The following is a 72089-nucleotide window of genomic DNA, read 5'->3' as shown; positions in this document are numbered from 1 at the left end:
AGATGGGAGAAGGAGCAGGAGGTGTGAGTGGAATGGCCGGACGAGCGGAGCAGTCGGAGGACACAGCTGGTAAATTGAAGGAGAAAAGAGCACAGGAAGAGGCAGAAAATTGCGGAGCAGAGAACAGGATGGAGATGGTGGAAAACACACCAAGTACAGTGGAAAAGAACAAAGACAGCAGAGGGCAGCAAGGGTCGAGTGCAGACTCGAGCCTTAATATGGCAGCACGGTGGCATAGTGGTTAGCACTGTTGCCTCACAGCGCCAGGGACCCGGGTTCAAATCCAGCCTCGGGTGACTGTGTGGAGTTTGCACATTCTCCCCGTGTTTGCGTGGGTTTCCTCCGGGTGCTCCGATTTCCTCCCACAGTCCAAAGATGTGCGGGTTAGGTTGATTGGCCATGATAAAAATTGACCCTTAGTGTTAGGGGGGATTAAATATGTGGGGTTACGGGGATAGGGCTTGGGTGGGATGGCTGTCGGTGTAGGGACCGGGTGCTAGGGTTTGGATGATCAGCCATGATCTCGTTGAATGGCGGAGCAGGCTCGAAGGGCCGAATGGCTTACTCCTGCTCCTATCTTCTATGTTTCTATGTTCAGCTCTCCCTAAAGAATCTGGTGTCCGCGGGGGGAGAAGAGGCGGGAGCGGGGTGCGTGGTAAATGTAAATACTCCAAAGAAAGACGGGGAGTCGGACATCTCGGTGAGCAGGAAGAGGCAAGACAAGGAGGGTGCAAGAGGCAGGAGCCTTAAAGGGGCAGCAGGACGGGAGTGGCGAGACAAAGATGGCAGAAGGGAACAATATAGGTGCGCCATTGTCCCAGAGAGAGAAGGATCAGGGAGCAAGAGTCAGAGGTGGAGATGAGGTCGAAGGGAGCAGCACTGTTGGAGAAACCGCAATAGCAGGAAGACTCTCTATGGGAGATGATGTATCTGACGGGGAGCAGGATTATGTATCTGACGGGGAGCAGGCACAGAGGGTTACAGAAGAACTTAAGAGTGAGGAATTAGAGGGAGACAGAGACATGGAAGGGTGGGGTGGCATCATGTGGAAAGGGAAAGGTTAGTGAGGGGCAGAAGGAGGGAGAAAGGGCAGCTCCTTGGCCCAAACTTAATGCAAGGAAGAGGCTGAAACAGCAGGGAAGGTTCAAACAGGAGGTGAAAAAGAGTTGAAGGCTGCAGGAAAAAGCAAGAACTGGCCAAAAAGTTGGGAAGGAGCATGAAAGGAGGGAAGGGCCAGAGATTAAATGATGGGGAGATTATCAGGCATACTTCCCTTCTTCGGAGCCATGATTACATTGGTCTCGATTAATGTGAACGGACTGAGGGGTGAGAAGAAATTGCAGCAGTTGTTGCAGGGTTTTAAAGGCATGGACTTGTGTCTGCAAGAAACCTTTTGGGATGAGGATATCCTAAAAAGAGTTCAGAAGGTTTGGAAGGGAGAGGTGTTTGCAAGTTGTGCAAACAATAACTGTAGAGGGGTGGCTGTTTTGGTGAGTCTGTCCATAAAAGAGAACGTTGCCTTGGTGGACAAGGACACTGAGGGGAGATTTTTACGGCTAAGGGTAAAAATGGAGGAATTTAATTGCGATCTCTTTAATATCTATGCACCGAACAACCATTGCAAGCGTCGTAAGCTTTTTCGGGGGTTATTCACTGAAGTGGCAGAGGTGGAAAATCCTTGTATAGTGGGGGATTTTAATGTATTTTTATCTTGGATGGACATTTCAGCCCAGATGACCTTTAAGGATGATAACTCCAGAGGGATGATTATAAAAATGATGGCAAATTTAAATTTGAGAGACTTATGGAGGGACCGGAACCCCATAAAAAAGGAATTCTCCAGAACAGGTTGGGTGGGTGATGTTTTAAAACAGAGCCGAATAGAATTTGTGTTAATGCGGGAAGGGTTAAGTTCTGAGGTGATGGAGATTTATTATAAAAAAGTATTTTTTAGTGACCACTCGGCTTTGGTTCTTAGAATTAGGAACAGCAGAGTTAAGATCGATTCAGGGCTGTGGATTTTAAACAATCAATACCTGAAAGAAATTGCTTATAAAGAAGGGATTTTAAATATAATAAAGAATGCTCGGAAGGAACCTTTGTTCTTGAAAGAAAGAAGAGTTTGGTGGGACAATTTCAAATATGAGGTAAAAGTTTTTTCGGTACGTTATGGGAAAAAGAGAGCGGCAGCTAACCGGCGTCGAGAAGAGAATATAAACAAAAGGTTTACGGATGTCTGTAAAGCAGTTGACGGAGGGGATAAGGGAGCTGAGACTAAGTTCCGGGTGCTAAAGGAAGAGTGGGAATGATTGCAAGCTGAAAAATGCAAGGGGGCCATTCTCTGTGCAAAGGCTAGAGATGCATTGGAAGGCGAAAAATGCACTAGATATTTTCTAGAGCAAGAGAAGCTGCGACAGAGATTATCATTAATTGGAGAATTGAAGGTTGGGGAGAAGATCATTCATGAAAGTGGGGAGATTTTAGAGGCGGCTAGCAGCTTTTATCAAGAGTTATATACAAAAGAAGACATTTCCAATTTGGCGATGGAGAAGGTTAGTGCTTTTATTGAAGAGGGTTTAAAGGAGGATGAGAGAAGCACGTGTGACAAAGAAGTAGGATTAGCGGAAATAAAAGTAGCAATAAGTGGAATGAAGTGGGGCGGGGGGGGGCGGGGGGTGGTGAAGTCCAGGATCCGATGGACTAAGTGCGGAATTTTATAAAGAATTTTTTGAGATTTTAAGTCCATTGCTCTTAGGAGTTTTTAAGGAAATTAAAATTGAGGGAAGCCTGGCCCCATCTATGAGGAGAGGTGTCATAAGCTTAGTTTATATAAAAATAAAGGAGATAGAAGGGATCTGAAGAATTGGCGGCCCATCACTATTAAATCCGTGTGTTAATGGAGACACGGAATGCAGGAGTTGGTTTAACAAGTCTTTACTGAATGGAGACAATCTGGAAACTGAAACTACAGAAGCCTGCCAGGGCCTTTTATACAGGGATGGTCACTGCTGGTACTGCAGTCTGAGACCAGTTATTCCCTTAAAGGGACATACACAACAATTCCTACCCTTTTAGATAAACAGTACATAACATTCATTTAACAACTAAATAATAACTAATTACAATTACAATTACGGTTGCTAGATACATTAGTTGAAGTTAAGCAATTATAAGTTCAGTCTTTGAGGAGGCTTCCTGATTCTGTCTGGATAACGCCTCTTTGGGATATCAGGTTCTTCTGGCAAGGTTGAGTCGGGATCAATGTCATTGTTTGGTTCGTCTGCTTCCAATATCACCGATTCTGCGGTAGATGCAATTGGTACTTCGGTTTCATCGCCAGGTGTATCAGATCGTGGTGTGGAGTTGAGGTTTTCCAGTGACTCTAGAATCTGGTCAGCATGGCGTCTTACAATGCTTTCTCCAACGTCCACGGTATACATTAGAGGTCCTTGCCGTGTACAGATCGTTCCTGGCTGCCATTTCTCTGTGCGGTAGTCCCGGGCCAAAACTGGTTGACCTATCTTAAAACTCCTGGTCGGCCTTTCATTCATATTCTGAAACTGCCTGTTCTCCGCATCTCTTCTGACGTTTGGCTTAACCAAATCCAAGCGGCATCGTAGTCTTCGATTGAAGAACATCATGGCTGGAGTTTGGTTGGTAACCGCATGTGTCGCATTCCGGTAGGCAAACAAGAAGTTATCCACCTTGTGTTGTAGGGGTATATCTTCATTACACATTGCCTTGATAGCCTTCTTGAATCTTTGAACAAACCTCTCGGCCAATCCATTAGTGGCTGGATGATATGGGGCAGATGTGTAATGCTTAACACCATTGTTCTTTAAGAACCTCCGGAACTCTTCAGACACAAACTGTGGTCCATTGTCAGAGCAAATCTGTTCAGGCAGCCCATTCCTGGCGAATATGGTTCGTAAGACTGTGATAGTTTTTTCTGTGGTGGTTGAGGACATTTTTATTACCTCTGGCCACTTTGAATGTGCATCCACCGCAATTAAAAACATCGAGTCCATAAAGGGACCAGCAAAATCAATGTGCACCCTTTGCCATGGAGATGAGGGCCACTCCCATGGATGTAGAGGGGCTTGTGGTGGGGTGTTTTGGACCTTCTGGCATCCTGTACAGCTCTTGGTCATCTCTTCGATTTCTCTATCGATTCCCAGCCACCGCACAAACGCTCTGGCTAAGTTCTTCATTTTTACCCCTCCCAGATGACCCTCATGAAGCTCATTGAGCACTCTATCCTTCAATTTGGGTGGAATTACTACTCTGGATCCACACATCAAGGTTCCTCTGCACACTGACAGCTGTTCTCTTCTCGGCGAGAATGCTGGCAGCAGTGGTTCGCCATGTGCTGGCCATCCCTTCACCATTAAATCATAGGCCCAGGAGAGTGTCGGGTCATTTTGTGTTTCCTTTTCTATGTTTGCATTCGTCACAGGGAGACATTCGACAATAGTCGAGTGGAATAACTCCACTGGATCCACTGCCTGTTATTCTTCCACCGTCGGCAACAGTAGGCGCGACAATCCATCAGCATTCCCATGCTGTTTAGTTCCTTTGTACTCGATGTCATATTGGTGTGCCCCTAGGAAAAGGGACCACCTCTGTAGCTGTTGTGCCGTCATTATCGGTACGCCCTTCTGAGGGTTGAAAATGGAGACGAGAGGTTGATGATCAGTTAGTAGAGTAAATTTCTGTCCGTGCAGGTAGTGATTGAACTTCTTCACCCCCCACACCAGGCTGAGGGCCTCTCTGTCAATCTGGGCGTAGTTACGCTCGGCTGAAGTTAACGAGCGTGACGCAAAAGCTATCGGCCTCTCAGAACCATCAAGGAATTTATGTGACAGTACCGCCCCAATGCCGTAGGGAGACGCATCACACGCCAGTCTTATCGGTAGTGATGGGTTGTAGTGAGCCAATACTTCTCTTGAAGTGATTAGGTCCTTACTCTTCTGAAAGGCCCGCTTACATTCATTGCTCCATTTCCATGCTATTCCCGTTCGTAGTAGGGCGTTCAGTGGATGCAGAATTGTGGACAAATTCGCACCAATCCGAGGAATGACCTCAGTTGTGACACATTTTCAGGTGCTGGAGCCTTAACTACCGCTTCAATTTTGTCAGGGGACTTATGCAACCCCTCTTCATCAATCACGTGGCCACAATACGATATCTGTTTCTTAAAAAACTCGCACTTGGGGCGATTGGCTCGTAGCCCATGTTCACGTAGTCTAGTGAGCACCTGCTCTAGGTTGGCAAGGTGTTCACTGTCATCTTCACCTGTCACTAGGATGTCGTCCAAGTAACACTGAGTCCTCGGAATCCCTTGCAGGACTTGTTCCATCGCTCTTTGCCATATCGCCAGAGCTGATGCTACTCCGAATACCAGTCGATTATACTGGTAAAGACCTTTGTGAGTGTTTATCGTGAGATACTTCCTAGAGGATTCTTCAACCTCCATCTGCAAATATGCTTGCGCTAGGTCAATTTTTGTAAAACGCTTCCCTCCGGATAGTGAGGCGAAGATATCTTCTATCCTTGGAAGAGGATATTGTACTGTGTGAAGGACTGGGTTCACTGTCACCTTGAAGTCCCCACAGATGCGAACCTTCCTTGGCTCCTCAGACTTATTGTTTAACGTTTTCTTCATGACAGGAACGATGGGTGTCGCCCACTCGCTCCAGTCTACCTTAGATAACACGCCTGCATTCTTCAGATTCTCCAGCTCTGCCTCGACGGCTGGGCGAATTGCATATGGTACCGGTCTTGCTTTGAAAAACTTGGGAATTGCATTCTCCTCTATTTTTATCAAGGCGGTTACGCCTTTAAGAGTGCCCAGTTCTTGTTGAAATACCTCTTTGGCGTCAGCTAAGATTGTTGACAATCGTCCAGGAGTGACGTCGTCATCCTTTTTACCAGCCACCGTCAGTGCCTGAATGGAGTGCCAGTCTAAACTTATCTTTCTGATCCATTCACGTCCCAATAACGGTGGTCCACCATCTTGCAGAATGTAGAGATACAATTTCCGTATTTTCTTGCCGTTGTATTCGACAGGCACCCTTATTTTTCCTCTGGGGTATACTTTTTGCCCCGTATACGTCCTCAAGACAATGGATGTCTCTCTCAAGGGTATGTGTGAGAATAGCCGCTCGTAGTCTCGTCGATTCATGATGGTTAGAGCTGATCATGTATCCAATTCCATTTTGACTTGAGACCCTGCTATCGTGAGGGTGACCCAAATGGTTCGGTGATCCTCTTTTGCGATTACGTTGTGAAGTTTGAGACAGCTTAGTCTCTTGTTCCCGGATTCACTATCGCTCATCTGGTCTTTGGAACTACTGTCCGTCATCTTTTGTACTTTCCTGTATGGTTCCTTAGTAGCCTTTTTATTGTCGTTGGTCTTCTTCTCAGACCTGCAAACTCGTGCAATGTGTCCCATCTTTCCGCATTGCCTGCATATTTTGTCCTTGGACCAGCAGTCCTTCTGGTCATGGTTTGTTCTGCCGCAGCGATAACATTTTGCAAATCCCCGTGTCATTTCGTGGGTGCCGTATTCCTGTGGCTTTTGTTGTATTTCCGCAGCTCCCCTTGCTGCTGCTTCGTACGATACTGCCACGCTGAAAGCCTTATCTAGTGTCAGCTCTTTCTCTGAGAGTAACCTCTTCTGGGTTCCTTCACTCAGGAGTCCACAGACGAATTTGTCCCGTAAGGTATCTGCCAGTCCTGCTCCGAACTGGCAGTGCTTTGATAGCTTGCGTAGTTCCGTAAGGTAATCAGCATTGCTCTCATTTTTATGCTGATTTCTCCTGTGGAATTTAAATCTTTCTGCTATCAGCAGCGGTGTAGGATTTAGGTGTTCCTGTAGGATAGCAACAATTTCGTTAAAACTCTTCGCCTTCGGTTTGGCTGGAGTAATCAGGTCCCGCAATAGGCTGTACGTTCTTGCACCCATTAAATTTAGCAATACCGATGCCTTTTTCCCCTCGGCTATTTCGTTTGCCTCGCAATATACCTCGACTCTTTCCACATACGTGGTCCAGTCTTCTGTTGCATTATCGAAGGCAGTGATATCGCCAGTCTTTGGCGTCTTGAAAATCTAAGATGGCGTCTCCCGCGCTTTTCCTTCGTCCCCAATGGATCAAAATGGCACCTCCCGCGCTTTTCCTCCTTCCCCGCCGAGTTAAGATGGCGCCTCCTGCGCTTTCCCGCCGCTGCCGCTGCTGTCAACGCCGCTCTCCACGGTATTTTTATTTTTAACCATTCCCGTCGTGGAGCGGACCCTCTAGGACACTTCCCTCCCTCTTCTTAGGTCCGAACGCTGCCCGGCTGCGAAGCACCGGCCGCGCCCTGTGTGCTCCACCCTCTCTCTCTTTGCTTCCCGACTCGCTGCCCAGCCCCGTTGCAGAGCCACCCGATCGAGCTCTAGCCCGCCGCAGCCCAGGAAGGATCAGTGCACTACCTGCCACCAGCCCGATTAGCTGAGAAACCACAGACTGGGGAACCAAGCCTGGCTCTTGACAGTCTCCCCTGCAAGTTTTCAATCCGATGATTTGGAGGGCGGTTGCCCACGGTTGACGCCTGTTTCTCGAGTTTCTTTGGATTATTTATTTTTTTCTTTTCTGGCTTCGACCTTCAATAACGTCGTCTGAGGTGCTGCCGAGTTGCAGGTAAGTTCGTTTCTTACTCGTCGCCAGTATTAAATCCGTGTGTTAATGGAGACACGGAATGCAGGAGTTGGTTTAACAAGTCTTTACTGAATGGAGACAATCTGGAAACTGAAACTACAGAAGCCCGCCAGGGCCTTTTATACAGAGATGGTCACTGCCGGTACTGCAGTCTGAGACCAGTTATTCCCTTAAAGGGACATACACAACAATCACATTATTAAATGTGGATTATAAGATCTTGGCGAGGGTTATGGCAAATCGTATGAAGGAGGTGTTGCTGCAGATAGTTTTGCCCTCTCAGTCCTTTGGAGTCATAGGCCGGGACATCGCAGACTCTGTGGTCTCAACCCGAGATGCGATAGAGCTCATGGAAGAGGGTGGGAGGGAGGCTTATGTATTAAAGATAGATTAAGAGAAAGCCTTTGATAGGGTCTCTCATGAGTTTTTATTGAAGGTTTCGGAAGCATTTGGTTTCGGGGAAAATTTCATTGAGTGGATAAGGATTTTTTATTCAAACATATTTAGCTGTGTTAAATGTAATGGTTTTTTATCCAAGTATTTTCCGATACAGAGATCAGTGAGGCAGGGTTGTCCCCTGTCCCCATTGTTGTACACATTGGTAGCAGAGCCATGAGGTTACTTGGTGCGAAAGAAACAAGATGTAGTTGGGATTGTGGTTCCCAGTTCCGGGCTGGTGTCGGTGATACACCAATATGTAGATGACACAACCTTAACATTGAGAAATGGGGAGTCAGTGAGGAAAGCTATGGATGTAGTCGAGGAATATTGTAGAGCTTCAGGAGCCAGAGTGAATTATAGTAAGTCCCAATGCCTGGTTGCAGGAAGGGGTAGGGGGGAATGGTTGGAGGAAAGTCCCTTTAAGTTGGTGGAGGTTTTGGAAGTTCTGGGGGTGCACATGGGGTACAAGAAAGACAGGGATGAAGTAGATCGATTAAATTGGGAACCAAAGGTTATGAAAATTAAAAAGATTTTGGGAAGATGGGAAAGAAGGTGCTTGAAAGTGCAAGGAAGAGCGACAGTGGAGTCCGTTCTCCTGCTATCTAAGCTATGGTACTTCCTGGCACCAGCGGTGGCTCTGCTGCACAGCGCAGGAGGAAAAAGAGTGGGAGAGCTATAGTAATAGGGGATTCTATGGTAAGGGGAATAGATAGGCGTTTCTGCGGCCGCAAACGAGACTCCAGGATGGTGTGTCGCCTCCCTGGTGCAAGGGTCAAGGATGTCTCAGAGCAGCTGCAGAACATCTTGAAAGGGGAGGGTGAACAGTCAGTTGTCGTGGTGCATATAGGCACCAACGATATAGGTAAAAAGCGGGATGAGGTCCTAAAAGCGGAATATAGGGAGATGGAGGTAAATTAAAAAATAGGACCTCAAAGGCAGTAATCTCAGGATTACAACCAGTGCCACGTGCTAGTCAGAGTAGAAATAGAAGGATATTTCAGATGAATACGTGGCTAGAGGAATGGTGCAAGGGGGAGGGATTCAAGTTCCTGGGACATTGGAACCGGTTCTGGGGGAGATGGGACCAGTTCAAACCAGACGGTCTGCACCTGGGCAGGGCCGGGACTGATGTCCTAGGAGGAGTGTTTGCTAGTGCTCTGGGGGAGGGTTTAAACTAAAATGGCAGGGAGTTGGGAACCTGAGCAGGGAGACGGAGGAAAGGGAAACAATTTTTTTACAATTTACAATTTAAATCGCTTTATTGGCATGATAAGTTACATCTTATGTTGCCAAAGCATCAAAATACATTTATGGTTTAGCACATAAACGCAGTTCTATTCATACAGTGTATAAACAGGTATATCCCTGAGTGTATAAATATACATTCGCATTGTTTATATATATTTTTTTCTTAGTTTACTGGTTGTCCCTCTGTTCATGGCAAGCTGTAACATAGTGCGCCGCCAGTGTTATACAGCTTCTCTCCTCTCCCAGTAGGAATGGGAGTTTTTGGTTGTCATTCAGATTTCTGAAATCAGGGCATATTTGTGAGAATTTTTGGTAGAAATTCTCCCTGATGCCCTGATATTTTCCACAAGCTGTGAGGAAGTGCATCTCTGTCTCCACCACTCCCTGACTGCAGTGAGAGCATATCCTGTCCTCTCTTGGCAGCCTGGTCTGCCTGTGTCTGCCTTTTTCGATCGCTAGGCTATGTTCGCTAAGTCTGTACCTTGTCAAGGATAAAGCAAAAGATAGGAAGGAGAAAAACAAAAGTGGCAGTCAGAGAAATCAACGGTTTAAATCAAACGTGGCAACAGTAAATAATAATTCTAATAGGTCTAAGAGCGTTAAAAAACAAGCCTGAAGGCTTTGTGTCTTAATGCAAGGAGCATTCGTAATAAGGTGGATGAATTGGCTGCGCAAATAGAGGTAAACGAATATGATTTGGTTGGGATTACGGAAACGTGGCTCAAGGAAGGCCAAGGCTGGGAACTCAACATCAAGGGGTATTCGATATTCAGGAAAGATAGGCAAAAAGGAAAGGGAGGTGGGGTAGCATTACTGGTTAAAGAAGGTATTAACACAATTGTAATGAAGGATATTAGCTCTGATGATGTGGAATCTGTATGGGTAGAATTGAGAAATACCAAGGGGAAGAAAACGTTAGTGGGAGTGGTATATAAACCTCCAAACAGTAAGGCGGAGGTTGGGGATGATATTAAAAGGGAAATTAAAGAAGCGTGCAATAACGGCACAGCAGTCATCATGGGTGACTTTAATCTACATATAGATTGGGCTAACCAAATTAGTAACAATAGAGTGGAGGAGGAATTCCTGGAGTGTTTACGGGATGGTTTCCTGGACCAATATGTCGAGGAACCAACCAGAGATCAGGCCATCTTAGACTGGGTATTATGTAACGAGAAAGGATTAATTGGCAATCTTGTTGTATGTGGCCCCTTGGGTCGGAGCGATCATAATATCAAATTCTTCATTAAGATGGAGAATGAAGTAGTTGACTCAGAGACTAAGGTCCTCAATTTAAATAAAGGAAACTACGATGGTCTGAGGAGTGAGTTGGGTAGGATTGATTGGGGAATGTCACTCAAAGGGTTGACGGTGGATAGGCAATGGCAAATATTCAAAGACCGAATAGATGAACTACAGAATTTGTTCATCCCAGTTTGGCATAAAAATAAAACAAAAAAGGTGACTCAACTGTGGCTAACAAGGGAAATTAGGGATAGCATAAGATCCAAGGCGGGGACATATAAATTGGCCAGAAAAAGCAATAATCCTGAGGAATGGGAGCAGTTTAGGATTCAACAAAGCAGGACAAAGGGATTAATTAAGAAAGGGAAAATAGATTATTAGAGTAAGCTTTCAGGGAACATAAAAACTGACTGTAAAGCTTTTATAGATATGTGAAGAGAAAAAGATTGGTGAAGTCAAGCGTAGGTCCCTTGCAGTCAGAATCAGGGGAATTTATAATGGGGAACAAAGAAATGGCAGACCAACTAAATACATATTTTGGTTCTGTCTTCACAAAGGAGGACACAAATAACCTCCCAGAGATGCCGGGGAACATAGGGTCTGATGAAAGGGTGGAACTGAAAGAAATCAGTATTTGTAGGGAAATGGTGTTAGGAAAATTGATGGGACTGAAGGCCGATAAATCCCCAGAGTCTGATAATCTACATCCTAGGGTACTTAAGGAAGTGGCCCTAGAAATAGTAGATGCATTGCTGGTCATCATCCAGAACTCGATAGACTCTGGAACAGTACCCATGGATTGGAGGGTAGTTAATGTTACCCCACTATTCAAAAAAGGTGGTAGAGAAAAAGCGGGGAATTATAAACCGGTAAGCCTGACATCGGTAGTGGGGAAAATGCTAGAGTCCATTATAAAAGATGTAATAGCAGAGCACTTAGAAAACAGTGACAGAACCGGACAAAGTCAACATGGATTTACAAAAGGTAAATCATGCTTGACTAATCTACTGGAATTTTTTGATGATGTAACTGGTAATATAGATAAGGGAGAACCAGTGGATGTGGTGTATTTGGACTTTCAGAAGGCTTTCGATAAGGTCCCGCATAAGAGATTAGCGTGCAAAATTAAGGCACATGGGATTGGGGGCAAGGTAATGACTTGGATAGAGAACTGGTTGGCGGACAGAAAGCAAAGAGTTGGAATAAACGGGTCGTTTTCCGAGTGGCAGGCAGTGACTAGTGGGGTACCGCAAGGATCGGTCCTAGGACCCCAGCTGTTCACAATATATATTAATGATCTGGACGAGGTAATTGGATGTAATATCTCCAAATTTGCAGACGACACAAAGCTGGGTGGGAGGGTATGCTGTGAGGAGGATGTCGTGAAACTCCAGTACGATTTGGACAGGTTGGGTGATTGGGCAGAAACATGGCAAATGCACTATAATGTGGATAAATGTGAGGTCATCCACTTTGGTGGCAAAAACAGGAAGGCAGATTATTTTTTGAATGGCAATTGATCGGGAGAAGGGGAAGTGCAAAGAGACCTGGGTGTTCTTGTGCACCAGTCGCTGAAGGTAAGCATGCAGGTGCAGCAGGCGGTTAAAAAGGCAAATGGTATGTTGGCCTTCGTAGCAAGAGGGTTCGAGTACAGGAACAAGGATGTCTTGCTGCAGTTGTACAGGGCCTTGGTGAGACCGCACCTTGAGTATTGTGTGCGGTTTTGGTCACCTTATCTGAGGACGGATGTTCTTGCCATGGAAGGAGTGCAGCGAAGATTCACCAGGCTGATACCTGGGATGGCAGGAATGACGTATGAGGAGAGATTGTGTCGATTGGGCTTATACTCACTGGTGTTTAGAAGATTGAGAGGGGATCTCATCGAAACCTATAAAATTCTGTCAGGCCTGGACAGACTGGATGCAGGAAGGATATTTCTGATGGCCGGGGAGTCCAGAACCAGGGTTCATAGTCTAAGGATGAGGGGTAAGCCATTTAGGGCTGAAATGAGGAGGAATTTCTTCACCCAGAGAGTGGTGAACCTGTGGAATTCTCTGCCACAGAGGGCGGTGGAGGCCAGTTCATTAAATATATTCAAGAAGGAGTTGGATATATTTCTTAAGGCTAAAGGGATCAAGGGATATGGGGAGAAGGCAGGGACAGGGTACTGATTTTGGATGATCAGCCATGATCTCATTGAATGGCGGAGCAGGCTCGAAGGGACGAATGGCCTACTCCTCCTATCTTCTATGTTTCTATGTTTGACGGTGGAGGATATTCCTGAGTGGGTGGAAAAGTCCATCCGAGAGGCTTGTGTGAGGTTTTTATGGGAAGGGAAACCAGCCTTGGTGGCTTACAATACCATCATTGGACGGATAAATCAGGGAGGACTCAATTTCCCAGATATTGATTTGAAGAAAAAATCCTTTAGATTCAAATGGGTGAAGAGATTTCTTCAGAAGTCAAATACAAGTTTTTGGAAGAGTTGCTTTGAGCATTTTTTAAAATGAAGTGGGATAGGAGGGCAGGGGACATTGTATATGGAATACAATACAGGTTATTAATCCCTTATCCAAAACCCTTGGGGCCAGATGTGTTTCGGAATTCGGATTTTTTCAGATTTCAGAACAGTAGGGGTATCTGCAGCTCTTTTTGACATTTTCACAGTGAAATTAAACTCAAAATCACAAAATAACAAAAAATATCAGAGAGCAGCAGACGCACGTGTGACTGGTAGCAGCGCTGAGACACAACTGACGCCTCACACCTGCGTGGGTCAAGCATCGGGTGCGTCGGGTCATGTTTGGCACCACTCGGATCATGTTGTGCACACGAGTGACGCTCCACGAAATAACTTTCGGTTTTCAGAGCTTTTTGAATTTTGGAATTGCGGATAAGGGATTAAACTTTTCCCTAGGTTTTATAAGGGGGTTATGGAGACTTGGGCCCAATTTTTAAATAGTGTGCAGTTTATGCCCAAGGGGGCTGAGGAATTTTTAGAACAGCCCTTATTTTTGAACAGGTGGGTCAACATCGAAGGAGAGGTTTTATTTAATCAAGCTTTTATAAAAGCTGATATTATATGTGTGAAAGATGTATTACACGAGGTAATTCCAGGTTGGTTGCCGGAAGCGATAATGAGGGACATGGTGTGTGAGGAGGATCAGGAGGTAGAGGAAAAAGCAATAGGGATCATGTATGAGAAGATTGTGAGGGCAATGCCACAGGATTGGATGGAAGAAATAAATGCGGAAATCTCCAAAGGAAGTCAAATGGGTCCCGCTTTTCCAAGCTTTCTGCTGGAGAAAGGGGGAGAGTTGGTCCAATTTGACAACTGTAATACTCGAGATTTCTAAGGTATTTAGAGAATGGAGATTCAAGACACCTGCTGGTGAGGAGTTTTGGCAGAGTATATACCCACAGCTGGACTTCAACAGGATTTGGAAGGGAGTGTGGGCGAATTTTAAATGTCCAGAGTGGATTGAACTGGATTTCAAACTGGCTCATAACCGGATTTTTACCATGACAGTCTTGTGCAAGATTGGACGAGTGGAGGGGGCAACTTGCCTAGTGTGTGGGACACGGGATGAGACTCTGTCACATTTACTGGTGTTATGTCCACAGTTAAATGATTTTAAGTACTATGTTCAACAGTTGTGTGAAGTTTTTTTGCTGGGTGGGGACCGAAGAGCGAGAATGGGAATCCCGTGGGACTCAATTTTGAGATGGGGATTGCAGGAGAGTCTGCCCGAGTCTAGCGGAGCGGCAATTAATTTAATGTTCAGTTTGACTAGATTTGTGATTATGCAAAGAAGGAATGCTCTGTTTTTTAAGGGGAGGAGAATCAATCTAAAAGAGTATTTTAAATATAAGCTAAAAGATTATACTTGAGCACATAAGGCTCTGAGGATGTTTTATTCAGAAATGAATTTAAAGATTGTATTTTACAATCAATTTTTAAAGTACAATAGATTAATATATGTTACAGGACACAAATTAAACTTCAGGTTTTGATGTTAAAATGTGGTGGTGGAATGGCTGTGCAGAGCGGCAGAGTTGATTTGTATGATACAATGAAATGATCACGATGTTGTAAATGTTCCTAATGTTCAATAAAGTATATTAAAAAAAAGTGGGTAGCACTCTCACCTCTGTAGTCGGAAGGTTGTGGGTTCAAGTCCCACTCCAGGGACTTGAGCACATAAAGCTAGACTGACACTCCGGTGCAGTACTGAGGGAGTGCTCCACTGTCGGAGGTGCCCGTCTTTTGGATGAGACGTTAAACCGAGGGCACATCTGCTCTCTCAGGTGGATGTAAAGATCCCATGGCACTATTTCGAAGAAGAGCAGGGGCGTTATCCCCAGTGTCCTGACCAATATTTATCCCTCAATCAACATAACAAAGACAGATTATTTGGTCATTATCACATTGCTGTTTGTGCGAGCTTGCTGTGTATAAATTGGCTGTCGTGTTTCCCACATTACAACAGTGACTACACTCCAAAAGTACTTCGTTGGCTGTAAAGTGCTTTGAGACATCCGGTGGTTATGAAAGGAGCTATATAAATGCAAGTCTTTCTTTTACAAAACCTAGTAAAAAGACACAAAAAGGATAACGAAGATAAAACTTAATGTTTCACTATTCTTGCAGGAACCATCTTCAGAAGTGACAATAGCCACTGAGATAAACTGCTAGTGAACTGCAAAACACAGGGATGTGAAAGCAGCAACAGATCTAATCCAAAAATATGGTTAATTTGTAATCTGGACCAGCACACACTGCTGTACATACAAAACATTACAAATTCTGATGACAGCGACAGCTGCCTCTGCAGTTCGAACTTCAATTTACATAGGATATACATAGGATATATGGCATTCAGCCCAACCAGTCCATGCCGGATTTCTCGTGGGATATGTGGGACATTCTTTGTTCCAGTCCTTCTCAGGTGCCCTCCCTCACCTCTTTGATAACTGTATCGATGCCGTTTCCTGCTCTCACCCTGAACTAGAAAATTCCATTCACTTTGCTTCCAATTTCCACCCTTCCCTCACCTTCACATGGTCCAGCTCCAACGCTTCCCTTCCTTTCCTCGACTTCTCTGTCTCCATTTCTGGGGATAGGCTATCGACAAACATCCACTATAAGCTCAGTGACTCCCACAGCTACCTTGACTACACTTCCTCCCACCCCCGCTTCCTGTAAGGACTCTATTCCATTCTCCCAGTTTCTCCGTCACTATCGCATCTGCTCTGATGATGCCACTTTCCACACGAGTGCTTCCGATATGTCTTCTTTTTTCCTCAACTGAGGATTCCCCTCTACCATGGTTGACATGGTCCTTGACGGTGTCTGTTCCATTTCCCGCACTTTTGCTCTCGCCTCTTCCCCTCCCTCCCAGAACCACGAATGGGTTCCTCTTGTCCTCACCTTTCAGCCCACCAGCCTCCACATTCAATGAATCATCCTCCGCCATTTCCACCACCTCCAGCGTGATCCCACCACCAAACACATCTTCCCCTCCCCTTGTAGGGGTTTTGCAAAATTCCCCTATTTTTCCCTGAAGATTGAAAAGATTGGTCCACATCGTGGATGAAGAATTGGGTGATGTGACCTGTCTACAATGTTTTAAAATGTGCCTAGAACCGCAAAAGACTGTTCTGAGATGGAAAGAATGTGGACAACACGGGAGTTGAAGAATTCGTGGAAATATTCACACACCTTGAGACAGTACATCTTAATAAAGTCATTCCCTGGAGTTTGGGAAATCACCAAAAGGTTTTAAAATGGCAGAGAAAGCATGGCAAAAGGACAAAGAAGCAGCTCGAGTTGTCTGTGTGAAAAAAAGTGGGAGGATGCAGCGGCTGTGAGTCAGACCTGCCAATCAAAGGGAGATTCCCTTCAGAAGCACTTGAAGTTGTTTATTTACTTAAGAGATTAGCCCACTTGAGAAAACCGCAGGACAATCGATTTGAAACTGCTTCTGTTTAAATAGCCATTCACAGCATTCACAGACAATGATACATTGAAACTGTGGAATAGATTTTGATGTGCAACAGTTTAAGCATTGAATGGGTTTAAATCACCCCATCATTCTGGACAATAGGGCTATTGCATTCTCTTTTGTTTTAGCCCAGGTGAGCTCCGGATGTGGGCGGGAACATTTCGGCCCCACAGTGCAGACACACTAACCCAGTCCAACCACTTTGAGTTAGCCAATCACAGCTTTTCTCTTGTGAATTGGAACTTTTTGGGCGTGAATTTTCCAGACAGGCAAACAGCAGGGGGCTCACCAGGTATATAAGATAGCTGCTGAGAAGCTATCGCTCTCTCTTTACTTCCTGGGACCACAGGTGAGCCTCTCTCTCTCTCTCTCTCTCTCTCTCTCACTTCGCTGGACCACGTGTGAGCAGAGTTTCTGACTCCTCAGCAAAGCAACCTAGTAAGGAGTTGGGGGATGGTAATTAAGGGGATATTGCTAAGATTGTTTAATCAACATTGTAGTCACTTACCCCTCGTTTTTACCGTCTGCATTCCCCCATTTAAGCAATTTTACTGTACTGTGTTCGTGTGGTATAGTTTGATATTTGATTATAGTTTCTTTTAGTTAATAAAACTTGATTTTTCCCTCATCCAAACCACATGTTCGTTTTAATATCATTAATTATAAGTCCTGCAGTCAGAACTGGAAGGTGGGGTAGCGATTCGAAACCGCTGTTTTAAAATTGGTTTATTTGGAATTGGTCAGAGTGCAGGCAAAGGCTGCAGACCAGGTGAATTACCTTAAACCAGTTAAAAGAAGCCCCCCTACACCCTCCCCTTTCAGCATTCTGAAGGGACCGCTCCCTCCGCAACACCCTGGACCACTCCTCAATCACCCCCAACACCCCCTCCCCTTCCCACAGCACTGTTAAGCAACCTCCTTTCTCATCTGGTTCACAACAACACATTTCAAGTAAGCATGAGACTTCGTAGTGGAGTATACAGAATAGACTTTATTGATACACTGTAAAGGTAATCAGTCTTAACTGCATACAGAGAGTGGATATTCGGTTTCTGTATCTTTCGAGTACACTCTGACAAACTGTTGAAAACAACGCTCCTTTATACACCATATATATTTTGACTACAACAAATAAAAATGTCAAAATGATGTATCTATTTCCCAAATCCTCTGAAAATAGATTATCTCTGTAAACAGTTTGTAATTGTTTACCTCAGAACCATTTCCCTTAAACGAGACTTCCTGATGTAACATTTTCTAGCATCTTTGACCAATTGTTACCTGTATCTAATGGATACTTACTTCCCATGTTTATTACCCTAAAACTAAACGTTAACCATTCATGGGTTATGTCATCACTGACACTTATTCTCTTACTCAAGCACTTTACATTTCAGAAAACAAGCAGTGCCTTCTCCTCAGACACTTCAATGTCATCCTGTTTATATCGGAAAGCCTGAGAATGCTTTCCTGTTATTACATTTCCAGGAAACCCTGTTGCTTTAAGATACAAAGTAGTTCGACTGTTAAACTTTTAACTTCCCAGGATGTCCAACATACATCTCTCCAGGATGTCTAACAGACACCTTCCCGTGCACGTGCAGGAGATGCAACACCTGCCCTTTTACCTCCTCCCTTCCCACTGTCCAGGGCCCCAAATACTCCTTCCAGGTGAAACAGCGATTTACTTGTACTTCTTGCAATTTAGTATACTGTATTCGCTGCTCACGATGCAGTCTCCTCTACATTGGGGAGACCAAACACAGATTGGGTGACTGCTTTGCGGAACACCTCCGTTCGTTCCGCAAGCGTGACTCCGAGCTTCTGGTCAGCTGTCACTTTAATTCTCCGCTCCACTCCCACTCTGACCTCTCCATCCTCGGCCTCTTACACTGTTCCAACAAAGCTCAACGTAAGCTCGAGGAACAGCACCTCATCTTTCGATTAGGCACGTTACTGCTTTCTGGACTCAACATTGAGTTCAACAATTTCAGACCACAACCTCTGCCCCTATTTTTTCACATGGCAGCTGTTGATGATTCTCTCATTCCCATTTATACCTCATCTAGACTCATCCTTTGTTTCTTTACTTGTCCCATTACCATCTCCCTTTGCTTTGTACAATTACACCTTTTATCATTTAATCTCTCCTGCCCTCCACCCTATCACAGACCTTCCCTTTTGTTCTTTCCTCCCCTCCCCCCTTTCCCTGCCCCTGCCCTTGCTTAAAATCTGTTACATCTCTAACTTTTTCCAGTTCTGACAAAGGGTCATCGATCTGAAACGTTTACTCTGTTTCTCTCTCCACGGATGCTGAGTATTTCCAGCATTTTCTGTTTTTATTTCAATTTCTCTGTTGGCCCCAAACAGGAGTTAAAAGGTAGATTTTCCTCTTTGTTGCATCTGGGGCATGCTCAGTTCCCATGTGCAGCAGAAAGGAAATGGGGCAGAGACCTGCTGTGTCAGATCCACACACCACAATGCTGCTCTGGGAAAACCAAGGCTTTCAAAATCGATGCAATCGACCCAGCATAAGGATGTAATGAGGTGGGAGGGGCATTCTCTGGCCTCCTACCTCACTTTCCACTGTGTGCTCCTATCAGAATGAGAAATGTAATGAGGTTCCTGCTGTCTACTTTTTTCCTCCTGATCGTGTAAGGGCCTCCCCCAGAATCTGAACCTCAACTAAAGTGAAACCATTTCTGATTTTTGACGATTAGCACTTGGTCAGCACAAACCACCTGTGCCTGCAGGCCCTCTCATGTCTCCACCACTTACAGCATTAGCTGAGTGAATTCCCAGGTTCCTCTTCCTGCTGTCCCTCCTCCTGTAGCCTCCTCAGGAACTGTGTACAATCCGTTGCTGCATGACAAAAGATGCTTGTTATTTTTAGTCACACACTGTGAATGTGACAGCTATTTGAGAATTCTTATCACTTCCCTTATGGAATTCCCACACCGATAGTGAGGGTTCAATGGACATGCATGCTTGAAAGAGACCCTGGGGGTTAGAGACTTGCTGTCACCACCTGTGCCACTTCCTTCCATAAGGTCCTGTCTGCTGCATTGGCAAGTCTATTGTCACTTACTCCCACTGGTCCATTCCCCCTCCCCCCACACCTAATGTCAGTTAGAAGAATATTCTGCCACTCTCCGAGAAGTTTCAGGCTCTCTTCTTCCTGGTTCATTTTTGATCCATGCTTTCAAATTGGTGCATGCTGGTACTGCTTTCTCCATCCTCACAAATTTTCCAGGCTTCCCGGCCTAACCTTGCAGTTGTTGTAGGGACATGTGCCTTTGTCCCGCCCAACAATATTGAAATTTGATGACCCCGGGATTTCCAACTAGGGCCACTCCGCACCAATTGAGCAGGTGGAGGTGCGGTGCCGCTTACGGCAGCAGATCGTGGGATCTATGATTCTGACCATGTCTATTACTTAAGTTTTGGATGTGACCCTTACACTTTAGTTTCACCTTGACAAAAAGACTGCCGCTTTTGATTCACATGTTCCTGTGTCGATAATCCACTTTACCCTTTCTTTTTATCATTCAGATTTGCTTAAAGTCCTCATCAAAATTCACCATTTTTGCCACCTCTTCTTTTAGAGGGGTAACTCATATTTCTGCTAGACGTTCCTCTTTTATTTCATTCAATTTTCCTTTCTTTCGCACAGAAGTTCACTATTTTCCTAGAGAATTTACATCTATTTCTTGATTAGCTGCCTCGTTAAAATGAAAATATTCCTCACCTTTCTTTCAAAGTTTTATTAGGCTCATTCTTTTCATAGCAACCAAAATTATTCAACTCTCCTGGACAGTAATTACTTACTAGATAATTAGGCAGACACATGTCTCATATGGGACAAGATAGCAGGTTGGATGGATGGCTCTTACATAACATTCCATGGAATTTACAGCGCAGCAACAGGCCATTCGGCCCAACAGGTCTATGCCAGCATATATGCTCCATATGTACCTCCTCCCACCTTACTTCATCTCACCCTATCAATATAATCTTTCTATTACGTTCTCCCATATGTACTTATCTAGCTTTCCTTTAAATTAATCAAAAACTGATTTTCAGACTGGGAGGTGGTTTGCAGTGGTGTTCCCCAAGGGTAAATTTTGGATCTATTACTCTTTGCAATTTTTATAAACGACCTAGACTCGGGTGTAGGGAGCAGCATTATAAAGTTTGCAGATGATATGAAACTTGGTAAAGTAGTAGATAGTGATGCGGATAGTTATGGGCTGGAGGATGACATAGATAGGATGGTGAAATGGGCAGAAGTATTGCAGATGGAGTTCAATGCGGAGAAGTGTGAAGTGATGCACTTTTGAGCACTAATATGGAAAGACAGTACACTATAAATGGCAGGATTTTGAAAAGTGTAGATGAGCAAAGAGACCTTGGTGTCCATATACACAAATCTGTAAGGTGGCAGGGCAAGTTGTTAAGGTGGTTAAAAAAAAGCACATGGGTTACTTGGGTTTATAAATAGAGGAATAGTGTATAAAAGCAAAGACACCATGCTAGAACTTTATAAATCACTGGTTAGGTCTCAGCTTCATGAAAGATGTAAAGGCCTTAAGAACATAAGAAATAGGAGCAGGAGTAGGCCATTTGGCTCCTCAGGCCTGCTCCGCCATTCAATAAGATCATGGCTGATCTTCTCAACTCCACTTTCCTGCACTATCCCCATATCCCTTGATTCCCTTAATATCCAAAAATCTATCGATCTCTGTCTTGAAAAGGCATCAAGGGCTATGGAAAGGCATCAAGGGGTATGGGGAGAGAGCGGGACTATGGTATTGAGATAGAGGATCAGCCATGATCATATTGAATAGCTGAGCAGGCGCGAAGGGCCAAATGGCCTACTCCTGCTCCTATTTTTCTATGTTTGAATATACTCAATGACTGAGCCTCCACAGCCCTCTGGGGTAGAGAATTCCAAAGATTCACCACCCTCTGAGTGAAGAAATTATTTTGAGACTGTGATCCCTGGTTCTAGACTCCCCAGCCAGGGGAAACATCCTCCCTGCATCTACTCTGTCAAGCCCTGTAAGAATTTTGTATGTTTCAATGAGATCACCTCTCATTCTTCTAAACTCCAGGGAATATAGGCCTAGTCTACTCAATCTCTCCTCATAGGACAATCCCCCCATCCCAGGAATCAGTCTGGTGAACCTTTGTTGCATTCCCTCTATGGCCAGTATATCCTTCCTTAGGTAAAGAAACCAAAACTGTACACAATACTCCAGGTGTGGTCTCACCAGGGCCCTATATAATTGCAGTAAGACATCTTGGCCTAGAAATTCAGTGGCCTGCGCCACCAGTTTGCGCCCAAAGAGGGCTTTTGCGCCAGTCTGCAAACTTCAGGCGAAATTCAGCGGTGCGCTAATGGCAGCGTTAGGCTGTAGCGCTGCGCCGCCACCGATGACGTCATCGGTGTGCGCAGTGCCCCGTTTCCGTGAAGAACGCCATATTTAGTCGCGCCCGCCTCTTCAGCGCCGGCCGCAAACAGCGACCGGTACACAGGGCCTACCTGTGGCGGTAGTGGCGGTAATTAAAGTGGAGGTGCGGCCGGCCGCTTTTTCGGCGGCCGCCTGCCCGCACCTCCTTCCCCGGCCTCCTCCACCCCCCCCCCGCGGCATTGCCGGCTGGTTTCCAGGAGCCCGGCACTTCTCCGTTCTGCCGGGCTCATTTGCCGGTACTCGCGATCGGGGCTCCGGCTGCTGCAGGCACCTCCCCCTTAAGAGAGGGAGGAAGGCCTGCAGTACCGCAGCCTGCCGCTCTGCTGCGGGTGGCGCTGCGGCCACTAGCGCGCCAATAATCAGTTTCAGCGCCCAAGCGGGTCGCCGAAACCCCTGTTTAGCGGCCGCCTTCCACTTGGTGCGCTGACACTGAATATCCCGCTTGCGCAAGTGGATCCGCGCGCAGCGGTAATTCCGGCGCCCAGGCGAGCTGGGCGCCCCAAAATGAATTTCTAGGCCCTTTACTCTTATACACAAATCCTCTTGTAATAAAGGCCAACATACCATTTGCTTTCCTAATTGCTTGCTGTATCTGCATGTTAACTTTCAGTGATTTGTGTACAAGGACATCCAGGTCTCCCTCTGAACATCGACAATTCCCAATCTCTCACCATTTAAAAAATATTTATCCTACCAAAGTGGATAACTTCACATTTCTCCACATTATATTCCATTTGCCATGTTCTTGCCCACTCACTTAGCCTGTTTATATGCCCTTGAATCCTCTTTGCATCCTCCTCACAACTTACATTCTCACCAAGCTTTGTATCATCAGCAGACTTGGATATATTACATTTGGTCCCCTCATCCAAATCATCATTGATATAGATTGTGAATAACTGAGGTCCAAGCATTGATCCTTGCGGTACCCCACTAGTTACAGCCTGCCAACCTGAAAATGACCCGTTTATTCCTACTCACTGTTTTCTATCCTCAATCCATGCTAGTATATTACCCCCAATCCCATGAACCCTAATTTTGTTTAATAACCTCTTGTGTGGCACCTTATTGAATGCCTTCTGAAAATCCAAATACACCACATCCACTGGTCCCCTCTTATCTATCTTAGAAAGTGTACAAAGGAGGTTTACCAGAATGTTACCAAGGATGAGGAGAGGTAGGAAAAGTTAGGACTGTTCTCCTTGGAACAGAGAAGGTTAAGAGGTTTTCAAGATAATGAGAGGTTTTGATAGAGTAGATAGAGAAAAATGATTCCCTCTGGTGAGTTGGTCAATAACTAGAGGTCATAGATTCAAAATCATTAGCTAAAGATCTAGGAGGGAGACGAGGAGAAATTTTTTTACTCAGAGTTGTCAGGATCTGGACCGCTCTACCTGAAAAGGTGGTGGAAGCTGATTCCATAAATAATTTTAAAAGGGAGTTGGACGGGTTGGAGATGGAGAGGATGAGGAATTTACAGGGTTACGGACAAAAAGCGAGGATGTGGGACTAAGCACGACTGCTCTTTCTAAGAGCTAGCACAGGCACGATGGGCCAAATGGCCTCCTGCACTGTAAGTTTCTATGATTCTATGACCAGGAATCAAACCCGTGATGGTGAAAGCGCCGAATCCTAACCATTAGACACTCGTGGCTATTCTTTGACCTTGGCTGCTGGTGCCAGTTGCTGTGACTGGGGATGAACAGCCCCACAGTGAGGACCATGTCAAAACCAGGTGCTTCTTGAATAGTGCTTCGGAGTGCTGAAGTAAGGATTCTGTAGCCTGAATCATTCATGGGGGATCTTGGCAATGCCCTGGAGAAGGTTCTCAAAATAATCCGTATTATGTTCTACAATAACAAAATGAGACAGGGATTGGTATGCAGGAGACCATTAAGCAGCAGCATTTAGTGGATTAGTAAGGTGATGAGAGACTTTAGGACATGGCTGATGTGGATGAGGCATTACTGCCAGATAGGCACATTTTTCAGCTGAACTCTAATACTGTCACTGTTGAAATGTTTTGAAGCAATGATGACTGTGCCTTCTGTGTATGATCTGCAGGAGTTCTGCTGCCCTGCAGCTTATAGGAAAGATCTGGCCCCGCGATGTAAATGATGGTTATATGGTGTTTCCTAACACTGTTGTCGGACGGCACTAATCTCGTTGCCCATTGGGAGGTAAAAATGTTGTGCCTGCCAGGAGTGTCAATTGCAAAATTTGACACTCCCAGCCCTCTAGTAAGTAGAATTTTCACCCCCTGTTGCTTGTAAGCACCCGGCCATCTTGCTCTCTGTGAGGGTCAACAAATGCTTATCTTTGTTGCTCATGCAACCACCATGCAGTGTATCATACATGGTGACTAAAGAGGAATTACAGGTACCATTAGTGTGTGTTCGGGTAACCCGATCTTCGGGTAAGCATTCTCCAAGGTGGCCTTCGAGACACATGACAACGCAAAATCGTCGAGCAGAAACTGATAGCCAAGTTCCGCACTCATGAGGACGGCCTCAACCGAGATCTTGGGTTCGTGTCACGCTACATGTAACCCCACCTGACGTAGGGTCATCCAGACTCGAGTCGACATTGGCTTGTTCTCTCTACACAGATGCGGCCGGACCTGCTGTGATTTCCAGCCCAAAAAAAATGTTTTTTGTCTGTTTTTTTGTTTTTCATACAGACCCCAGCATCTGCAATATTTGACCCCTTGTGACCCCACCTCATTGTTCTTTGATGTAATGTTTCCCTGACTGACCTGTTTGGACACCATTCACGCCTTTGACTGCTTTGATTATCTCTCTGCCGAGGTGTGATAAATGGCAGTTGGAAAGGTTACCTGTAAACATCTGACATGATTCTCTGACTATATAAGCTGTGTCTTTATGCATTTCTCCACTTCACCTGAAGAAGGAGCAGCGCTCCGATAGCTTGTGATTTCAAATAAAGCTGTTGGACTATAACCTGGTGTTGTGTGACTTCTTACATTTGTCCACCCCAGTCCAACTCCGGCATCTCCACACCATGTTAAGGGAGTGGAGGGGGAGGGGTAGGGGTAACACCAAATTCTTATGCTACAGTGAATTTAATTTGAAATGTCACCCTGTGTTTATTATCTGTGATGTATAATCCTAACTCTGCCTCTGCCTCTGAGTGCTTCCCAGTCTGAAGATGTATCTGGAGACACTATCGGAGTTTCCGAAGCCTGAGGGATTGCCAGATGAAGAAGGCCCTGTTGTCTTTGTGCGCAAACAACTCAGATGACCACGTGTCAGTCCCAGAACTGGCCTGGGATTTTGGTTTGCACGATTGTGAGAACTATGGAAACCAAACAAGGGCTCAGAACTCGATTGCTGCATAGGGGACTTACCAAATGTAGCATAGCAAAATACTGCAGATGCTGGAAATCTGAAATAACAAATCCGAAATCCCTCTACACCTCCATCCCCCACCAGGATGGCCTGAGGGCGCTCCGCTTCTTCCTTGAACAGAGGCCCGACCAGTCCCCATCCACCACTACCCTCCTCCGCCTGGCTGAACTTGTTCTCACATTGAACAACTTCTCCTTTAACTCCACTCATTTCCTCCAAATCAAAGGTGTTGCTATGGGTACCCGCATGGGTCCTAGCTATGCCTGCCTTTTCGTGGGATATGTGGAACACTCTTTGTTTCAGTCCTACTCGGGTCCCCTCCCTCACCTCTTTTTCCGGTACATTGATGACTGTATCGGTGCCAGTTCCTGCTCTCGCCCTGAACAAGATAATTTCATTCACTTTGCCTCCAATTTCCACCCTTCCCTCACCTTCACATGGTCCATCTCCAACTCTTCCCTTCCCTTCCTCGACTTCTCCGTCTCCATCTCTGGGGATAGGTTATTGACCAACATTCACTACAAGCCCACTGACTCCCACAGCTACCTGGACTACACTTCCTCCCACCCTGTCTCCTGTAAGGACTCTATTCCATTCTCCCAGTTTCTCCGTCTCCGCCGCATCTGCTCCGACGATGCCACCTTCCACACCAGTGCTTCTGACATGTCTTCCTTTTTCCTCACCCAAGGATTCTCCTCTACCGTGGTTGACACGGCCCTCGACCGTGTCCGTACTATCTCCCGCACTTCTGCCCTCACCCCTGCCCCTCCCTCCCGGAACCACAATAGGTTCCCCTTGTCCTCACCTTTCACCCCACCAGCCTCCACATTCAACGGATCATCCTCCACCATTTCTGCCACCTCCAAAGTGATCCCACCACCAAACGCATCTTCCCCTCCCCTCCCCTTTCAGCATTCCGTAGGGACTGCTCCCTCCGAGACACCCTAGCCCACTCCTCTATCACCCCCAGCACCCCTTCCCCTTCGCCCGGCACCTTCCCGTGCAAGCGCAGGAGATGCAACACCTGCCCTTATACCTCCCCCCTTCCCACTGTCCAGGGCCCCAAACACCCCTTCCAGGTGAAACAGCGATTTACTTGCACTTCTTGCAATCTAGTATACTGTATTCGCTGCTCACGATGTGGTCTCCTCTACACTGGGGAGACCAAATGCAGATTGGGTGACCGCTTTGCGGAACACCTCTGTTCAGTCCGTAAGGATGACCCCGAGCTTCCGGTCGCCTGTCATTTTAATTCACCGCCCCATTCCCACTCAGACCTCACTGTACTCGGGCTCTTGCATTGTTCCACGGAAGCTCAGCGTAAGCTCAAGGAACAGCACCTCATCTTCCGATTAGGCACTTTACAGCCTTCCGGACTCAATATCGAGTTCAACAATTTCAGATCATAACCTCGGCCCCTATTACATTTTTACTTATTTTGTATCCACACCTTTGTTTTGGCCCTTTACCCCCCCCCCTTTTCTTTCTCTCCCACATGGCAGCCGTCTCCCATTCTGCCAGCGCATTTCACACCTAATCTAGAGCCGTCTTTTGTCTCCACTTGTCCTATCACCATCTTGTCTCGTTTTGAATACCTCTTAATGTCTCTTCACTTCTCTTTTGTTCTCTCCCAGCCTGGCCTCTTAATCTATTTCATTTCCTGTGCTTTTCCAGTCTTGACAAAAGGTTTTGACCCGAAACGTTGACTCTATATTCTCTCCACGGATGTTGCCTGGCCTGCTGAGTTTTTCCAGCATTTTCTGTTGTTATTGCCAATTGTAGCATCCTGTTTTACAAACCAGAGGACATGGTTTGTGGTCAGTGCTTGGACTTACACTAGAAGGGACCTTCGCAGCCACATCTTCTCTAAGGCTCTTCATTCTCCTCATAAGCAGAATGACAGCAAGATTACTTAAGATATATTGGCACAGAAATTCTGTTTGCAGGCCTCCCGCGGACGGAGGGCTGTGATCTGGAAAAGTCGGTGCCTTTACCTGAGGGCTCCCGGGAGGCACAGAGTTCCGTTCCTGGGCCTCTCCAAACTGCCGGTGCGCAGGGCCCACGTATCCCAGAGGCGCAGGTGGTTCGCAGCGTCCCTGGGATCACATGGGCCATGGGGAGCCAATCAGAGAAGGGAATTTCCCTTCATACATTTGACAGGAAGACCTGTCAAATATATGAATAGAGATCACCCCCAAAACATAGTAAAACTTTAAATACATTTTTTTTTAAATCGCATTTTTAAAATGACTTTAAATTACAATAAATTAAGTATTTTAAACAAAAATTATATTTTTTGAAAAAATAATTCGTTTTTAACGGGGCTAAAAATAAACTTACCTTTCTTTAAAGTATTTTTAAATGATAAATCAGTGGAAAACATTTTTTATTTACTTTTTTCAACTCTTATCCTGGTAAAAGCAGGCCTTACGCCTGCTTTTACCAGGCGCAAGAATTGTAAGTGTTTTCTGCGGGCGGAGGGTCTCCAAAAAACAACTCTCCACCCGCAGAGGCCCTTCTCCAGGGCAGGCGGAGGATCTGTCAAGAGCTTTCTTGACAGATCGGAAATGCCGGTTCCCAACACATGCACAATGCATGCCCCATGCCTAAAACCAGCATTTCCGTTGGCCCTACGGGTGAGTACACAGCGCGTGTACACACCCGCAGGGAACGGAATTTCTGCCTCATTAAAACTTGCATTTATATAGCTCCTTTTATGACCTCAGAAAGTCCAAAAGCATTCCACAGCTAAATAAATATTTCTGAAGTGCTGTCGTTGTTGCAACATAAGCAAATGCAGCAGCCAATTTGCACAGCAAGATCCCACAAACAGCAAGAGATAAATGATCAATTAAATTGTTTTAGTAGCGTTGGTTGAGTGATAAATGTTGGTCAGGATACTGGGAGAACACCCTGAGCAAAAATTAGCTAGCCCCCGTAAACGGGCACAGGGTCGCGGTGCGAGGTGCACACTGAAGGCAGGCACTAAGGGAATGCACAAGGGTGATTAGTTGACTTTTGAATGAAATACTGTAATGGTTTGATTCATAACATTGGTTTGGAATGTTTGTGTTTTGGTGGCTTTTATCGCTGTGATGGTCAGTAACAGAGGGAAGGTAAGGTGTTGGACTATTGTCGAATGTAGAATTGGGGTTGTGTTCATGGGTACTGCAGTCGGATGAGTTAATCACAGACAGCCCGGCCAAAAACGGGTTGCCTCCTCCATTCTGCTTCCTCCTATTCCACTTCCTCCTTCTCCATTCTGCTTCCTCCTATTCCACTTCCTCCTCCTCCATTCTGCTTCCTCCTATTCCACTTCCTCCTCCTTCACTTCCTCCTCCTCCTCTTCTGCTTCCTCCTATTCCACTTCCTCCTCCTCCATTCTGCTGATTGACGTCATGATCTGCCTACTCTGCATACTTACGGCGCACGCTCCCAGTGCCAACGCTAACGCACTTACCAAAATGGCGTCTGACATGGCCTGCACCAGAAGTGCGCGCGCGCTGCTTGGATGCCATTTTAGAGCCAAATCGGCACCCGTAGCGCCCAAGCAACAGGCGCTACGCAACTGAAGTTTTAGCCCTCAATCTCTTCTTTAGTAGCAGTGTGGGAATGTTATGTCTCTGGAGTATTTTATTATTCTTTCTAGACTGCAGATTTTAAGCTTCTTTAATCTTTTCTCTTACCTGATCCCCTTTACACTTAGTATCAATCTTGCTGCCCTTTCTATACACCTTTTTCAATGCATGAACATCCCATTTTGGAAAGTAACAAACGAAGCAGCATGCAGTATTCAAAGTGTGGTCTGATTAGTGCATTATAAAGCCTCAGCATAAACGCTGCAGACTTAAGAAAGAAAAAACTTGCACTTCTAGAGCACCTTTCATAATCTCAGGACATCTCAAAGTGCTTCACAGCCAGTGAGGTACTATTGAATTGTAGTCACAATACAGAAATGCAACAGACAATTTGAACACAGCAAGGACCTCGTTGACTTCCAGCGGGTCTCCCTCTCGGCTGCTCAGAAGAGCGGGCTAAGTTCATAGCCTTCGGGAAGATAGCGGGATCGGTGCGGCTAAGCCCCAGAGGCCATTTGAACTGCCTGCTGCCCGGGTTGCGCCTGGTGGGCAGTATTACAATTGGCCCTTTCGTTTTTGGGATCCAGACCGCTTGCCTGACCGGTGGGACCCATATCCAGTCTCTTGGTGTACCGGCCTCCATTGAGTTGGATCCCAGTATAAAGAGTCCATACCGTTGGCTCTGTCTCTGGCTATTATTTTCCTGACAAGGCAACTGGGAAACTCCCAGAAATGGCAGAATCCCAACGCCACTGGATCTCTGCCTTACTCTGAGGGGTTCTGCTGGTCTCCTACCGGAGTTATGGTAGGTGACAGGCAGAAGTGCAGGCTCTTATACTCCACTGCTTAGGCTATGTATCCTAACATTCAATTTGGGTTATTTTGTTCCCAGGTCTCCTAAATCTCCCTGTGATGCTAATAACTTTGGAGCTTGCTAAGAATGGCCAAACATGTATTACCTATCTCACATCTTTTTACATTGGATATGCTAGAACTAGTAACTGGCCAATGTTTCAATTTCAGTGCCATTTCTCCCCACCATTTCATACTTACATCAGCCATACATTCATTTAATATGCAATACTTTACATTTGTAGGAACTAACTTTCATTTGTTTGCCCAATAGCACAACTGATCTAAATCTTTCTGCAAATTTTTTACTGTATTATCTGTCCCATATCGTCTGCAAATTTAACAAGCTTGCAATTGGTTTTCGCATCCAGGTCATTTATGCAGCTAAAACACATTGGACCAGATTTTGCACTCAAAGCAACTGTGAGGCTAATGGTGCCCCCTGTTATTTATGCACAAATGGTACAGCAACTTCAGGCGAGGGGCAGATGCATGGTTAAACTCAATATCCAAAAGTTGCTGTCCAAGTAGCGCTGCTCCGCTGTTAGCTTTCTGAAAATGGCATCTCACTGTCTGCCTCACCACTGAAATGGATTGAATAACAGGAAGTTGCTGTATTTGCATTTTAGCTACGAACTAAACCCGCCACAGAAAGTTAAGTTTTGTCATTTCAAGTGCAAGTACCCTTTTAACTACATGATAACTGTTAATTACTGCCAGCCAACCTCGCTGGCACTGAAAATGAACTATTACAAGTGTGGAGTCTCATTCTTTCAGGTATTAATTGATGTTGGAGATTTTAAAAAATGTCAAATTTTAAATGTTTTAAGTTTTTTATTTATACTTGTCTCTTTTCTCTCTCTCTTAATCCAATCTTTCTTTCCCTCTCTCTATTTCTCTTTTTGTACCTGATTTGACATTGAACTCACCCCCTTTAATTTACACTTCCTTCTCAGCCTTTGTGCTACTTTTTTTCACAATCCTTCAATCTGATTGGTTAAGGAGATACATAGTTGCTTGACCTGTTCACTCGGGTCCCAGATGCCTGGATCCCTTGCTGCGCCGTTATCAGCTCGCACTTTCAGCAACTTGCCACGCAAAACATTTAAAAACCTAAACCTGCAAGGGCAAGTCTAACTAATGGCAGATGTTGTTAGATGCCCTGCTACAGCAAATTATGGCCCAATAGCATTCAAAGCACTGAGCCCTGCAGCATTCCACTCAATACCCCCCTGCAATACCATGTTCTGTCCTGGTTCTGCCCTTTAGTTTAATTAGTCTCTCATGTGTGATCCTTGTCAAAGACTTTCTTAAAATTCAAATAAACCATCATTACCAAGATAGTTTCATTATGAGTATTTTAAAAATAAACAGCTATGTTACACCACTTGCAGAATGTTATTACCGTACTGTTTCATACAGAATAACACTTAGGCTGGAGCAGAATGTTACAATTGCTGTAACATATCAAGGAATTGAAACTCAAGCTGTTTATTATGTTATGCGAAACCTGAAATGTTCTACATCCTTTAAGCACAATCCCTCCTGCGCTAATCTATATCCTATAAAATGGGAGTAGGGGGTTATAGTTTAAATTGTTGATATCAATGTTGAGTCCAGAAGTGCCTAATCGAAAGATGAGGTGCTGTTCCTCGAGCTTACATTAAGCTTCATCGGAACAATGTAATAGGCCGAGGACAGAGAGATCAGAGTGGGAGTGAAGCGGAGAATTAAAATGACAGGCGACTGGAAGCTCAGGGTCACCCTTATGGACTGAACGGAGGTGTTCCGCAAAGCGGTCGCCCAATCTGCGTTTGCTCTCCCCAATGTAGAGGAGATCGCATCGTGAGCAGTGAATACAGTATGCTAAATTGCAAGTACAAGTAAATTGCTGTTTCACCTGGAAGGGGTGTTTGGGGCCTTGAACAGTGGGATGGGAGGAGGTAAAAGGGCAGGTGTTGCAACTCCTGCGCTTGCACGAGAAGGTGCCGGGCGAAGGGGAAGGGCTGTTAGGGGTGATTGAGGAGTGGACCAGGGTGTCGCGGAGGGAGCAGTCCTTTCGGAATGCTGAAAGGGGAGGTGAGGGGAAGATGTGTTTGGTGGTGGGATCACATTGGAGGTGACGGAAATGGCAGAAAATGAATGTGGAGGCTGGTGAGGTGAAAGGTGAGGACACGGGGAACCCTATCATGGTTCTGGGAGGGAGGGGAAGGGGTGAGAGCAGAAGTGCGGGAAATGGAACGGACACGGTCGAGGACCGTGTCAACCACAGTAGAGGGGAATCCTCCGCTGAGGAAAAAGGAAGACATGTCAGAAGCACTGGTATGGAAGGTGGCATCCTCAGAATAGACATGGTGGTGACGGAGAAACTGGGATAATGGAATAGAGTCCTTACAGGAAGCGGGGTGGGAGGAAGTGTAGTCCAGGTAGCTGTGGGAGTCAGTGGGCTTGTAGTGGATGTTTGTCGATAGCCGATCGTCAGAAATGGAGACAGAGAAGTCAAGTAAGGGAAGGGAAGAGTCGGAGATGGACTATGTGAAGGTGAGGGAAGGGTGGAAATTGGAAGTAAAGTGAATGAACTTTTCTAGTTCAGGGCGAGAGCATGAAACGGCACCGATACAGTCATCGATGTACCGGAAGAAGAGATGAGGGAGGGGACCTGAGTAGGACTGGAACAAAGAATGTTCCACATATCCCATGAAAAGGCAGGCATAGCTAGGACCCATGTGGGTTCCCATAGCAACACCTTTAATTTGGAGGAAGTGAGTGGAGTCAGAGGAGAAGTTGTTCAATATGAGAACAAGTTCAGCAGCACCGACGCACTCATTCTTAAAGTTGTCCAGTTCCATTTCATCCTTCGACTTATCCGACGCTTCAACAAAAACTTTTTTTCTTCCTTTCTGATGTCAAGGATCACAAGCTTCATCAACTCTTGGCACCAACGCCCCTCCGGAATCTTCTTTCCCTTCACTTTCCTCTGACCCCATCCCTCCTTCCAATCTCATGCCCTGCCATGTTTTCACTATCCTCTCTGACCTTCCCCTCTCTGACCCCGAATGATCAGTCCTCAGCAAAGGCCTGAGCTTCATCCCCTTACGCCCCCATCTGAATGAATTTCGAGCTCAGCATGATGCTTAGCTCTTTTTCCGTCGCCTTCATCTCCGTGCCCACTTCTTTGGCCAGGAGTCTTGCACCCGCATGGCTGATCCTTTCTCCCGCTTTCAGAATTCTTGCTCTACCTGGACCCCTCCCTCTGGCCTCTTACCCTCTCTAGATCTTTGCTAACTGCCAGCGGGACATCAGCGGTCGCCTGTCACTTTAATTCTCCACTTCACTCCCACTCTGATCTCTCTGTCCTTGGCCTATTACTAGTCCTAGCCCCTTTAGGGCTACCCCAGATCAGGCGTATTCCTCAGACGTTCACTTTCAACTCAAGTTTGAGGTAGCCGAATCCTAAAGACGCTTAATTGGGCCTAAAGGTCTGGACTATCTCTCCCTAAAGGAAAGGAACAACCTGAAAATGTTACCGTCTTCCAGATAGCACTTTTAATAAGTTTAGCTAGACTGTAACGTTCCGGATATTATGAAGGTCCGGAAAACTCCCCCAGAATTCTGCAGCTCCTCACCAAAGAGTGTACAGAGATTGAGTTTGCGAGTTTGATACAGAAGTCTTATGTGAGACAATTCTAAAAATATATAGATTTATTAAAGAACCGACATGTAATTTACAGTTGGTGAGTCAATCGCAACATTAACCATTCCAAAAAGAGAAAGCTTACATTCCTATTATCAGAGAACCTTACTTTCAAATCTTAACTTTGCTACAGTTCTATAGGTTTTAAAGTTCTATTCAGGTTATCCACCAAAATCAAATACCTTTGATCCCTGAGGTACAAAGAGTTGGAGACTTACAGAGCTGCCTCTGAAGCCGAGAATCGCTTTGCCCCTTTAAAGCGAGTCTACTATCCCATTTGAGAGTTCAATATTTATACCCTTTTCCAGTGGTATTTCCTATTTCTTATGTTCTTATGTTTTTATGTTCTTAAGGTTTTCTGCTGATGTAAGCTAATTATCTCTAGTCATTTTTCTGCTGAGCCCTGCAATTCTTACAGTCACCTCAGTTGATAGCATTACAGAATTATGTCTCTTCTCTAGGTGTTCTAAGTTTACCATAAGAAACGGTGTTACGACAGGTGTGTTTTACTTGATGTCATTTTTATGAAGGCAGATGTTTGTTACTTTTATGTGCTTCTTTACAAAGTGTAAATTAGAACACCTTGTCCAGGATGAACCATTGTTTCATTCTGAAAGGTTCAGACTGTCGGGAGCCTTTAACCTTCTGTTTCGATAAGGTTATTGATTCAGTGTCAACAACTATCTTATCTCTAAAGCCAGAATGTTTTCACAGCTTTTTCATCGTTCGGTTTCTAGATTTCCAGACCCAGTTTGTCATGTTTTAATAAGGCCAGAATTCTTTCACAGAATGGTGTATTTTTCTGAATCGGTTATATGGCTTCTTCCTTCACATTACATTATTCCAATGAAGCTCAATGTAAGCTCGAGGAACAGCACCTCATCTTTCGATTAGGCACTTTACAGCCTTCTGGACTCAACATTGAGTTCAACAATTTCAAACTATAACCCCTGCTCCCATTTTTCATGCTGTATGGTTTTGCCACCCCCTTTGCAACATTTTATCTTTCCTGCCTCTTACCTCAGCACAGTATGTTCCTTCAATTCCTTCCTCCACTCCCCCCCCCCCCGCTGTCATAGAGTCATAGAGTCATACAGCACAGAAAGAGGCCCTTCGGCCCATCGTGTCTGCGCCGCCCATCCATCCCTGTCCAGTCTAATCCCATTTTCCAGCATTTGGTCCATAGCCTTGTATGCAATGGCATTTCAAGTGCTCATCCAAATGCTTCTTGAATGTTGTGAGGGTTCCTGCCTCTACCACCCTTTTAGGCATTGAATTCCACATTCCAACCACCCTCTGGGTGAAAATGTTCCTCCTCAAATCCCCTCTAAATCTCCTGCCCCTTACCCTGAATCTATGCCCCCTTGTTATTGACCCCCCTACTAAGGGGAAAAGTTCCTCTTTATCTACCCTATCTATGCCCCTCATCATTTTGTACACCTCAATCAGGTCCCCCCTCAGCCTTCTTTGCTCCAAGGAAAACAACCCCAGCCTGTTTAGTCTTTCTTCATAGCTGAGGCGCTCCATCCCAGGTAACATCCTGGTGAATCTTCTCTGCACCCTCTCCAAAGCAATCACATCCTTCCTATAGTGAGGTGACCAGAACTGCACACAGTACTCCAGCTGTGGCCTCACCAGCGTTTTGTACAGCTCCATCATAACCTCCCTGCTCTTATATTCTATGCCTCGGCTAATGAAGGCAAGTATCCCATATGCCTTTTTAACCACCTTATCTACTTGTTCCGCTGCCTTCAGAGATCTATGTACATGTACACCGAGGTCCCTCTGACCCTCTGTACTTCCTAGGGTCCTACCACTCATTGTGTATTCCCTTGCCTTATTTGTCCGTCCAAAATGCATCACCTCGCACTTTTCAGGGTTAAATTCCATTTGCCACTTTTCCGCCCATCTGACCAACCCGTCTATATCGTCCTGTAGCCTGAGGCTTTCCTCATTGCAATTTACCACCCCACCAATTTTCGTGTCATCTGCAAACTTACTGATCATCCCTTTTACATTCTCATCCAAATCATTTATGTAGATCACAAACAACAAGGGACCCAGCACCGATCCCTGAGGTACCCCACTGGACACAGGCTTCCAGTCACAAAAGCAACCTTCGACCATCACCCTCTGCACCTGCTTAATATCTGTTACATCTCCAGCTTTTTCCAGTTCTGATGAAGGGCCCCAGACCTGAAACGTTAACTCTGTTTCTCTCCCCTGGATGCTGCCTGGCCTGTTGAATATTTCCAGCATTTTCTGTTGTTATTTCAGATTTCCAGCATCCACAGTATTTTGCTATTATATTTCTGTTTCTAATGTTGGTTATACTATTGTCATGTAATATGCAGTGAAATAAAAACAGACATCACAACATAATCAGTTCATTATTACATGGGACAATATATCTACAGTTTGTAATCAAGCAGTGAAATAATTCAAATCATGTGGTACAATAGTACTTCAATCCAAATGACATTAGGCCACATGCTCGCTATCACTTTCAACATGATGCCCATTGGCAGTACACAAACACCTCACTGAAAACGGAAGGAATCCATCTTACGAACTCTACCTGTCTATAGGATATAGATTAATGTAGGAGGGATTGCGTTTAAAGGATGTAGAACAATTCAGGTTTCGCATAACATAATAAACAGCTTGAGTTTCAATTCCTTGATATGTTACAGCAATTGTAACATTCCGCTCCAGCCTAAGTGTTATTCTGTATGAAACAGTATGGTAATAACATTCTGCAACTGGTGTAACATGTAACTAATAGCTAATTATACTAATTTAAAAAATACTAATTATACTAATTTAAAAAATACTCATAATGAAACTATCTTGGTAATGATGGTTTATTTGAATTTTTAAAAAGTCTTTGACAATGATCACACATGAGAGACTAATTAAACTAAAGGGCAGAACCAGGACAGAACATGGTATTGCAGGGGGGTATTGAGTGGAATGCTGCAGGGCTCAATGCTTTGAATGCTATTGGGCCATAATTTGTATATAATTGGAGTCGATGTCTTTACTCTTATATGCAAATCCTCTTGTAATAAAGGCCAACATACCATTTGCTTTCCTAATTGCATGTTAACTTTCAGTGATTCATGTACAAGAACATCCAGGTCCCTCTGAACACCAACATTTCCCAATCTCTCACCATTTAAAAAATACTCTGCTTTTCTATTTTTCCTACCAAAGTGGATAACTTCACATTTTTCCACATTATATTCCATTTTGCTATGTTCTTGCCCACTCACTTAGCCTGTCTATATCCCCTTGAAACCTCCTTGCATCCTCCTCACAACTTACATTCCCACCCAGCTTTGTATCATCAGCAAACTTGAATATATTATATTTGGTCCCCTCATCCAAATCATTGATGTAGATTATGAATAGCTGAGGCTCAAGCACTGATCCTTGCGGTACCCCACTAGTTTCAGACTGCCAACCCGAAAATGACCCGTTTATTCCTACTCTCTGTTTTCTGCCTGTTAACCAATCCTCGATCCATACTAGTATATTACCCCCAATCCCATGAGCCCTAATTTTGTTTAATAATCTCTTGTGTGGCACCTTTTCAAATGCCTTTTGAAAATCCAAATACACCACATCCACTGGTTCCCCCTTAACTATTCTGCTAGTTACAACCTCAAAAAACTCTAACAGAGGGCAGCATGGTGGCATAGTGGTTAGCACTGTTGCCTCACAGCGCCAGGGACCCGGGTTCGAATCCGGCCTCGGGTGACTGTCTGTGTGGAGTTTGCACATTCTCCCCATGTTTGCGTGGGTTTCCTCCGGGTGCTCTGGTTTCCTCCCACAGTCCAAAGATGTGCGGGTTAGGTTGATTGGCCATGATAAATTGACCATTAGTGTTAGGGGGATTAAAATATGAGGGGTTACGGGGATCGGGTGGGATATGTGTCGGTGCAGGCTCGATGGGCCGAAATGGTCTCTATCTGCACTGTGGTGTTTCTGTGATTCTGTGATTCTGTGATTTGTCAAACACAATTTCCCTTTCATAAATCCGTGTTGACTCTGCCCAATCCTATTATTATTTCTAAGTGCCCTGTTACCACATTTTTAATAATAAGGTCAATCAGGAGAAATTCCTGCTGGTTGGCTAGAACCTGATGGAGGCGGGTCTGAAACCCGGCAAGCAGCAGACCCGCCTCCAAAAGCTTCCCATTCAGAAAATCCAGCCCTTAGTATTTGTTTAATTTCTCTGCCATTTCCTTATTCCCCATTACAATTTCTCCTGCCTCAGCCTGTAAGGACCCACATTTACTTTCGCTAATCTTTTCCTTTTTACATACCTATAGAAGCTTTTACAGTCTGTTTTTATGTCTCTCACTGGTTTACTCTCATATTCTATTTTCCATTTCTTTATCAATTTCTTGGTCCTCCTTTTCTTTCTCCATTGGCTTTAGTTCTTTTCCCTGAAGGATGTATGTATATTTACCATTCACCTTTCCCACATACATTACACTACACGTTACTAAGTTAAACAGAATTTGCCAGTCACGAGCCCAATCCCCCAGTGCATCTAGATCCACCTGTAGTAGTCAAGCATCATTTACATTCCTGACTCTTGCACGTATCTTAGTATAATTTGCAAACTTGTTGATCATTCTCCTAACATCTATATCCAGATCATTAATGAAAATAGTAAATCGCAATGGTCCTAACACTGATCCCTGTGGGACACCATTGGTGACCGGTCTCCAGTCAGATTCATATCCATCTACAACCACTTTCTGCTTAATTTAAGGATCCAGGCACTATATTTTCAAAATGCAGAAAAAAGCATTATTTGATGGATTATTGCTGAAATGAAATGCAGTATAAATACATGGTCCAAAGTAATCATTTCAGTTGTAATGAGCTGTCCATAACTGTCAGTACAATGATTACTCATGCTTATCCCCTCTCTTCCCAGAAGAGACTGTAAAAAGTGCTGAAAACTGATACTGTTTGTAGAAAAAATGCAAATGGTGCATTAAGCCCCTTCCCTCCAGTGTACTTTTGTAAAATGATGAAAATTAAAATTGGTTCATAAATGTGACTGCAATGGAGAATTTCTATCACCATTGCTCTAAAAAAATGAACGTAAAAGATAACTCAGCCATTATCATTTACAATCTGTTAAATGTACTGGGTTATCAGGATAGTTCTACCTGTAAACAAGAAGTAAAATAGGAGAGCACTGTCTGCAGCAATCAGGACCACAAAATTCAACTCTGTAGTGCCCGTTGCTATTTAGGTTCCGAAATAGTGTCCACGCCGCATACACGCACTTCTGGTGCAGGCTACGCCGGACACCATCTTGGGTGGGGCGTAGCGCCGGTGCAAGGAGCATCCACCGGAAGAATGCAGAGTAGGCAGATCATGATGTCAATCAGCGTGCAACGCTGTTTTGACATCAGTGCTGCCATTTTAGAGCTCAGTGCTCCAGCTAATGCCCTATCTTAACCTCGCACAGCAGAACACGCGTTCAGCAGCAGAAAGGACCCCCCACCAGTGTAATTTAAAGGGATCATCACCTACTTACAGGATAGTTGCTGATTGAGTTCTACTGGCTGTTGCTGTGATTGTACGAGTGTTTGGTGCTTTCTAGAGTTCTTTAAAATTGCTAAAGTCTACAGGGAGTGGTGTGGCACATGCTGAAGGACTTTGTCCTGACTTCAAGGATTCTGCATAGGCCACTTGCTCCAAGACATTGGTCCACTAGTCGGCATTCCACTTGGCCTACAGCATGACAGGGAGAATAAGCAGAGGTGACACAGAGCAGGACAAGCTGCTGGAAGAGGGAGGAGGAGGAGGAGGGGAGAGAAGGGGCTGTCAGCAGGAGCCATATCTCCCCAGGGTTTTCAAGGAGCAATAGTCCTACCTGAACCTCAGCGAGGAACAGTGTGTGAGACATCTGCACTTCAGTAAGCCACAACTGCAACCTCAGAACAGGGCAAGGACCACATTGCCAGTGGCTGTGAAGGTCATGGTGGCCATGAACGTTTATGCGTCGGACTCCTTCCAGGTCAGATCAAGAGATATTTGCAACATCCCTGTTGTCTCTTAATCTCTCCTGCCTTCCATCCTATCACAGACCTTCCCTTTTGTTCTTTCCTCCCCACCCATTTCTCCCTGCCCCTACACTTACTTAAAAACCTGTTACATCTCCAACTTTTTCCAGTTCTGACGAAGGGTCATCGACCTGAAACGTTAACTCTGTTTCTCTCTCTACAGACCTGCTGAGTATTTCCAGCATTTTCTGTTTTTATTCTTGAACTACAATGACTGCATCGTCCCTCTCTTTTGTGAAGACAGACACAAAGTATTCATTAAGAACCATACCCACTGTAGGGGGTGGTGTGTGTGTCAGCTTCACCTCTGACGCATTTGAACGGTTCAAATCGCTCCCACTCCCTTGGTTCTAGACCTGGACTTATTTGGGGGTTGTAATGAAATTGCAACAGACAACTGAGTTGGTGAAAAAAACTTGGATTTTATTTGAGACAAGAAAATATGCACAACACAATAAATCTTATCACTCTAAAAGGGGAACACTTTGGAATATGCGAGGGAGAATGACAATAGACAAAAATACCTTACCCCTCCCAATCCCACTATACTAACTAGGTTGAATTCCAGAGGACCAGGAAATGCTCACCAAATGCAGGAATAGTTTGTAGAGTGGGAAAAAACTTGCAGATCTTCGGTTTCTTCCAGGTTGGTTTCTTGTTGGTCGCGGTGGCCCAATATTACCTAGTTGTTGGTAATATTGTTGGTTGTTTGTTTCGTGGGGCCCTTGGTTGCTGCGATTCCTTCCGTTCTCCTTCTGTTGTCCCGAGGCTGATGTCTTTCGAATGAGCTGTGCCTTTTTCTGTGTCTGTCCGAACTGTACTGATTGAACTCATCGAATGAACTGCTTTCTTGTGGAGGCAAGTTTTTAGTTTATACGAAAACGAAACCTGCTAATCTTGTTAGATTTTTGGTTGGCTCATTAAGGGCCACTTGATTGGTCCCATTTAGTTAACTGGTTTCGGGATAGCTTCCTGAGTAGTTGAAGAAGGTGTAAAGTAGTTTTGAATGCCTCAAAGTCTTTTAATCTTAGATTTCCTGTACGGCCTTCAAATTCTGTGCAGGTTCTTTTATGCATGGGTTTTAATGGGCTTTGGGCTTTAGGCGAGGCTGGGGTTTTCATTGATTTATTGATTGAATGCAAATTCCCAGATAGGGGCTGAGTTTCGTTTATTGTTCCTCCCAGACAGTCTGGCTACTTTCGAATACACAAACTGTTCCTCTGCAAAGGTCAATCCCACATTCCTGTCGCAGCCTTTTCCTACAAGTCTGAACATGTTTTTTTTTAAACCAGCCAAATCTTCCTGGGATTTTGATTTAAATCCTTTTTGCCCAATAACTCTGAAACCAGTCCAAAAATCTCTTCCTTAAATTAAACTCTTTGAAATCCTTCTGTTTGGCCCAACCACACTGTTGTCCTTTTTTACAGATTTCTTCTGTGATGTTCCAAAATCACTTTAAAAATAACCTTTCCTTCTGTTCTGGGGTTGTGCAGAAATTTTCAAACCTTACACACCCCCCTGTGATACTTTATAACACTACAGTATCATGCAGGTGTGAGCTAAATTTCTGATCCTCGGGAGCCAACCATCCCCTGCATTACCTAAACTAATAATACCCAAACAAAACACTCTCCCATTCTTTAAAAATGCAGTGTACATAAGTATACATAGGCAAAAATACAATTATTTACATACATCCAAGCATGGAGGGGGTCCAACACCCCTGCACCACTTGGTACTCATACATCTTTATTAAAAATAACAAATCAAAGTCTTTATTAAAAAAATAACAAAAACACAAAAAAACAACAATCTTTATTCAGAAATACAAAATAAAAAATTCAAATAGGTGTATCTCCTTCCACCTTAACATAATGCTCCTTCCAAGTCCTTTGCTTTCAGAATTCTAGTATTTTGCCTTTTACATTGGCAAAATCGAACTCGTAGAATTTCCTAAACATCTCCTTTAACAGGGCCTGGTATAGCTGTTCTGTCTCTTTGGGGCAACACTCCAGTAAGTGTACCTCGGTGAGGTTTAAAATCACGGAGGCTACCGCGTAGTGTACCCCCTGGTATAGCACCTGATCCATAGGCACTTGTACCAGCCCATTCCCTGGTCCCTTGGTGGTGGCAGGGCACCCCTCCCTGTGTGTCCTTGCTGTCTGAGTCGTGAGCAGGGGCTTTCAGGGGTGGGTCACAAGCTCAGTGGCATTGACTGGGATCGGGGAGTATGGGACCGCGCACGCCTTCAGGATGGTATCCCACTTCATCCCCTCCCTGGCGTCTTGCCACTGCCGGTGGAAAATGATGGATATGCCTGTGGGGCAGACCTTCTCCGACCCCCACATACAAACATAAATCCCTTGATCCGGTTTTCACCACTTGTCCCAGCACACACTCAATCCCCCGTGAGTCCCTGTAATCGTCCGATGGGTATTGTTCCCCAACCGTTCCCACTCGACTGCGGGGTTTCTCATACCCTTGCTCAGCTTTCTGAGCCACCACCACCTGTCCAAAGGAATCTGTCCCTTGCATGTTAAACATACACGTTTCCCTACGGTGACGCAAACCCTTGTGGTAACGACCTGTACCCTGGGGCACAGGAGGGGGGCCTCCCCATATGTAAACCCAGTCTGGCTGGAGTACTGAGATGAATTGGACCCCAGCCACCCTGGCCACCTTCCCTCGTGGACGTAGATGGCGGTCTCCTCCACGTCCCGTTCGCTACTTCCATCGGTTACTATAAGTGCTCTTTCTCCTGAGCACCCATAGATGTGGGATTCCTCCACGTCACCTCACTTTCCAATGCTCAGTCCTATCAGGGTGAGTAGGATTACGCCCCCTTCATCCTGAAAACCTTTCTGCAAAGAGATACAAGAACATATAGCCAGGTCCCAAGGAGATTCTCTGACTTGGGTGAAGCATAGTCGGGTCTCGTGACCTCGACTCAAATACACACACTCTTAGAAAAACTACTTATTTAAAACTACCCGTCACCTTGTTTAAGCTTACACTAAACACCCAAACTTAAAAATACCTAAACTTAAATTACCTAAACTATATACATCCGCCGCCCGTCTCCGGGCGGCCAGCCTAATTCCTGTTTGGGCTGCGGCACACCGCTCCCTTCGGTGTGACCGCATTGTCCTGTACTTTCGGTCCCTCACAGCCTGTGGCTGCTGGCTGGGGACCTCTGCCTTCGGACCGATCCGTCACTCGAGGGGCAGCCCTTTTTAACTGGGGAGCCGGTGACCATGGTTTCCTCGGCTGGGGCGTCCGTGGGGACCTTCTAGGGACTTTGGCGGGTGGGGGTTTTCTGGCTGGTGGGCCTTTAACCCGAACCGCTGTCCCCTACCGCTGGCTGGGGATCTTCTTCCTCAGGCTTTACCTCTCCCGAACCTGGGCTAGGGACAGGTACCTCTTCGCAGCCTGGTGCTACAGGCTGAGGGTCTCCGCCCCCAGGTCCCAAATCTGTGTCCGGGGCGGGGTCTTCACCCTCGGGTCCCTCCTCCTCTAAACCTGGGTCAGGGGCAGGGTCTTCGCCCTCGGGTCCCTCCTCATCTGGATCCCAGAAGAGTGGGGGAGTGTCCCAATCGGTGGGCGGGATGGCCCCTCCCATTAAGCAAGCCACAGCGCCTGTCTGTGCAGTCTGTGAACTTGCTCCTGCTGCAGGCTGAGGATTTCTATCCTCAGACCTTATCCCAACTGGCTGTTCTGTTTTCTCGGGCTTAAACAATTTACATTGATTAATGTAACTAGCAGCCTAGTTCAAGGTCTCGTCCACTGCCCCGAACGGGCCTTTTATGGACTCCCCATTCTATTTCCTTACCGGTACAGCATTAATGGTGGGATCTTGGGCTTGGACCTGCTTTAGGTCCGGGGTCAATGCTACCCACTGTGTGCCTCCCTTGTCCCGGATTGCGGCTACTGAACCTGTACGATAGGGGTCCCAAGACTCTCCTTCCCTAGCCCTCTGCTTGGCCACCTCGTTGGTCCTTTGGTTACCCTCCCACGTGGTAGGGAGGGATCCCAAATCTATGGCCAAAGGTTTGGCCATTCCCCCAGCCTGCTCGTTCCCTGTAAATCCCATTAGGCTAAATGGGACCTTGTTACACCTGAGTGGATTGGTCGGGTCTTCCGAATGGACCACCGTGCTGGAAGCTCCAGTGTCTACCGAATATCTCCCCTGCACCGTCTCCACCCGCATCTTAACACAGGGCCTGCTCCCCTCATCATTTTCAAGGGGACACAAGTCGACAGGCTGCACTGGTTCTAGTCAGGGCTGTGGGTTGGATGGGGCTGATGGGGTCAGAGCACCAGTAGTGGCTGCTACTCTCCCTTGGCCAGTCAATATGGACCTCATGGTGTCCAAAAATGACTCGACTGCGGCGGCAGGGATTCCTGCCTCTGCCTTTTGGGCTGAGGCTGAGGAATTCTTTCCCTTGTTATCCTTGCAAGGGTTTTTGCACTCCTTCCTCCAGTGTCCATCCTTCCCACACCCGTAACAATTGAGCTTTGTGCTAGAAGGGTTATCCCCATCCTGATGCCACTCCTTCCTACCCTGTCCGGGTTTTACCTCATGCAACTTCCCCTTAAGTGGGTGTGTATCAGTTCCCCTACCGTTCTTATAGGCTAGGGTCAACCGTCTGATCACCGTAAGTTCGGTGGTCAGGGGATTCCTAGGGTCGAACCAGACTTCCGCCTTGGCCCGGACCTGTGGCAAGCTGTTTGCCACCAGGCAACAGAGCCAGTGGACCAGCTGATCCCGGTTCAGGAGCGCCCGGTTAGGTGCCCCAGGACAGGCACTCTTGTACACCGGCCATAACCTGTCCGCGAAAGCTTGCGGGGTTTCCCCTGCGAGCTGAACTGTCTTCTCCACACAGGAGAAAGGACTTCCCTCATTCATCCCCATGGCCTTCAGAACTTCATCCCTGAGCTCCTCAAACCCGCCCTGCCCCCTCTTACACTCATCAGGGAGGGATTGGAGGAGCTTACTCTCCAAAGAGAACAGCAGCATTTTAGCCTGCTCAGCACCATCGCATTCGTTGATGCTGGCTGCCTGTTCCACTTCCCTGAAGTGGACCGAGGGGTCCCCTTTTTCGGTGAGCTTTGGGATATGGCTCACCATAGCCCTAAGCTGTTGGGTGCTGTAGGATAATACGAACTGGTTTTGGAGGGGTCCCTCTTCCTCACCATTAACGGGTGGGCCGAACCTCCGATGCCGGGCTGGGCACATCGGTCCTGGTTCCAGCCTCTCTTGTGGGGGTTGTTCCACTTCCGCTTCTACCCCTGACTTCACCCCCCCTTGCTGCCAGACCTCGCTAAAACCTGGCGCTACAGGTGGTGGTTGCGGGACCTCCTGTTCCTCAACCGGGTCACCCCTTGGCACTACCTGTGGTGTCTGAACCGTTCTCCCCTCGTTCCCTGTAAAGTCGACCTGGGCTGCCTTCGGGCTTATGAGGCACACCATGCCCTTTGCCCTCCTTAAGGCAAGGCTCAGATTCTCTATCTGTTCCTTGCAGGGGCCATGATCTGCATCTTCAAACCCCTGTTCACTCGCTAACTTATAAGCTGCTTTCACTTCCTTTACTTTCTCCTCCTGCTCCCTTACTTGTCTCGCTAGGCGGGCGTTCTTTTCCCGCAACCTCAGCTCATTACCCTTGGCTTCGGTGACTTGGCACGGTAGGTATTCCAACCTGGCCTTATGTTCTCCCATTAAATGTACCCTTTCCTGATTCAGGGCCTGCAATGCTACTAGTAACTTCTCCCCTGCTAGAGCCTTATCCTGGATCTCCAGGGCTGACTCCTTTATCTCGGCTGCCTGTGCTGCAACGAACCTGTCCAGAAGCTGGACCTGCTTCTTAAAGCACATCAGCCAGACTGCCTTCTCTAGGGATTTCTTGTGCTCCTTCCTTTCTGTCCACTTAGCTGCGGCGTCGACCGGACGCCCAGCCCTTAACAGAGTGGTGATCCACTTCTTTGTGAGATTCACCTTACTAAACACATAATCAGAAATCCTTTCCTCCATCATGGTTTGCTCATCCGAACCATTGTCTACTGTATCGCACCCCTGTTGCCGGTGTCCTGCTGCGGTTGCCATTTCTGTAGGGGGTGGCGTGGCATGTGCCCAGTCAGCTTCGCCTCTGACTGTCTCTGAGTGGTTTGAATTGCTCCCACACCCCTGGGTTCTAGACACTGGACTTAGGTACACGCGGCGATACAGAAAATCGAGTAGACAAGTGGTTTGGTGCAAGAAAACCAAAATTTTATTAAAAGGCTGAATAAATCACAATACTACTGCGAATTACTGGTATAGTTACAGGCATAAACAATTAATACACTTAGATGGGAATGGGGAACACACGGCACATCGAGGGAAACAAATACATTAAAAAACTAGATTAAGCTATGAGGGGCCAGGAATTCATGCTCACCAATTCGAAACCTGTTGCTTTAGATGGTGGGGTTTTGAGGTTCGCTCTTTCTGTCCTTTGGGGTATCTCATCGCCACGTGGTCATAGGGTGCGGTGCTGAAGTTGTTTGTGCGAAGCACCCTCCTTTTTCTCCGTTAACATCTTCGTCGAGTACTTCGTCGCGATGGGCCTTCTTCTTCTTCGGGTGGTCGCCAACAGTATTGCTGTGGTTGGGAGTCGGTTGGCGGTCTTTACTGTCTAATGATTTTCCTACCCAAGCTTCAAACACCAGCTTATTCTTCAACTGGGCTATTACTGTCCATGTAACAAATGCCAGCTTATAACTAGGCCGTTTGTCTTGATTTTGCTACCCATTCTTCGAACACCAGCATATTCTTAAATTGGGGTTTTACTGTCCATGCATGTAACGCCAACTTATTCACCAAACGCCAGCTTATAACTAGGCGTTTGTCCCCCAATGCATCTTTCCGCTGCCCTTCTCTGCCTTTATCGGTTTACCGTATTCTTCGTCTCATCTCGTCTCGTCTGCCCGTTTGTGGCCTATGTGTCCTGTGTGGTTTTGAACTCGGGTCTTGTTCTCCTCCCGCGTTGGGCCCTCGGGTGTAGTAAGGGGCATCCTTGGTGTTGAGCGGCGCGGGGAGCGAGAAGAGAGCCCGCCACGAGGCCAGGGCACGAGAACGAGAGGCAGCAGGCCAAAAGCCAAACGATAAGCGGCCAGAGCAAGAGCGCTACCCCCGATCACTACCAATGGGCCTACAATTATACCCGATTCTTCATTCCTTATCTGCGCACCAAATCAGGTCAGTCCTTTGTCTAACTTTTGGCGGGCTTGTTTAAAATGATTACAGCCATTTACTTTAACGACTTCTGGAATGGTTGTCCCCGTGTGTAATGGTTTCGATGTCCTGGCTGTTTGTTATTTATGAAACTTAATCGGGTTTCCTGACTTGGCAGCCACTTGTGAGCTGTTACCGATTAAATATGCAGAAACCTAATGGCCTCAATTTAGGCCCATTCTAACTTGATCTGTTTCAAGGTGAATGAATGCATATTCTGTGTTTGCTTTAGCTGTCTGGCTCCACAAATTCTCTTCACAGATTCATGCATTTTAAGTTTCGTTTCAGGTTTGAAAAAGTGCCTGCCTTTTCTGCAGGGTGTTGTGTATGTACCTTTAAGAGAGAACTGCTTTTATACTGTAGTACCGGCAGTGACCACACCTGTATATAAAGCTGTAGCAGGCTTCTGTGCTTTCAGTTCCAGCATACCCTCTGTTCAGTAAACACCTGTTATTACCGTTTTCCTGCAGTCCGTGTGTTATTGATACGCGGACACTACACTGGCGACGAGCAGGTTCGAACTCACCTGCAGTACTGCATCACCTCACGGGGATCCATCACTGAAAAGAAGCTTCTTGGAGGTCGAAGTCAGAGCAACGGGCGTCGACCGCGGGCAACCGCCCAGTGATCCATCGGAGTTCAGAGAATCACAGGGGAGGCTGTGGAGAGCTGGGCTTGGCTCCCCAGTCAAGGTGTTCCAGCAAATCGTGCTGGTAGCAGGTAGTGCGCTGACCCTTCCGGACTGCGGCGGGCTTGAGCTCGATCGAGCGGCTCTGCAAGGGGGCCGTGCAGCGTCGTCGGGAAGGAAAAGAGAGAGAGAGGGTGGAGCGCACAGGGCGCGGTCGGTGCTCAAGAACCGGGCAGCGTTAGAGAAAATAAAACGAGGGGAAGGAAAAGAGATGCGCAGTGGACAGCGTCGAAGAAGAATAAAACTAAGGAATTTAACTAACAAAAGAGAGACGCACCGAAGCCGCGGGGCGCCTCCATTACTATTTAGAATGCAAGGAGCAGCATTGGTAGCAAGGGGAAGAAGGAAAAGCGTGGGAGGCGCCATTTTAATCCATTGGGGAAGAAGGAAAAGCGCGGGAGGCGCCATTTAAAACCACCCAAGATGCCGAAGAGTGGCAGTATCACTGCTTTCGACAACGAAATAGAAGACTGGGCCACGTATGTGGAAAGAATTGAAGTGTACTGCAAGGCAAATGAGGTGGCCGATGGAAAGAAGGCGTCGGTATTATTAAATTTGATGGGCGCGAGAATGTACGGCCTATTGCGGAATTTAATTACCCCAGCTAAACCAATGGAGGAAAGCTTTGAAGAGATTGTCAATATCTTATAGGAACATCTAAACCCTACACCGCTGCTGATAGCAGAAAGATTCAAGTTCCATAAAAGAAGCCAGCACAAAGATGAGAGTAATGCTGGCTATCTTACGGAACTATGCAAGTTATCGAAGTACTGCCAGTTCGGAGCAGGACTGGCAGATACCTTAAGGGATAAGTTTGTCTGCGGGCTCCAGAGTGAAGGAACCCAGTACCGACTACTTTTGGAAAAGGACCTGACGCTAGAACAGGCTTTCAGCGTGGCAGTATCCTACGAAGCAGCAGCACGGGGAGCTGCGGAAATACAACAGAAACCGCAAGAATATAGCGCCAACGAAATGGCATATGGAGCAGAAAAGTGCTATCGCTGCGGCAGAACAACCCATGACCAGAAGGACTGCTGGTTTAAGGACAAAGTATGCAGGAAATGTGGAAAAGTGGGAAACATAGCAAGAGTCTGCAGGTCGGGAAAGAAAACCAACACTACAAGAACTACTAAGGAAAAGTACAAGAAAGTAAAAAAAATGACAGACAGTAGTTCAGGAGATCAGGAGAGTGATAATGACTCCGGGAGCAGGAGACTAAGTTGTCTAAAGTTACACAACATGATCACAAAGGAGGATCACTGAACCATTTGGGTCACCCTCATGATAGCAGGATCCCAAGTAAAGATGGAATTGGACACAGGATCAGCCCTAACTGTCATGAATCGACGAGACTATGAGCGGCTATTCTCACACATACCCTTGAAGGACACGTCCATTGTATTGAAGACATATACGGGGCAAAAAGTCTACCCCAGAGGAAAAATAAGGGTGCCCGTTAAATACAATGGCAAGGAAACACAGAAACTGTATCTATATATACTACAAGATGGAGGACCACCATTATTGGGACGTGAATGGATCCGAAAAATACAATTGGATTGGCATTCCATTCAGGCGCTAACTGTGGCTGACAAAAAAGATGACGACGTCACACCTGGACGACTGTCAAAAATTCTAACTGACGCGAAAGAGGTGTTCCAACAAGGACTTGGGACTCTAAAAGGAGTAACGGCAATGATAAAAATTGAAGATAACGCAAACCCAAAATTTTTTAAGGCCAGACCGGTACCGTACGCGATCCGCCCAGCCGTCGGAGCAGAGCTGGAGAGTCTGGAGTGTTTGGGTGTGCTGTCCAAGGTGGACTGGAGCGAGTGGGCCACACCCATCATTCCTGTAATGAAGAAATCATTGAGCAGCACGCCTGGGGAGCCGAAGAAGGTTTGCATCTGTGGGGACTTTAAGGTAACTGTGAACCCAGTCCTGCACACAGTACAATATCCACTTCCACGGATAGAAGATATTTTCACCTCACTATCTGGAGGGAAACGCTTTACAAAGATTGATCTGGCCCAAGCGTATCTACAAATGGAGGTAGAAGAAGCATCTAGAAAATACCTCACGATAAACACTCACAAAGGTCTTTACCAGTACAACCGACTGGTATTCGGGGTAGCATCAGCTCCGGCTATTTGGCAGAGGGCGATGGAACAAGTCCTGCAAGGGATCCCGGGGACCCAGTGTTATTTGGACGACATCCTGGTTACGGACGAAAATGACAGTGAACACCTTGCCAACCTGGAGCAGGTGCTCACTAGATTACAAGAATATGGGCTACGAGCCAACCGCCCCAAATGCGAGTTTTCCAGGAAACAAATCTCGTATTGTGGCCACATGATTGATGAGGAGGGGTTACATAAGTCCCCAGACAAGATTGAGGCAGTAGTCAAGGCTCCAGCACCGGAAAATGTGTCGCAACTGAGGTCGTTCCTCGGGTTGGTGAACTACTACCATAAGTTCTTGCCAAATTTATCTACAATTCTGCACCCACTGAGCGCCCTGCTGCAAACTGGAGTAGCATGGAAATGGAGTGATGAGTGTAAGCGTGCCTTTCAGAAATGTAAATGCCTAATCACTTCAAAAGAAGTATTGGCCCACTACAATCCAACACTACCGATTCGGTTGGCATGTGATGCGTCTCCCTATGGCATTGGAGCGGTGCTGTCACACAAATTCCCTGACGGTTCAGAGAGGCCAATAGCCTTTGCGTCGCGCTCGTTAACCTCAGCCGAGCGTAACTATGCCCAGATTGACAGGGAGGCCCTCAGCCTGGTGTGGGGGTGAAGAAGTTCAATCACTATCTGCACGGGCAGAAATTCACCCTACTGACTGATCATCAGCCTCTTGTCTCCATTTTTAACCCAAAGAAGGGCGTTCCGGTGATGACGGCACAACGGCTGCAAAGATGTTCCCTTTTTCTAGGGGCACATCAATACGACATAGAGTACAAGGGTACGAAACAGCATGGAAACGCTGATGGGCTGTCGCGCCTACCGTTGCCTACAGTGGAGGAAGCACCTGCAGTGGACGCTGTTGAGATATTCCATTCGACCATAGTCGAATGTCTACCTGTTACAAACTCAAGTATAGAGAAGGAAACCCGAAATGACCCGACACTCTCTCGGGTCTATGATTTGATGGTGAAGGGATGGCCAGCACATGGCGGCTCACTGTTGCCAGCATTCTCGCCAAGGAGAGAACAGCTGTCAGTGTGCTGGGGGACCTTGATGTGTGGATCCCGAGTGGTAATTCCACCCAAGTTGAGAGATAGAGTGCTCAATGAGCTTCATGAGGGTCATCTGGGAGGGGTAAAAATGAAGAGCCTAGCCAGGGCGTTTGTGTGGTGGCCGGGAATCGATAAAGAAATCGAGGATATGACCAAGAGATGCACAGGATGCCAGAAAGTCCAAAACGCTCCTGATGTGCCTCAATAAATCCGAGACTCGATGTTAGCGAAACAAAACAAGGCTTTTATTGACTTAGAAGGTAACACACAGGAGAGAGGAATCTTCCATCCAGAGCTCTGCCGTACTGGATGTGCTGCAGGCTGGGCCAGCTTACATAGGGGCCAGGTATGGGCGGAGCCCTACACATAGTACAATACAATGGGCCAGGTATGGGCGGAGCCCTACACATAGTACAATACAATGGTGAGGAAACGGAACAGAGGTAAGGGAAATGAAACTGAAACCAACCACAGTCACAGGCAGTGATGAATGGAATATTTCATCACATTCACCCCTTCTATAGATTTAGTCTGTTCGGGGGTTTGATAGTCCTCTGCGACCGACGTGGCTGCTGTGGTGCCGCGGGTGTCGGCTGGGTGTCCCCGGTGGCCTCCTGGGTCTCTGCCGGGGGTGCCGCCAGGGTTGTTGAAGGGGTAGTTGGTGGGGGTGCCGTTGGTCGATGTTCTTCCGGGGGTGATGAAAGAGTAGTGGGTGGGTAAGAGTTGCTGTGATCGTTGTTGCTGCTATTGTCGTGGTTGTTGTCGTTACCGGCTGGGGCGACGTCTTTTATGGACCCGGTGTCCTCCCTTCCGTCGGCGTGCCGGACATATGCGTATTGGGGGTTGGCGTGGAGTAGGTGCAATGGCTCCACGAGAGGGTCCGTCTTGTGGCCCCTCACATGCCTTCGCACGAATACCGGACCTGGGGTGGAGAGCCATGACGGCATGGATACGCCTGAGGTGGATTTCCGGGGAAAGACAAACATTCGTTCATGAGGCGTGGCATTAGTGGCAGTACACAATAGCGATCATATCGAATGGAGCACATCTGGGAGGACTTCCTGCCAGCGGGAGATAGGGAGGCCCTTGGTCCTTAGAGCTAGAGTGACTGCTTTCCATACTGTCCCGTTCTCTCGCTCCACTTGACCGTTACCCCGGGGGTTGTAGCTGGTGGTACGGCTCGTGGCGATCCCCCTGGACAGCATGTACTGGCGTAGCTCTTCACACATGAAGGACGCCCCCCTATCCGTATGGATGTAGCTCGGCATACCGAACAGGCAGAACAGGCTGTTGAGGCATTTAATGACCGTGGCGCTGGTCATGTCTGGGCAGGGGAAGGTGAATGGGAACCGGGAGTATTCGTCCACAATGTTCAGGAAGTAAACATTGCGGTCGACGGACGGGAGGGGGCCCTTGAAATCTAAGCTGAGCCGCTCAAAGGGCCATGTAGCTTTGATTAAGTGGGCTCTATCTGGGCGCTGGAACCGAGGCTTGCACTCAGCGCAAGTGCGGCAGTTCCTGGTCAGAGACCGAACTTCCTCAATCGAGTAGGGTAAGTTGCGGGACTTTATGAAGTGGAACAGCCGCGTGACCCCTGGGTGGCAGAGGTCATTGTGGAGGGTCTGTAGCCGATCCCCGGTGGCGCTGGCACACATCCCTCGTGAGAGGGCGTCAGGGGATTCGTTAAGGGCCCCTGGCTGGTAAATGATGTCATACTCGAAGGTGGAGAGCTCGATCCGCCACCTAAGAATCTTATCATTTTTGATCTTCCCCCTCTGTTTATTATTGAACATAAACGCTACCGACCGCTGGTCGGTAAGTAGGGTGAAGTGTTTGCCGGCTAGGTAGTGGCGCCAGTGGCGCACTGCCTCCACGATGGCTTGGGCCTCCTTTTCCACGGAGGAGTGTCTGATCTCGGGCCCTTGGAGGGTCCTCGAGAAGAAAGCTACGGGCCGCCCCGCCTGGTTGAGGGTGGCCGCCAAGGCAAAGTCAGACGCATCACTTTCCACTTAAAATGGAGTGTTCTCGTTCACTGTCTGTAGCGTGGCCCGCTCAATATCCTGCTTAATGCTTTTGAAGGCGGCGTGGGCCTCAGCAGAGAGCGGAAAAGAGGATGCTTTCAAGAGGGGGCGGGCTTTGTCGGAGTAGTTGGGGACCCATTGGGAATAATAAGAAAATAACCCCAGGCACCTTTTCAGGGCTTTGGGAGTGTTGGGCAGGGGCAGCTCCCGTAGGGGGCGCAATCGGTCGGGGTCTGGTCCGGTTTCCCCATTCTCCACCACGCTGCCTAGTATGCAGAGGCGCGTGGTGTTGAAAACGCACTTGTCCTCGTTGTAGGTGAGGTTGAGTTTTTGTGCGGTTTTCAGGAACCTCTCGAGGTTCGAGTCGTGATCCTGCTGGTTGTGACCGCAGATGGTGACGTTGTCGAGGTAGGGGAAGGTTGCCTGCAAGTGGTGGTCATCGACCATGCGGTCCATCTCCCTCTGGAAGACCGAGACCCCATTCGTCACCCCAAAGGGGACTCTGAGGAATTGGTAGAGGCGTCCGTTCGCCTCGAAGGCGGTGTACGGGCGGTCCTCTGGTCTGATAGGGAGCTGGTGGTACGCTGACTTGAGGTCGATGGTGGAGAACACCCGGTATTGGGCGATTTGGTTCACCATTTCTGATATGCGGGGTAGCGGGTAGGCGTCTAGTTGGGTGTACCTGTTGATCGTTTGGCTATAGTCGATCACCATCCGTTTCTTCTCGCTACCCCTTACCACTACCACTTGGGCGCGCCACGGGCTGTTGCTGCGTTCAATAATGCGCTCTTTCAGGAGCCTGTCTACCTCGGTCGCGATAAACCGCCTGTCCTCCCAGCTGTACCTCCTGCTTTTGGTCGCTATTGGCCAGCAGTTAGTGGTAAGTTTCGCGAATAGCGAAGGCGGCTTTACCTTCAGGGTAGCCAGACCGCACACTGTGAGGGGCGGCTGGGACCCACCGTACTTGAGCGTGATGCTTTGGTGGTTGCACTGGAAATCCAGGCCCAAGATCACGCTCGCACATAGATTCTTCATGATTAATACTTTAAAATTATCGTATACAGTTCCGTTAACGGACAATTGTACCGTGCAGTAACCCATAATGGTCGATGTCTGGGTTTTATCAGCCATAGAGATGGTACCCCGAGTAGGGACCACCTTTAGGGAGAGTTGCTGTGCCAGTTCAGGGTGGATAAAACTCTCCGTGCTTCCACTGTCAATTAAACATTTAACCACGCACCCGTTTACCTCGATGTCCACCATTGATTTGGATAGCGGGTGCGGCCTGGTCTGGTCCACTGTGACCGATGCCACTGTAGGGCCCTGATTGAGACAAGATGGCGTCCACGCTGTCTGCTCATAAGATGGCGGACCCCACGAGGTCGGGCAAGATGGCGTCCAAGATGGCCGCTCCCACGGCGCACACGCGGCGGTGGCGGGTTTTCCGGCGGGGTTCCCTCTGCACACCTTCCCGAAGTGCCCCTTCTTACCGCACTTAAAGCAGGTGGTGCCTTTCGCCGGGCACAGGTTTCTGGTGTGCTTCGGCTGCCCGCAGAAGTAGCAGTTGGGTCCCCGACGCGTCGCGGCTGTCGTAGGGCTTCTGGGGGGAGAGCGGGGCCCCGACGGTGTCGGGCTGCCGGGCGGGGAAGATGCCTTCCAAGATGGCGGCGCCCTTGGTGCGCACGTGGCGGCGTGGACGGCGCGGGCTGAAGAGTAGGCGTCCGAGTTTCTCTGGGCCACACCCAGGGATCGCGTTGTGTCCGCAGCCTGTTTCAGGTCCAATCCCGTTTTTTCCAGCAGTCTCTGCCGGATGTAAGTGTAGCTGAGGCCTGTGATAAAGGCATCGCGAACAAGCTCGTCAGTGTACACTGCGGCTTTTACATCTTGGCACCTGCAGTCTTTGCCAAGCGTTTTCAGGGTGCCTAGGAACTCCTCCACCGATTCCCCAGGTCGCTGTGCGCGAGTAGCGAGCAGATGCCTCGCATACACCTCATTCGTAGGCTGCTGGTAATGCGCCTTTAAGATGTCGCAGGCGGCCGGGTACGTGTTGGCGTCTTGGATGAGGGGGTAAACCCGGTGGCTTACCCAATTCCGCAGAATTCCGAGTTTCATACTCGCAGCATCCGTAGCGCCTTTGACGGCTGCGGAATTGTCCAGGAAGAATTCCATGCACATAAACCAGTGTCCGAAGCGTGCCGATGCGTCCGAAGCATGCTGGTCCAAATCCAAACGGTCGGGTTTCAAGAGTTGATCCATTGTGTTGAAAATTAAGTCAATAAAATTGATGTGCCTCAATAAATCTGAGACTCGATGTTAGCGAAACAAAACAAGGCTTTTATTGACTTAGAAGGTAACACACAGGAGAGAGGTATCTTCCATCCAGAGCTCTGCCGTACTGGATGTGCTGCAGGCTGGGCCAGCTTACATAAGGGCCAGGTATGGGCGGAGCCCTACACACAGTACAATACAATGGGCCAGGTATGGGCGGAGCCCTACACATAGTACAATACAATGGTGAGGAAATGGAACAGAGGTAAGGGAAATTAAACTGAAACCAACCACAGTCACAGGCAGTGATGAATGGAATATTTCATCACAGCTCCACCACAGGCCCCGCTACACCCATGGGAGTGGCCCTCATCTCCATGGCAACGGGTACACATTGATTTTGCTGGTCCATTTATGGACTCAATGTTTTTAATCGCCGTGGATGCACATTCGAAATGGCCAGAGGTCATCAAAATGTCCTCCACCACCACGGAGAAAACTATTGCAGTCCTATGGACCATCTTCGCCAGGAATGGCTTGCCAGAACAGATTTGCTCCGACAATGGACCACAGTTTGTGTCCGAGGATTTCCGGAGGTTTTTGAGGAATAATGGGGTAAAACATTACACATCTGCCCCATATCATCCAGCCACAAATGGATTGGCTGAGAGGTTTGTTCAGACCTTCAAAAAGGCAATAAAGGCAATGTATAATGACGACACACCACTACAACACAAGGTGGATAATTTCTTGGTTGCTTACCGGAATGCGACACATGCAGTCACCAACCAAGCTCCAGCCATAATGTTCTTAACCGAAGGCTAAGATGTCGCCTGGATTTGCTCAAACCAAACATAAGACGAGATGTTGAGGATAAGCAATTCCAGCACATCAATGAGAAGCCAACCAGGAGCTTCAAGATAGGGAAACCAGTCTTGGCCCGCGACTGCCGAACAGAAAAATGGCAGCCAGGAACGATATGCACACAACAGGGACCACTAATGTACACAGTGGATGTTGGAGAGAGCATCGTGAGATGCCATGCTGACCAGATTCTAGAGTCACAGGAACAAGTCAAACCCATACCACGAGCATGCGCACCTGGTGATGGACCCGACGTACAGATTGCATCTACCTCAGAATCAGTGGTATTGGAAGCTGACGAACCAACCAATGACAATGAGCCAGAATCAACTCCGCCGCAAGAACAGGATACTCGAGAAAGGCGCTATCCAGACAGGATCAGGAAGCCTCCTCAAAGACTGAATTTATAAATGATTACTTCAGTTGATGTATATAGTACAGAGAAAATCGTAATTGTAATTAGTTATTATTTAATTGTTAAATGAATGTTATGTACTGTTTATCTAAAAGGGGAGGAATTGTTGTGTATGTACCTTTAAGAGAGAACTGCTTTTATACTGTAGTACCAGCAGTGACCACATCTGTATATAAAGCCGTAGCAGGCTTCTGTACTTTCAGTTCCAGCATACCCTCTGTTCAGTAAACACCTGTTATTACCATTCTCCTGCAGTCCGTGTGTTATTGATACGCGGACACTACACAGGGCCTTGCTTTTAAAATCCTATACTTTTGGTCACGAGGTTGCAGAAACCATTTTGGGTATCCCTTTTTAACAACTTGTCCATACAGTGTCCCTTTATCCATAGCTTTTGGGGAATGTGGGAATTTTGAGAACCCTACACCACGTCTTCCGCCTCCACACACAAGCTTCCTTTTTGGTCTCTAATAGGCCCTACTCTTTATTTAGTTATCCTCTTGCTCTAGAAACATAGAAACATAGAAAAATAGGAGCAGGAGTAGGCCATTCACCCCTTCGAGACTGCTATACCATTCAATATGATCATGGCTGATCCTCTATCTCAATACCATATTCCCCCTCTCTCCCCATACCCCTTGATGCCTTTTGTGTCTATAAATCTATCTATCTCCTTCTTAAATATATTCAGTGACTTGCCCTCCACAGCCTTCTGTGGTAGAGGATTCCACAGGTTCACCACCCTCTGAGTGAAGAAATTTCTCCTCATCTCAGTCCTAAATGTCCTACCCCGTATCCTGAGACTGTGACCCCTCGTTCTTGATTCCCAGCCAAGGGACACATCCTCCCTGCATCCAGTCTGTCTCGCCCTGTCAGAATTTTATACGTTTCAATGAGATCCCCTCTCATTCTTCTAAACTCTAGTGAATACAGGCCTAGTGGACCCAATCTCTCCTCATACGACAGTCCTGCCATCCCAGGAATCAGTCTGGTGAACCTTCGCTGCACTCCCTCTATGGCAAGTATATCCTTTCTTAGGTAAGGAGACCAAAACTGCACACAGTACTTCAGGTGTGGTCTCACCAAGGCCCTGTATAATTGTAGTAAGACATCCTTGCTCCTGTACTCAAATCCTCTTGCAATGAAGGGCAACATACCATTTGCCTTCCTAACTGTTTGCTGCACCTGCATGTTTGCTTTCAGTGACTGGTGTACAAGGACATCCAGGTCCCTTTGTACATCAGCATTTCCCAATCTATCACCATTTAAATAATACGCTGCCTTTCTGTTTTTTCTACCGAAGTGGATAACTTCACATTTATCCATGTTATGCTGCATCTGCCATGTATTTGCCCACTCACTCAACTTGTCTAAATCGCCTTGAAGCCTCTTTGCATCCTCCTGACAACTCACAATCCCATCTAGTTTCGTGTCGTCAGCAAACTTGGAAATATTACAGTTGGTTCCCTCATCCAAATCATTGATATATATTGTGAATAGCTGAGGCCCAAGCACTGATCCCTGCGGTACCCCACTAGTCACCGCCTGTCACCCCGAAAAAGACCCATTTATTCCTACTCTCTGTTTCCTGTCTGTTAACCAATTTTCAATCCATGCCAGTACATTACCTCCAATCCCATGTGCTTTAATTTTGCGCACTAACCTCTTATGTGGGACTTTATGAAACCCCTTCTGAAAATCCAAATACACATCCACTGGTTCTCCCTTATCTATTCTACCAGTTACATCCTCAAAAAACTCCAGTAGGTTTGTGTATTATACTTATGTATTTATAAAACATCTTTGGGTTTTCCTTGATTTTACTTGCCAATATTTTTTCATGCCCTCTCTTTACTTTCCTAATTTCCTTTTTAATTTCACCCCTGCACTTTCTATACTCCTCTAGGGTTTCTGCAGTATTTAGCTCTCGGTATCTGACATAAGCTTCCCTTTTTTGTTTTATCCTACCCTGTATGCCCCTTGACGTCCAGGGAGCTCTAGATTTGGGAGTCCTGCCTTTTTTCTTTGTGGGAACATATTTGCTCTGAACTCTCACTGTCTCCTCATTGAATGCCTCCCACTGCTTTGACACCAATTTACCTTCAAATAGCTGTTTCTAGTCCACTTTTGCTAAATCATATCTCAGCTTAGTAAAATTGGCCATTCTCCAATTGAGTACTTTTACTCCTGGTCTATCTTTGTCCTTTTCCATAACTACACTAAATCCTACTGAATTATGGTCACTACCACCAAAATGCTCTCCCACTGATGCCCCTTCCACCTGCCCAGCTTCATTCCCTAAAACCAAGTCCAGAATCGCCCCCTCTCTTGTTGGGCTTGCTACATACTGACTAAAAAAGTTCTCCTGAATGCATTTTAAGAATTCTGCACCCTCTATACCTTTTACACTGATTCTATCCCAGCTAATGTTAGGGTAGTTGAAATCCCCTACTATCACTGCCCTATTGTTTTTGCACTTCTCAGAAATGTGCCGACATATTTGCTCTTCTATCTCTCTCTGACTATTTGGGGGTCTATAGTACCCTCCCAGCAGTGTAATAGTCCCTTTTTTGTTCTTCAGTTCAACTCATATGGCCTCATTTGATGGTCCTTCTAACATATTATCCTTCCTCATAGCTGTAATTGTTTCTTTAACCAATACTGCGACCCCCCCTCCTTTTTTATCCACCTCTCATTCTTGTCTGAAAATCCTGTACCAGGAATGTTGAGCCCTTCTTTCAGCCATGTTTCAGTAATAGCTATGATATCATACTTCCACATGTCTATCTGTGCCCTCAGCTCATCTGCGTTATGCACTCCTTTAAATGAAGTATATACCATTTAAGCACCGCCAAACCCATTTATTGTCTATTTTCTAGCCTTTGTTTCCTCTGCCTTCCAAACTCACTCACTAATTCACTGCCTTCCATATCCAGCTTTGCTTCTCTCCCTTCTGAATCTACACTCGGGTTCCCATACCACTGCCAAGCTAGTTTAAACCCTCCCTATCAGCACTAGCAAATCTCCCTGCGAAGATACTGGTCCTGGCCCTGTTGAGGCGTAACCCGTCCAGCTTGTAGAGGTCCCACCTCCCCCAGAACTGGTCCCAGTGCCTCAGGAATCTAAAGTCCTCCCTCCTGCACCATCTTTCCAGCCACGCATTCATCTGCTCTATCCTCCTATTTCTGTACTCACTAGCGCGTGGCACCAGGAGTAATCTTGAGATTACTACCTTTGAGGTCCTGCTTATTAATCTCTTTCCTAGCTCCCTAAAATCTGCTTGCTTGTACTGATATGGACCACGACCTCTGGTTGTTCACCTTCCCCCCTCAGAATGTCCTGCAGCCACTCAGTGGCATCCTTGACCCTGGCACCAGGGAGGCAACATACCATCCTGGAGCCACGTCTGCGGCCGGAGAAACACCTGTCTGTTCCCCTAACTATTGAATCTCCTATCACTATTGCTTTTCTGACCTTCCTCCTCCACCTCCTTGTACAGTTGAGCCACCCATGGTGCCGTGGACTTGTCTCTGGCTGTACTCCCCAGAGGAACCATCGCCCTCAACTGTGTTCAGAACAGAATATCGGTTGGAGAGCGAGATGCAGGATTTGGAAGAGCACAGAGATCTCGGAGGGTTGTAGGGCTGCAGGAGGTTACAGAGATAGGGAGGGGCAAGGCCATGGAGGGATTTGAAATCAAGGATGAGAATTTAAAAATTGAGGTGTTGCTGATCGGGTGCCAATGAGCACAGGGGTGATGGATGAACAGGACTTGGTGCGATTTAGGACACACGCGACAGAATTTTGGATGAACTCAAGTTTATAGAGGGTGCAAGGCGGGATACCAACCAGGCTAGCGTTGGAATAGTCAAGTCTTGAGGTAACAAAGACATGGATGACAATTTCAACAGCAGATGAGCTGAGGCAGATGCGGAGACTGGCGATGCTGTGGAGGTGGAAGCAGAAAGTCAAGATCTATCCCAAGTGGGGGTGAAATTGATCTTGGGCAGTAGCACAGAATGGTCAATAGCGAATTAGCAGCCCATTCAATGAAAAGAAAATGGGGTGCTGTGTAAAATGAGCTGCTGATTCGCTATCACCTGCTTTGTACTAACGCTCAAGATTAATTTCACCCACAAATTTCAGAAGAGCAGTGGAATTGCCCTGGTTAGCTATTATCCCTCAACCAATGCCACTAAAAACAAAATATCTGGTCATTTATGTCAGTGTTGTTTGTGGGAACTTGCTGTGTGTAATTTGGCTGCCACGTTTCCCTACATTACAACAGTGACTGCACTTCAAACACACTTCATTGGCTGTGAAGTGCTTTGGGACATCCTGAGGCTGTGAAAGGTGCTATATAAATTCAAGTTCTTTCTTTTCTAAAGTTAGAGAAAACAGCAGGAAATATTGGAGGTTCTTCCTATTTTTGTATACTTTTTATTAAAATATTGTTCAATTCTGATTTATTGATGTTTTTAGAAAGTGCAATTTCTAGAGTATGATGCCTAACTGCTTGGATGGACATGATGAGGTCATATCTCTTCCCAATGTCTGAATTAGGAGTGAAGTTGGCTTCACTTCATAATAGTTCCTTTCAGTTCAGAATTTCTCGATATGAGGGAGTCAGAGCTGCAAACTCACAGAACTGTATTTGAAATAAATGCAATTGTTCCTTTCTCTTTTTGATTTATTTTTTGATTGACTGATTTTTATTCACCCCGTCTATAAAAATCCGCAGATTTCATAGAAAACATAGAGATAGGAACAGGAGTAGGCCATTCGGCCCTTCGAGCCTGCTCCGCCATTCAATGAGATCATGGCTGATCTTCGTCTGAGATCATAGCTGATCTTACCAGTTCAGTACCCCGTCCCCGCCTTTTCTCCGTAACCCTTAATCCCCTTAGCCTTCAGAAATATATCCAATTCTCTCTTGAAAATATTTATTGAATTAGCCTTCACAGCCCTCTGTGGCAGGGAATTCCACAGGCTCACCACTCTTTGAGTGAAGAAATTCTTCCTCATCTCTGTTTTAAATGATTTGCCCGCTATTTTTAGACTGTGGCCCCTGGTTCTGTGCTCCCCGGCCATTGGAAACATTCTCTCTGAATTCAGCCTGTCCAGGCCTGCCATAATTTTATATGTTTCGATGAGATCCCCTCTCAATCTTCTAAACTCCAGTGAGTACAAGCCCAAACTATTTAATCTCTCTTCGTAGGTCATTCCCGCACATATTAAAAGCGGTTCACCACCACCTTCTCGAGGGCAATTAGGGTTGGGCAATAAATGCTGGCTTTACCCGCGATGCCCACATCCCATGAACGAACAAAAGAAATATTCCTTGACTTTATTGACCGACCTTGTGCAAGTTGACGCTAGGCTGATCCCTAGTGTCAGAGGTTTGAGTCAGAGGTAGTAAATAGTATAGAAAAAGTAAAACTGACCTACCATTTCAAGTTAAATTGTGATACTAGAACAAGGAGACATAGATTCAAACTGGTGAAAGGCAAATTCAGTCTGATGTCAGGACGTTTTTATTCAAGCAAGAAGTGATTAAAAGCTTGAAATGGACTTCAGGATAACATAGGGTAGTAACAACAAAAACACTGGAAACGTTTTAAGAGGCAGTTGGATGGTGGGAGGAAGGACTGAAATGGATGAGCTAATCTAGCCTTCCTCATCCATATTTTGCAATCTTCTTTGATCATAGCCTGCAACAGAAACATTGATAAATTCTCCAACGGAAACTCCAGCTTCACAGAAAATGTTCCAGGTTTCCGCAGATGGACATGTGCTTCAGGGTTAGGCTTTTGGGTGCTCTGAATTCCAGGGTTTCTCCGAATATCAAAAAATATCCCAAATCTATGTTTCTCTCTCACTTTGAGTGACTCTCTGATCAGTATTCCAGGCCTCTTCTGACAGATGTATCAGACTGCCCAGTTGATGTGAAATATTTCCCTAGCAAACTGTTTGGATGTGATAGATTGCCCATACTTCAAAATACATCATTATTCTGGCACAGCAACCTTGTAACCACAACCCTATACCGTTACTAAAATTACTCATGATTTTGTAATATTCTAATAAGTAATGCTTTTCCTTTTCTCTTCAAGGGAAGAACTTTGATGAAGAACAACAGAACATTTCCAATCCAAGATGTTATAAATACCTTTTGCCTGACCATTTTAAACAGATTGGAGCCTGGTTTATACTCAATACTGCTACATAAGAACATAAGAACAAAAGAAATAGGAGCAGGAGTAGGCCAATTGGCCCCTCGAGCCTGCTCCGCCATTCAATAAGATCATGGCTGATCTGATCCTAACCGCCAATCCACTATCACAGAACCATCTCCTGAATCTAACAGCATTAGACACATGAAAACAGGAGCAGGATCAGGCTACACGGCCCCTGGGCCCGCTCCGCTACCCACAGGGCCATGACCGATCCGAACCTAGACTCATGTCCAAATTCCTGCCGGCTCCCCGTAACCCTTAATTCCCTTTTCTACTAGGAAACTGTCTATTTCTGTTTTAAATTTATGTAATGATGTAGCTTCGACAGCTTTTTGGGGCAGCATATTCCATGGACCTACCACCCTCTGAGTGAAGTAGTTCCTCCTCATCTCAGTTTTGAAAGAGCAGCCCCTTATTCTAAGACTATGCCCCCTAGTTCTAGTTTCACCCATCATCTGGAACATCCTCCCTGCATCCACCCGATCCAACCCCTTCATAATCTTATATGTTTCAATAAGATCGCCTCTCATTCTTCTGAACTCCAATGAGTAGAGTCCCAATCTACTCAACCTCTCCTCATATGTCCATCCCCTCATCCCCGGGATTAATCGAGTGAACCTTCTTTGTACTGACTCGAGAGCAAGTATGTCCTTTCTTAAGTATGGACACCAAAACTGTATGCAGTATTCCAGGTGCGGTCTCACCAATACCTTGTACAACTGAAGCAATACCTCCCTATTTTTATATTCTATCCCCCTAGCAATGAAAGCCAACATTCCATTGGCCTTCTTAATCACTTGCTGCACCTGCATAATAACCTTTTGAGTTTCGTGCACCAGGACCCCCAGATCCCTTTGTACTTCAGTACTTTCAAGTTTCTTGCCATTAAGATAATAACTTGCTCTACGATTTTTCCTGCCAAAGTGCATAACCTCACACTTTCCAGTATTGTATTCCATCTGCCAAATCTCTGCCCACTTACTTAGCCTGTCTATGTCCCCTTGCAGGTTTTTTATGTCCTCCTCACTCACCACTTTCCCTCCCATCTTAGTATCATCTGCAAACTTTGACGTGTTACACTCGGTCCCCTCCTCCAAATCGTTAATATAGATTGTAAAGAGTTGGGGACCCAGCACTGACCCCTGCGGAACACCACTGGTCTGAATATGAACCATTTATCCCAACTCTCTGCCTTCTGTTAGATAGCCAATCCTCTATCCATGCCAGAATATTACCCCCAATCCCGTGATTTTTTATCTTAAGCAATAATCTTTTGTGTGGCACCTTGTCAAATGCCTTTTGGAAGTCTAAATACACTACGTCCACTGGTTCACCTTTATCCACCCTATATGTTACTTCCTCAAAGAACTCCAGCAAATTTGTCAAACATGACTTCCCCTTCATAAAACCATGCTGACTTTGTCTTATTAAATTATGATTATCCAAATGTCCTGTTACTGTCTCCTTAATAATGGACTCCAAAATTTTACCTACCACAGATGTTAGGCTAACCGGTCTATAGTTTCCAGCCTTCTGTCTACTGCCCTTTTTAAATAAGGGTGTTACATTAGCAGTTTTCCAGTCTGCCGGGACCTTTGCTGAGTCCAGGGAGTTTTGGAAGATTATTACCAATGCATCCACAATCCCTACCGCCACTTCCCTCAAAACCCTGGGATGTAAGCCATCAGGTCCAGGTGATTTATCCGCCTTGAGTCCCATTATTTTACCAAGTACTACTTCCTTAGTGATTTTAATCGTATTTAGCTCCTCCCCCCCTATAGCCCCCTGCTTGTCAAGTGTTGGGATATTCTTGGTGTCCTCTACTGTAAAGACTGATGTAAAATATTCATTCAGTGTTTTTGCCATCTCCATATTTCCCACCATTAATTTCCCGGTCTCATCCTCTAAGGGACCAACATTTACTTCAGCCACCCTTTTTCTTTTTATATATCTATAAAAACTCTTACTATCTGTCTTTATATTTTTTGCTAGTTTACTTTCATAATGTATCTTCCCTTTCTTAATCAATCTTTTTGTTATTTTTTGCTGTCTTTTAAAGTTTTCCCAATCCTCTATCCTCCCACTAGATTTGGCTACCTTATATGCCCTTGTTTTTAGTCGAATACTATCCTTAATTTCTTTACTTAGCCACGGATGGCTGTCTTTTCTTTTACACCCATTTTTTCTCAGTGGAATATACTTTTTTTGGAATTTGTAAAATAACTCCTTAAATGTACACCACTGATCATGTATCGTCTTATCCTTTAACCTATTTTCCCAATCCACTTTACTCAATTCCGCTCTCATACCTTCATAGTCTCCTTTATTCAAGCTTAGCACGCTTGTTTGAGATACAGCCTCCTCACCCTCCAACTGAATATGGAATTCAACCATGTTATGGTCACTCATTCCAAGGGGATTCTTTACTAGGACATTTTTAATTAATCCTGTCTCGTTACACAGGACCAGATCTAAGGTTGCTTGCCCCCTGGTTGGTTCAGTTACATACTGCTCAAGAAACCCATCCCTAATACACTCAATGAACTCATCCTCAAGGCAGCCCTGCCCAATTTGATTCGTCCAATTTATATGATAGTTAAAATCCCCCATAATTATAGATGTTCCCTTATTACAAGCCTCAACTATTTCCTGATTGATACTCCGTCCAACCGAGTTGCGACTGTTCGGAGGCCTATATACTACACCCACTAGTGTTTTTTTCCCCTTATTATTCCTTATCTCCACCCAAACTGTTTCATTATCCTGATCCTTTGACCCAATATCATTTCTCTGTATTACAGTGATTCCTTCCTTTATTAACATAGCCACCCCACCTCCCCTTCCTTCCTGCCTGTCCTTCCTGATTGTTAAATAACCTGGTATGTTTAATTCCCAGGCATTGTCACCCTGCAGCCATGTTTCTGTAATGGCCACAAGATCATACCCATATGTAGCTATTTGTGCCTTTAACTCGTCTATTTTGTTACGAATGCTACGTGCATTCAGATAGAGAACTTTCAAATATGTTTTGTGACACTTAGTTCCTGCTATTGCCCTTTTTATTACTTTACCTTTTACTCCACACCTTCTACCCCTTCCTGACACGCTCTGGTTTTTAATTTCCCCACTGCTACCTAAGTCTATGACCTTCTCTGTTGTCATTTGTATTATTTGCTCTCTGGGAACCTCCCCCCCACTAGTTAGTTTAAAGCCCTCTCTACAGCCCTAGTTATATGATCCGCCAGGACTCTAGTCCCAGCACTGGCCAAGTGAAGCCCGTCCCAACGGAACAGCTCCCTCCTGTCCCAGTACTGGTGCCAGTGTCCCAGGAAGCAAAACCCATTTCTCCCACACCAGTCTTTGAGCCACGCATTTAACTCTCTTATTTTATTTGTCCTAGCCAAATTCGCTCGTGGCTCAGGTAATAATCCAGAGATTGTTACCCTTGTGGTTCTGCTTTTTAATTTGGCCCCTAGCTGCTCAAACTCCCTCAGCAGAACCTCCTTCCTACAGGACATAGAGAAGCAAACTACATCAAGTTGGAAGGTTGGGCCTGTAAAAGACTTACTTGTTGTTAAACATTACGGGCTAGATTTTCAGTTGCTTGCGCCAGCAGTTAGCGCCTTAAGAGAAGTGATTTCCGGGCGCTATGCGTGTAGCGCCCGGGCGCAGCGCAGTTTGCGCCCCGCCCCAAATTAAGTTGCCCGTTAGCGCCGGCGCAAAGTTTAGCGCCCGCCCGGATGCGCGCGCAGAAAATGACGTCACATCCTCGTGCAACGCCCTTTGGCCGCCCCGATTGCAAACTTCAGTCGGACCGCCCCATTGTGCGGCGGGCGGCCGGAGCGTTTGGAAAAAGGAACGCAACACAACCAGCGCGGGCCCCGGGGGGCGCTAATTAAAGGGAACGTCCTCTCCAGTATAAAGGCCATCCATTATTTCAGAAAACAGTCTTGTGCAACGCATTTCTGGAGACACAACAAGGAGGATAGCTAACTGGTTTCAAGCAGCAAGAGCCAGGTATTTTTGGACTCAGGCAACAGCGCTGCAAGTGGCCATTTGGAAATTAGAGTGTTTGCCAGGATTTGATGGGGGTTGCATGGGGTGCCAACGCGGAGCTGCAGCTCCATGTCCGTAGGGCTCGCAGACGTATTGTGAGAGGGGCAGCCCTGGCTAGAGGCAGAGGGGGCTACAGGCGTCGGCCACGTAGGCCTTACCCAGTCAGGCTATACCGCCAGCAGCGCTCCTACCTAAACATGAGTGCCGCGCGATGTGTTAAAAGGCTCCGATTCCGGAAGGGGGTGATTGCAGAGATCTGCCACCTGCTTCGCCGAGATCTGCGGCCAAAGCTCAGGTGCAGGACGTCTCTGTCGGTGGAAGTGAAGGTGACAGTGGCATTGAACTTCTATGCCACCGGCTCCTTCCAATACGCTGCTGGGGACATAGCAAACATCTCCCAGTACGGCGCGCATCGCTGCATCCGCCAGGTGTCCGAAGCACTGTTCAGAAGGAGAAGCCAATTCATCTCCTTCCCCATGGCCCTGGAGAGCCAGCATCAGCGCGCATTGGGATTTTCCAGACTCGGGGAATTCCCCTTGGTGCAGGGCGCCATTGACTGTACGCATGTGGCTTTGCGGGCCCCTCTGGAGCATGGCGAGCAGTATCGCAACAGGAAGGGCTACCATTCTCTGAATGTGCAGCTGGTCTGTGACCACAAGCAGCGCATCATGGCAGTCAATGCCAGCTTCCCAGGCAGCAGCCACGATGCCTTTATCCTGCGGCAGAGTACTGTGCATGACATGTTCCAGGCACAGCCTCCCCCAAGAGGATGGCTACTCGGGGACAAAGGCTATCCTTTGTGCACCTGGCTCATGACCCCGCTCCGCGCGCCCAGGACCGCTGCTGAAGAGGCCTACAACGAGAGCCATCAAACCACCCGCAACATCATCGAGCTAACTATTGGGGTCCTCAAGCAGCGGTTCCGCTGCCTTGATCGCTCCGGAGGAGCTCTCCAGTATTCGCCGGACCGGGTCTCCCAATTTGTGGTGGTTTGCTGCATGCTACACAACCTGGCTATCCGCAGGACTCAGGCACTGCCACCTGACGTTGGACCAGCACCTCAGGAGGAGGAGCAGGAGGAGCATGAGGAGGAGGAGGAGGAGGAGGAGGAGGAGCAGGAGTACGTTCCCAGGAGGGAGCGACCAGGGCCAAGGGCCGCACGACGCCACCTTATTACACGGTACTTCTAAGCCCCCTGTCAGGGAATGGCCAGGGGCCATGAGGGAAGATGAATGCAGCCGCTCCGCAAGCCCTCAGCCGGCGAAGCCAACAAACACTAAGAAGAACAACCATGGAGACTGCATGAATAAAGATAATTTTTTATTAAACAAAAATGAAAAGCCCTTCCCACATGAATCCCCAAAAACAATAAACGGGCCCCACAAAAAGCCCAACAAACGACTCACTCCCACAAACTGGGGAGGAGCCACTCCACCTTTATTGAAACCGGGCCTCAACGTCGGCCTAACGCAAAAAAAAAGCCCTCCAAAAGCACAACCATGGGCAAAATAAAGATGGCCACCGCCATATTAAAGGAAAGCTGGCCACACCCTCTACTGAGTGGCCCGCGAGGGCGAGACCTTGCCCAGCATTTTGCCTCCCCTGCCCTGCCTGCTGCTCCTTCGCAAGCTCTGCCCAGTGGCTGCTGCGAGGCTGGGGGAAGGCGCCTGAGGCTCAGATGCCCTTCCGCCAGATGCCACTGGGGGGCGGCCTACACGGCGTTTGGGCCTCGAGGGGCCGTCTCCTGAGTGGCGCGCCTGAGCCTGGCCACCATCAGCTGCAGCCGCTTGCCCTTGACGCCCCAGAGGGGGAATGGCGGCGACGGATGGTGCAATGTGGGCCAGCTGGCGTCTGGGATGCGCTGGCTGGTGCTGTGGCGCGGTGGCACTCGGCCGGGCCCGCACTGCAGGATCCGCAGCAATCAGCCGACGGCCGGCTTGCTGGGATGGTCCAGCGCGGCGCCTGCCCTGGCGATGCCTGCCTGAGACAGCGCGTGTGGCAGCAGTGAGTGGCCCTCTGGTCCTGGTGTGCGCGCGCATCACATCCGCCAGGGTCTTGACGGCATCAGTTAGCATGCGGCCAGTCGCGGCAGTTGCTGCCCCGAACTCGCGCACACTGGTCGCCAGCGACTCGATGGCCTCAGGCATGCGCCCCACCACGCTCATGAGCTCCGTGTGGCGCCGGTCCGAGTCGTCGGCCATCTGATCGAGCTTCCGCACCTCCTCCGAAGTGAAGGTGTCCGGACTGGAGTCGCGACTCTCCCGCTGGGGAGGAGGGGGCCGAACTAGGGGACCCTTGCCGCGTTGGTGACGGCGAGTTTGCCGAGCAGCAGCACTCCCCTCTGATCCTTCCCCCCTTTGGGGGGAAGGCCGCGGGCCACGCGCACGGCTGCTGGGTGGCTGGACGCCACTGGTCCCAGAAGCTGCATTGCCCTGCGACAGTTCCTCCAGGCACTCGTCCAGTGAGGAGGTGTCGAGCATTTCCTCCTCTCCTGCGGGATGTGACTGTTCCCCCGAAGGTCCGGCTTGCTCCTCCTCCTCCTCCTGGTTGGAGGTGCTGTCACTGGCAGCCTCAGGGTCCTGGTCGTCACCAGCTGAAAGCAGGAATGCACAAGAGTAGCTTCAGAGTGAGGAGACGGCGTCAGCGAGGGAGTTAGGACTGGTGGGATTCAGCGCATTGGTGGGACAGTGGCAAAGGAGATAGCTCGGATGGGCCAGTGCGACGCGAGAGGGCCAAAAGGCGAGGTCCTTACCATTGCCGGGCAGTGGAGGGTCGGATACACCGCACGCTGTGGGGACAATCACACGTGCTCCCATGAGCACACACACGCGCTCCTCCAGCCGAGTGAGCTCCTGCAGCTTGGCGCGGCCACCCCTGGCACGGGCCTGGCGATTAAACGCTACTTTAGCCTGCAAGAGAAAGGACGGGCTGTAAGGGCGCAGTGAAGCCCTGATGTAGTGTGCACTGCCTCCCATGGTGGAATAGCTTGGACAGAGTGAAGCCCTGATGTAGTGTGCACTGCCTCCCATGGTGGAATAGCTTGGACAGAGTGAAGCCCTGATGTAGTGTGCACTGCCTCCCATGGTGGAATAGCTTGGCCAAAGTGTAGAGTGCCGAATGGCCATTTGATGCTCATGACTGTCCCAATGCTGCTGGCTGAGGGCTGGCCAAAAGGACTTTCAGGTCCCTTTGCCCATCATGTCAGGTGTACATGCAAGAATGAGGAGGAGACTGGAAAGGCTACTCACCCTCACAATCCTGGTCAGATCGTTGTACTTCTTACGGCATTGTGTGTGGGTCCTGGGGGCCTCGCCGGTGAATGTCACCCTCTGGGCGATCTGCTTCCAGGCTTTGGTGTAGTCGTGGTGGGTTGGATTCCTCCCACTGTCTGGAAACAAGATCTTGCGCCTCACCTCCAGAGCTGTGAGCATGATGTCCAGATCACCCTCTGAGAAGCGCAGGGCACGCTGACGGGCCTTCTCTGGCGTTGCCATGACTCCCTGGGGCTGAGCAGTAGTGTTGAGGCCTCTTTGCAAGGCTGCAGTGTGCAGGGCGTGGCAGCAGACTAATTCGTCCCTTCCCCCTTTAAGAGCTGGTCGGCACCACGGGGTCTGCTGTCAGTGCAAAAATGACCGCACCCGTGCTGCGCCCCGCCTGGGCGCTATCCCTCTGGACCGCCGGCTTAGCGCCTAAAGAGAGTAGTGGAACGCCTCTTTTAGCGCTCCACCAACCTCTTAGGGCGAAGCCACTGAATTCCCGGCAACGGGGCGCTACTTTGGGGCGGGCGCTAACTTCGGGCGGGCGCTAAAGCTAGCGCCCCAAAACTGCCTAAACTGAAAATCTAGCCCTACGAATTTACGAACAGGTGGAAACTCTCAAGTTTCCTCTCACATTTCCTGTGTTGCCCACTATTCGTCGGGTTTAGTGAAAGGTTTTGAAGCACTCAGAGCGGGACAATGTTTACCACAGTTTTGGAGGGGATGAGAGCTTTTGACTCCCTACAGGAAACAACCATTTTACCCATACATAGTACTGAATGGAAACTTTACAATAGAAAAGTAAACCAGGATAACATGTTCCATAGTGGTGAAATTGATTGTGTGAGATGAACTGGCTCTCTTCTGACAGATGAAGCAGGTTCCCCAGTTGATGTGAAATATTTCCCGAGCAGATGGTCTGGACATGATAAATTGGCCGCACATCAAAACACATCATCATTTCCCACATCCCATCCACACAATGGTTTCTGGGCGTTTGTGGGGCCAAAAAATGATTGGCCTGTTCATCTAACTGCTTGAGTGTCTTGCACTCTTAAAAGACTGAGATCAGTTAACTCTTCACAGACTGGGGATAAAACCTGTGATCGTTGTATACAGCTGTGACATAAAATAATCTGATTTGATGATTATATATTGGATTCCTGCTTGTCAAGTCTTGCTAGGCTCAGTGGTAGCACTCTCACTTCTCAGTTAGAAGGTTCATTGGCTCCCAGTTCAGCAACGCCTCGATTTAAAAATTCTCATCCTTGTTTTCAAATCCCTCCATGGCCTTGCCCCTCCCTATCTCTGTAATCTCCTCCAGCCCCACAACCCTCTGAAATATCTACGCTTCTCTAATTCTGGCCTCTTGTGTATCCCTGATTTTAATCGCGCCACCATTGGTGGCCGTGCCTTTAGCTGCCAAAGCCCTAAGCTCTGGAATTTCCCCCTAAACCTTCAGAGCAGGACCACTTACCTGGATGAGTGCAGCTCCAACAACACTCAAGAAGCTCAACACCATCCAGGACAAAGCAGCCCGCTTGATTTGCACATAGAAACATAGAAGATAGGAGCAGGAGTAGGCCATTTGGCCCTTCGAGCCTGCTCCGCCATTCAATGAGATCATGGCTGATCATCCAAATTCAGTACCCGGTCCCTGCCTTCTCCCCATATCCCTTGATCCCTTTAGCCTTAAGAAATATATCCAACTCTTTCTTGAATATACTTAATGAACTGGCCTCCACCGCCCTCTGTGGCAGAGAATTCCACAGGTTCACCACTCTCTGGGTGAAGAAATTCCTCCTCATTTCAGTCCTAAATGGCTTACCCCTTATCCTTAGACTATGACCCCTGGTTCTGGACTCCCCGGCCATCAGAAACATCCTTCCTGCATCTAGTCTGTCCAGGCCTGACAGAATTTTATAGGTTTCGATGAGATCCCCTCTCAATCTTCTAAACTCCAGTGAGTATAAGCCCAATCGACAGAATCTCTCCTCATACGTCATTCCTGCCATCCCAGGTATCAGCCTGGTGAATCTTCGCTGCACTTCTTCCATGGCAAGAATGTCC

Source organism: Somniosus microcephalus, chromosome 5 (assembly GCF_052327205.1).
Source record: "Somniosus microcephalus isolate GS21.2 chromosome 5, FLI_Smic_1.0, whole genome shotgun sequence".
NCBI lineage: Eukaryota > Metazoa > Chordata > Chondrichthyes > Squaliformes > Somniosidae > Somniosus > Somniosus microcephalus.
This window is presented reverse-complemented; position numbering follows the sequence as displayed.